Source organism: Cervus canadensis, chromosome 14 (assembly GCF_019320065.1).
Source record: "Cervus canadensis isolate Bull #8, Minnesota chromosome 14, ASM1932006v1, whole genome shotgun sequence".
In the NCBI taxonomy this organism is placed as follows: Eukaryota; Metazoa; Chordata; class Mammalia; order Artiodactyla; family Cervidae; genus Cervus; species Cervus canadensis.
The window spans coordinates 48,902,062-48,974,150 of NC_057399.1; the positions used below are offsets into that span (position 1 = coordinate 48,902,062).

The 72,089-nt window shown below is 41.4% G+C and overlaps 1 protein-coding gene across 1 annotated transcript; it reads left to right on the forward strand.

The window, feature by feature from the left end:
* Window positions 1-6,788: 6,788 nt before the first annotated feature.
* Window positions 6,789-49,737, forward strand: LOC122453049 (methylthioadenosine phosphorylase). The gene is made up of 8 exons (XM_043486903.1): window positions 6,789-6,944; window positions 18,502-18,588; window positions 19,736-19,794; window positions 23,994-24,161; window positions 36,535-36,637; window positions 41,771-42,010; window positions 45,752-45,874; window positions 48,344-49,737. The coding sequence occupies exons 1-8, from the start codon at window positions 6,912-6,914 to the stop codon at window positions 48,380-48,382; spliced, it is 852 nt and encodes a 283-aa protein (XP_043342838.1). The 5' UTR covers window positions 6,789-6,911; the 3' UTR covers window positions 48,383-49,737.
* Window positions 49,738-72,089: the final 22,352 nt, after the last annotated feature.

Genomic DNA, 72,089 nt, shown 5'->3' on the forward strand with positions numbered 1-72,089 from the left:
TGGAATTGGAGATCATGCTTCTAGACTAGTGTTTAGAAGCATGGTCTAGATGTTAGACCACGTTAGACTATATGGAACAGCATTATTCTTTGGAAATAAAATTATATCTAAGGGTCATTTTCTAATACAGGATCACTCTTTAGTACTTCTAATCCTTTTCTAATCTATCTTTCAGTTGCTAATCAAACAGAAAAGCTGAAAGACTATTTTGTCAAGAAGGCAAAACTTCACTAAAATCATGTTTAAAGAATCTAAACCTACCCAAGTTTCTGAATTCATCTGCCCTTGATTCAGCCTCGGTGAAAAGCAGAGAGCAGCTTGACCTAGTGATAACCCCATTAGGGAGTTTCATTTGGTGCAAACAGCAATTTAAGCAAATATGCCCTTCTGTTTTTTTCTAGTGTTCTTTGTTATTACAGTAAAATCCAAGTTGAGTTTCATGTGGGAAATCAAAGAGCCAGAGAAAGGGACTTTTCATTATATGCAGAAACGCAATGAAATGCTTTGTATTCCCATTCAAGCAGTTATTATTTTTCTGCACAGCTAAGGAAAGGAAAATCTAAAAAGAAACTAAGCGCTAGACTGGCCTCTGCTCTTTTACCCAGATGGAAGTTTCACAGGCCTGTGTGAGTTTCAGGGTAAGAGCTGTCAGTCTCAAAAACCAGTAGGTCTGCATTTTCCTTTGCAGCTCAAGTACTCAAACTATAGATGCTGTTACTGTTTTTAATCTGATTATAAATGTCCAACTAAAGCAGCTAAATGTTTAGAAAAGCTGAAGACCTGATAATATGTAAGAGACTTTGAGGTACTCTGTTGACACTCAAATCATGTAGCCAAGGACAATGTAGGAAGTCATTTAGTGCTATTAATCAGTAATCTAGAAGTATTGTGTCTGTGTGCAAGTGTCTTTCTCTTGGCTAACATCTGTGAAACGAACTCTGAAAAATCTGATAAGGGAACATTGTTGAAGTACACAGGAAAATCCAAATGATTGCCATCAATTACAGCTCACCTTTTGTAAGGCTCAAACTTGACATTTTAAAACATTTTTGTTATCACCTTGCTTCAAAATGAACAATGTACTCATGGTTAAAATTCTACCTTCCTTTGATCTAGATATTTGTGAAATAGAAGGTCTAATCCTCTAGTTAGTATTTTTACTTTGGCAATCTTTAAAGTTTTCATACCCTCTGTATCCTTTTTTCCCCCAAAATATTGTTCGATATTCCTGACGCAAGAAAAGTGCTGCCCTCTGCTGGCCAAGGATATATATAACTCCACATGAACAGTTTTGAGACTTTTGAGGAAAGAACTCTGGGGGAAAAAAAAGGCGCCTTGTTCTATACAAGCAATGGAAGCTGAGGACAGATGTTTAATCTTTAAATTATCACGCTCTCTTTCTCACATGAAGCTAATATGACTGAAGCGTTAGACAATGTTGACTTGCAGGGTTAAAAGCGACAACAAAAAAGCTAATGTTTGCTGCCCCCTGCTGTTCAAATTCCTCAGCGTTTCTGAACTTGGATTCTCGCTGAAACCAAACATAATTAACGCATTCGTTCCTCTCTTCATTCACTCATACAGCCGTTCACTCAGCTTTTCATTAAATGAAAGAACATAAGCCATCCTACGCACCTACAAGCCATGCTGTCTGCAGGCGACTGAGACACAGAACTGACCAACGTGACAAGGAGAGAACAAAGAAGAATTTCAAGGCAAAATTACATGAACTGTTTTTACACGTCCCTAGAACCCATCAAAGACTGAAGGCAGGAGGAGAAGCGGATGACAGAGGATGAGGTGGCTGGATGACATCACCGACTGGATGGACACGAGTTTGAGTCAACTCCAGGAGTTGGTGATGGACAGGGAGGCCTGGCGTGCTGCAGTCCATGGGGTCACAAAGAGTCGGACACGACTGAGCGACTGAACTGAACTGAGAACCCATCAGATCAGTTGTACAAAATCTGTGACGCCTGGGCTTAGTAATAATATGAGGATGAGAAAGAGAGAATGGAAGGGGAGGCCGGGTGAGGAGCACGAGAGGGAGAAGCAGAGTGTAGGTAGGCACCGTGAACATGACGAAATCCAGTCATGACAACTTGCTGCATCCTCTTCAGTCCATTACAAGCATAAAACGTTTTAGTAAGGAGCTAGGTGAGTTTAACACAAGTATGTTCCTTTTGGAACAAGTTTTCTGTCTAATGTTTTCACTTTCTCCAGGAAGACCAGGAAATGTGCTCCGCTCTGTCCTTTCATAGTAGCCAGTGGCAGTCTCCACCCTCACCCTCACCACAATGTATTATAAAATCTGACTTCTCTTTCTGACTCCTCTCACCAGATGGCAGTTCCTTAAGGGCTGAGAGTGGATAAAGTCATACATCTTTCTCTCTTCAGCTCTTAGCTTAAGGCCCAGCACATGGTGGGAAGGATAATACAGTCGTTAAGAATTTAGACTTTGCAGTGAGATTGAGGACTGAATCCCACTTACCTAGTTATGTAAATTTGAGAAGCCTTCTTAAATGTACTGAGCCTCATGTGATAACTGGCATAATAACACGTACCCTTGTGCCTTCTCTAACATCACATTCCACCTAGAATTTTATTATCTTAGTTTGTTTTAATCTCTGTAAAATTCCTAGATCCCTAGGAAAGGTAACATTTAAAACTGCAACTAGACATTTAAAATTTATCAGGAGTGATAGATTTGATGGACTTTTAGATGGCGGGTGGGGGTGAGAGAAAGAAGACTGAAGGCCCAAACAGACAAGGAAGCTTTTGAAAAAGGTAAATAAGCGTAAAAAGAGGGGTGAGGGTGAGATAGCTTTTCTCAGTTTCCTCATCTCTAAGATGGGGATTATAACAGCATCCAAGGTGGTTGTAAGGATTAAATGAAGAATTTGTAGTTTTCAAGAAATATTAGCTGTTCTTATTGTTGTTCATAAAGATGCGCAGAAGACAAACATGACCCCATTCTCAGTTTACTTTTTATATTATTTCCAGACAGCACATGGATTTAGCAGGGAAATAAGGAAGCGTTATGAGTTATTTCCTATATTTTAATTTTTATCCACTGCCCACAGGGGTGCCTCATGTTTTCAAAGCAGAATGAAGAGAAGCAGCCACAGGTTGCTATTACAAAAATACCACATACTGGGGGGCTTAAACCGCAAACATATTTCACAGTTCGGGAGGCTGGCAGGTCTAAGGTCAAAGTTCTGACATATTTGGTGTCCAGTAAGGGTCTGCTTCCTAGTTCATAGGTGACTGTTCTCTTATGGGGCAGAAAAGGTAAGGAAGCTCTCTGGGGTCTCTTTTATAAGAGAATGAATTCCATTCATGAGATACCCCCCTCATGACCTAATCATCTCCCAAAGGTCTCACTTCTTAATACCATCACATGGGGAAGGGTTAGGATTTCAAAATACAAATTTTGGAAGGACACAAACATTCAGCACATAACATTGATCATAGCTCTGACTTACTGAACAGAGCATATTACATTGCAACTGTATGTTAAAATATAGTTGAGCACTTAAAACATCCTGGTCCTTTTTCTTCCAGAGCACAGAAATGCCCATGTCTCTTTCTCTTTTCTTTCTTTCTATTTTTTTTTTTTTTTTTGAGAATTCGTGATGCCTATGTTTCACAATAAGAAGGAGATACAGAGAACAATTTAGTTACATAGATACTCTACGGCACATATTTTTATTTTCAAGCATTTTCATGTAATGTCACTTTTATCTTGTCTAAAATGTATTTATTTTTAAAGTAGGTCCTTTTTAGTCATCTATTTTAAATACAGTAGAGCGCACTTGTCAATCCCAAACTCCCACTCTGTCCCACCCTTCCCCCCTGGTAACCATAAGTTCATTCTCTAAGTCTGTTCCCTGTCTCTTTATAACAAGATTGAATACTCTGCTTCACCAGGGGAGGTGAATAGGCCTTAGGAATTCATCTTGATATTCCTTTTCTTACAATAGAAACAACAATAACTACCTCAGAGGATATGAGGATTTTGGAATTCCAGGATGGATAGCCATTCTGTTAACCAGAATACATTCCTCATGTGTAGCATTGCTCTAGGGAGAATGGTCAAGATTTTCCTTCAATAAATCCAAATAATACATAACAATTCACCTTTGGTGGGATCTCCAGAAATGAAAGCACAGACACAACTTGAAGTGAACATGGAAGAAGAGACAAGATGATTGAATGGAAGCTATTTCTAGGTATTTTAGGGTGAAATGAACTCATGGTAGAAATAAGTAATGGAAAAACTAAAGAAGTAGAAATTGATTGGATGAAATAAGACAATTAAATAGGGGGATCTCCAACTATCTGGAGCACACCAAGTTCAAAATAGCTGGTCAAAACTGACCCTTATTATCTCATTTCAAACCATGTGATTCCTCCCTCAATCAAAGATACAAATTACATGTTATTGCTGGACACTCCATTTTTATTTATTTATTTATTTTTTTTGGACACTCCATTTTTATTAAATATGGGATTGCTGGGGCTTCCCTAGTGGCTCAGCAGTAAAAGAATCTGCCTGCAATGCAGGAGACTCAGGTTCAGTCCCTGAGTAGAGAAAATCCCCTGGAGAAGGAAATGGCAACACTCTCCAGTCATCTTGCCTGGGAAATGCTATGGACAGAGAAGCCTGGTGGGCTACAGTCCATGTGGTCGCAAAAGAGTCAGATACTACTTAGCAACTAAACCACTGAAATATATATATAGTACCTTAATCAGAAGTGTTGCAAGGTGGCCTGGGTACTTCTTTAGAATTGTCTTCAGAAAGACAAGTTACAGATAAATAGAGGGAATTTACAGGGCAAGAACAGCAGGGCAAGATAAGGTTATAGACACCTTATCTTGTTCCAGATTCTCTATACCAATCATAAAGGGAGAGACCACTGACTATCAGAAATTGTGGCCTACCTTGATTCTGGGGCTTGGTGAGAAAAAAATTATCCAAACTTGGAAATAAGCCAAAAAGATTACTATCATACTATTATATGCCTGCCTATCAACAAATTGTCTGACAAGTCAGCCCAAAGGTCATCTGCTTCTGGGAGGGAAGAAGTTCATTCAATTAGATATTATCTATGTTTTCCCCCTATGAGTAGGGGGCTATCAGCAACAGGACAAGTTCTCCACAGCTGAACCAGCTTTCCATCTGTTTTTGCACAGCTTCAAACTAAGGATAATTTTTACAATCTTAAGTGATTGGGAAAATATCTAAAGAATATTTTGTCACAGGTGAAAAGTATATGAAATTCAAATTCAAGTGTCCATAAGGTTGTACTGGAATACAGCCAGGCTCATTCAACTAGATATTGTCTGTGTTTTTTAACTTCACACACAAGGTTTGCAGACCTCTTACCTAAGGGCTGTAACTGTGTTTTGTTTCTTATTGATAAGGGTTCAAACTCTGGTGGTAGTTCTCTTACATCAAAGCACCTAAGTTGGTCAAGATCACCTAACTGTGAAGCACCATATAACCCGAGGTCTCTGTGTCCCTGCAACGGTTCCCCTCTGAATAGTGAACTATCAACAGGACAGTCAGCAGACAAGCTCCTAGGAAACCACATTCAGGAGGAACTCCCAGCCTCCTGCCCTTTCAAAGGAGCACTCGAGTCTTCCACTTGGCCATTTCATTTTGTGATTTAAAAGAAACAGAAGAAAACTTTACATTCCAAGAAAATTTAAATCTTGGGCAAATAATGAGTGATAATTTTTACTGTTTTAAGTAAACAGGATATGGGAAGCACCCAGTGATGTCTGAATGAAATTATACTTGTGTGGGGTTTCAGCGTTTTACTGCTGTAGGGAAAAAAGGAAGTTCACCCCTCCACAGCCATTCTCCCACCCCCAAAGAGTAAAATCTTTGCAACATTTCTGTCTATCAGAACATCACTGTCACCCTGCATCTTGTTGAAGAGAATTCAATCCATCCAGGGAGTTTAAATTGGATTGTCCCAATGGAGGGCTGGTGCAACGTGGCGGGGTCGGGGAGCGGCGGGGGAGGGGTGTGCCCAACTAGTGTTGAGTGATGAAAACAGAAATCCGGATTCTGAATCTAGTTGAATCAGACTTTGATCGGGGTGGTTAGGGTTGAAGTTGGCCCTGGCCCTGTGGACCCAGGCTGGAAGTTAAGGGACGTTTTATCCCCTGGAAAACCTGCCCCAGAGCCAGAGTCTGTAGGTCAGAAAGGTTATCATTATCCAGCAGCACGTTACTCTGTTGATTTTCTGTCTGTCATCCCAGAGTCTTGGGCCAACCCCACCCCTGCTCTGTCTCCAAAGACTTAACAGAAAGGAGCAAACCCCCGGTTGCGTCGCGGGGATGAGACGAGTCAACCGCACCCCGCCCCGCATTCGCAGCTGGAGGCAGCCTCAGCCAAGAGCCTGTCCCCTCATCGCCACGATTCTCCCTCCCCCCGAGAACTTCTGGAACAAGATGGGCCTGGCTCTACAGATGAGGCCGAGCTTGCCGCGGATACGAGACGGAGCCAGAAGCGCTGCTCTTCCTTATCGGGTTCTTGCGAAAGTTAACCGAGCCAATGAAAGTGCAAAGCACAATCTGGAACAGCATAAACTGTCAATCAACGGTCCCCGTTATTATCACTATCGTGAACCCGCTAGCTACAACTCGGGGCGGGGGCGGAAATCAACGTAGAACCGAAAAGGCCTGCAAAAGAGGCGGGAGGCGGGCATCTGGAGTTGAGGGGGGCGGGGGAGAGCCCACGCCAGCAGCCAATCCAGCTGTCCCCGGGAGGAAGAGGAGGAGCCACCGCCGACCCCGGGACCTCCCTGCTCAGTCCCGCGCCGCGCGCCTGCACCCGCGCCGCTCCTCGGTTCACCGCCTCCATCCCGAGCGTGGCCGCAGCTCCTTCCTCGCCAGATATGTCCTCATGTGCCACTCCCGCTGCCGTGAAGGTGAGATTGGTCGTCCTGGCCGCTGCGATCCTCCCTGACCTGTTCGCTCTCTCTCCCGTCCGGGACACAGCGCCAGCGCCGCTGGGCCGAGCGCCTAGCTGGTGCGCCCCCGCCGCGGCGGGGAGGGTCTGCGGCTGTTAAGCCCGGGGCGGCGAGCGAGGGACCGGAAACCATTGCAGAGTTTGCCATTGCCCTGCCATTGGTCTCAGCTGCTCACGCAGGGCGAAGGCATGCCCTTCGGAGAGGGGCCGCGAAGGTCCTGCAAGTACCTTGCTAGGCAGATGGGTCAGGCTGGGGCTGGGTGTGCCACGTGGGTGGGCACCTACACCCCCTGAGGGTCTCCTCCAGCCCTGAGCCCGGCCCGATTTAAACGCTTCCGCTCTGACTTGGCCCTCTGCCCGCGGCCCACGTGGGAAAACTGCCTGCTTGCTCTTTTGCAAGCTTCCGGCTTTTTGTTTGTGTTCTAAACGTAGGCCTTCTCTGCTTTGGGGACTCTTGAGAGTTTCTTACAACACGGAGATGGAGTTTAGGAGTACCGGGCCGCTCCCTCTTTGGAGGCCTCTGGCTTTAAACTGCTTTGTTGTTTAGTCGCTAAGTCGTGTGGGACTCTTTGGGACCCCATGGACCACCATAGCCCACCAGGCTCCTCCGTCCGTGGGATTTCCCAGGCAAGAATACTGGAGTGGGTTGCCATTTCCTTCTCCATGAGATCTTCCCGACCCAGGGATCAAACTCCCGACTCCTGCTTGGCAGAGAATTCTTACACCATTGAGCCACCAAGGAAGCCCAAACTGCTTTGTGGGCAACCTTGAAAGGTGAAGATCAGTTTCCTTGTACCCTCGGTCCCCAGGGGTCTCCGTATAAGGGATCATTGTGCTGTGGGAGCTTTGACCAGAGGAAGGCCCTAGTTCTGAGGTTTGCAAGGAGTTTCCCTGGGGCTTTTAAGCACTTCTTCCTGTTGGTCCTGGGTGGGGAAAGAATGTTGAATTACAGTCCACAGAAGTAAATTAATGACCAAAGTTAACATCGCTTTCAGGCCTGACCAGCTAAGAGGTCAGTTAACTTGTCTGGCTTTAGACGTTCTTGGCTGATGAGATAGGAAAGTCCATGATTCCAGTTTTGTGGAATCGGTTTTCAGTTACCCCTGGAGAAAGCAAATCTGTGGTGAGTGTGTACTCAGCCAGAGTGATTACCTTAATAGGCCCTTGCAGCTATCAGACACTAGATGAAAAGGGGGTGGGGTGGGCAGAGTTGCAGTCACACTTAAGATACTAAATTCCTTTTTCCATTTTGAAAAGAATCTTGCATTAAACAAGTATTTGTAGACTGCCTCTTCCTTATCAGTCATAGAGAACAAAGCAGAATTTTTATGATGCTCTTTTTCATTTCAGTAAAATGGGAACCTTACTGTTGGGTTTGCTGGGACATTAGAATTGTATTGTCTTTTAGCACATGGCTGAAACTTATTCAGTGGTAGTGCTTCCAAGTGAGGGAGCTGAGATTAATTTTGATTATCTTTTTTCCAAAAATTAAATTAGGTTGCAGCTTTCAGTGGGCAAGCAAGGAACTATTGCCTTTCTCTTACAGGAATACACTCAGAGTGACATTAAAAATAGAGAGGGGTGATATTTAAAACAGTCTCACTTTAACCTTGTTTGGCATTCTCCCTACCACACAGTTTCCCTGTAAAACTAGTGCAGTGCATTTAAGTGCAGAATGGGCCCTGTGATTAGAATTCCCATATAAATATTGAATGATGTATATTTGTTCCTAGCCAGCTGCTGAATATAAAATTAATAGGTACAAACAGTGCTGGGCCTGCCTGCTGCTTTCTCTTTGATGTCAGAACAGGTGAAAACTTTGCTGTTGCAATTCCTTCATTCCTACACCATTTCTGCCAGACTGTTGAGGCACCATCCTATATAAAGAACAAGAGATGCTAATGTCCTGAGCAAAATAAGCTAATGAAAACTGTACCCTAGCCCCAGATCATCAAATGTAGAGCTAGAGTGTTCCTTAAGACCATATAACCACACATACCTCTTTTTTCAGAGGCCCAGAAAGATCACCTAAAGAGTCCAGAATTACACAGTTGGACCTAGACAGTGATTGAACTGGCGTAGACATTCCACCAGTTAGATGCTGTGAGCCATTTCTGAACTCTGACATGTGTGGTCCCTGTGCCCTGTTTTACTCTGTTGAGAAAGGCCATGCAGCTGTAAGGAAGAGGGGGTATAAAGTATGTCCATAAGCAAGCAGCCTCCCAAGCGCCTTCTAAACACTCTCGCACGGAATTAATAGCAGCCATTGTCTGAAAGGACCTCAGAGATACCATATCCTACAGCACCAGGCATGGGCAGGTGGCACGCTTAACCATGCGGAGGGTTTGAACCAGTCTTTGCCATTTTGAGGGGCTCCTTTAATGGGCCATGGCTCCCTTAGGCAGCTTGCCCAACTTTTACTCTGAGAGATTAAAAATCAATCTTGTTTACATGATTGCTGTGACAAGGAGGGAATGTGGTCCCATCATAGTTGGGTAGTGGGCTGTAAACAAAATGGTATTGAGGGGGATGATGGGCAAGTTATGGAGTGTAGACTGTGGAGAACAGGCCTTTGAAGCTCTCCTTTTTGCTGGCTGAGTGTGGACTTTCACACTGAAAGTCCTTGAGTGTCCTTAAAAAACTGGTGGACAACCCACAGACCCCAACTGGGAACGAAATGACAGTGAGCCTTTGTTTTTTGCCTAGAGACCCAGGGACAGGACGGTTCCTCCCTTAGTAGAACTGTCCTGAGCATTGCTGGACATAAAGACATCTGGGTCCCTTCTCCCCGCGAAATGTGGTAGCACTCCCCCCAGTCACGGTGACAGCCAGAAATGTCCCGGCGGGTTCCCAGGCACCTCCCAGGAGAGCCTCGGTACTTGGTTGGGGACACCTGAGGCAGAGACTGCCTGGTGAGGAGACGACACCGCCAGGTTTGTGTTCTGAGTGGCAGAGACAGACAGAGATAAGGGGCTTGTTGTTGTTGCTTTAAGGAAGGCTTTTTTTATTTTCCTTTTGCTGGAGGTGAGAAGGTGTATAGAAACAGTGGCAGATATGAATGCATTATTTCCTTTGATTCTCATAGTTGTATGGATTAAGGAACGACCAGGGCTTACCTGGTGGCTAAGAATCTGTCTGCAATGCAGGAGACCCAGGTTCAATCTCTGGGTTGGGAAGATCCCCTGGAGAAGGGAATGGCACCCACTCCAGTAGCCTTGCCTGGAAAATTCCATGGACAGAGGAGCATGGCGGGCTATAGTCCATGGTGTCACAAAGAGTCGGACATGACTGAGTGACTAACACTTTGACCTATTAGAATAATACCTTGACTTTGCAAACAGAGGTGTATTAAATTAAAACCGTGTTGTTCTGAATCTGCAGTTATTTTGGATTAGCGCCCCACCCTGAGACCTCAGTTAATTTTAAGTACCTGTTCAAAAACCCATTCTCCAAAAATAGTTAAATTCTGCTCAATGTCACTAATCATCAAAGAAATCCAAATCAGAATCACAATGAGATCACTTCATACCTGTCAAAATGGCTATCATCAAAAAGTCGACAGGACTTCCCTGGTGGCCCAGTGGTTAAGGACCTGCCTGCCAGTGCAGGGGACATGGGTTCAATCCGTGGTTTGGGAAGATTCCACATGTGCAGCAGCTGAGCGCCTGCACCACAACTGCTGAGCCTTCATACCTAGAGCCCATGCTCCCCAGCAAGAGAAGCTACTGCGGTGAAAGCCCACAGGCCACAGGGAAAAGTCGTAGCCCCTGCTCACTGCAACTAGAGCAAAGCCCACAGGCATCAATGAAGACTCACACAGCCAAAAATAAATAAAGGGTCTACAAATAACATGTTGATGGAGCAACCTCAGTGCTCATCAACAGATGAATGGATAAAGAAGGGGTGTGTGTATATGTATATATATGCACAGTAGAATATTAGCCATAAAAAAGAATGAAATTCTGCCATTTGCAACAGTGTTGATGGACCTAAAAAGTATTAGGCTTAGTGAAATCACTCAGAGAAAGACAAATACTCTTTATCACTTGTATGTGGAATCTATGAACAAATGTCTATAACAAAAAAACAGACCCAGAGAACAAGCTCGTGGTTACCAGTGGGGAGAAGGAAGGGGGTGGGGTAACATAAGGCTATAGAATTAAGAGATACAGACTACTATGTATAAAATTTAAAACCAACAAGGATATACAACACAGGAAAATATAGCCAGTATTTTGTAATAAGTTTGAATAGAGTATCATTACAAAAATTGAATCACTTAGCTGGAACTCCAACACTTTGGTCACCTGATGTGAACAGCCAACTCATTGGAAAAGACCCTGATACTGGAAAAGACTGAACACAAAAGGAAAGGGAGGAGGCAGAGGATGAGATGGTTAGATAGCATCACCAACTCGATGGACATGAATCTGAGCAAACTTCAGGCAATAATGAAGGACAGGAAAGCCTGGAGTGCTGGAGTCCGTGAGGTCGCAAGGAGTCAGGCATGACTTAGCGACTGGACAACAACAATGCTATACACCTGAAACTAATATTGTAGAATAATTGTACTTCTCACATTTTTTAAATGGTCAAATTCTGAGGGATTAGGATTTAGAACTTCAGCATATGGATTTGTAAGACACAGTGGCATTCATAAGCATCACCTACTAGGGTGGCTTACAGAGAAGGGCCTCCTGTCAGAGTTGGAGCCGCTGGCTCTCACCATGGACCATGTAGCAGGTTCTGGACAGGCTCCCAGACTGAGACATTTGGCCACGCTCCCTGTACAGCTGACCTTCCAAGATTTTGCAAGACTCTGGCTAGAAGGCCTCCCAGTGAGGTCAGCCCATTAAAAGGAGGACTTTTGCCTGCTGTATTTTCAGCCCTGTCAGTGGTGACCAAAGCTGAAGGACTGCGGTGCTCAGAGCAGGGGTTGCCGCCAGCTGGAGCTTTGGCTCTTCCCTCATCGTGGGCTTGAAGAACTCAGAGGCAGCCCATCTCCCTGGCAGGGGCTAGTCTTACCTGCTCAGGGTTATGGTATTTTTGAGAGTGCCTTCATGGAGTTCTAGTTTCCTCCATGTAACATTTCCAGGCTTCAAAGTGGTGATGAGTGGTTGTTGAAACCAAGTGCTGCTTCTGCTGCTAAGTCGCGTCGTGTCCGACTCTGTACTACGACCCCATAGATGGCAGCCCACCAGGCTCACCCGTCCCTGGGATTCTACAGGCAAGAACACTGGAGTGGGTTGCCATTTCCTTCTCCAATGCATGAAAGTAATAAGTGAAAGTGAAGGTGCTCAGTTGTGTCTGACTCTTAGCGACCCCATGGACTGCAGCCTACCAGGCTCCTCCATCCACGGGATTTTCCAGGCACGAGTACTGGAGTGGGTCGCCATTGCCTTCTCCGTGAAACCAAGTGAGGTATGTGAAATCAGTTGCCTGTACCAGGGCAAGTGCACAGAGAGTAGGGGTTAGCATGAACCCTTCTGGCATCATTGGCAGTAACCATTCTTGCCAGGTAAGCCAACATTTAGATAGAATGCTTTCACAGTCTCAGAAGTCAAGCCCTCTCTTCTTTTTGAAGAGTCTGACTTGGTCTACAAGTGGAAAAAAAATGTGGGCAGAATCAACTTAATGTTAAAATCTAGCAGTGGCCTTAAATGACCAGGGGATTCTTATTTCTGAACTTTATCTTGTGTGGTGAAGAAGTCCTGGCTGGGCAGAATTGGCCCAGAAATTCCATCTCAGACCTTGAACTCTTCTCCTGAGCATTCTAGGTTGCTTGGATGCATGCAGTACCTTGAAGACCTGATAAATATGCATGAGGTCATGGATGGGCTGCCCCTTCCATTCTGAGGTGGTTCGCTCAGGCGCCCAGAGTTGCATTTCCATGCTTGTTCTGTGACTGTGGTCCAGAACTTGAACCGAGCATCAGTTTCTTCCTAAAATGAAGACAAGTTTCTAATTGTTACTATTGTTCAGTGGCAGTCATGTCCACCTCTTTGCGACCCCATGGACTGCAGCACATCGGGCTTCCGTGTCCCTTACCATCTCCCAGAGTTTGCCCAAGTTCGTGTTCATTGCATCAGTTCTAATAGGGTAGGGTGTTATTATGGATTCCAGGGTATATTAGGAGGTAATACATCATAGTGGTTGAGTATGAAAACCTGGGTTCCTAGTCCAGCTTTGCTGTTTATAATTTGCTCTTTGGAAAAATTTCTTAATTTTTGTTTCTCTTTCCTCTTTTATAAAGTGGGTATTAACATTACAGGGCCAATTTTACAGGATGACTGTGGAAAGTAAATGAAGTAAGGCCACTGAAGCGCTTAGCACAGTGCCTATGGTGTGTAAATGAGAAGACGCAGTTCCTTTATCAAGGCAGATACTGCGTTGACCATTTGAATTTAGAGACTGGAGGGGATGACAAACACCCTCTCCCAACAACACAAGAGAAGACTCTACTCATGGACCACCAGATGGTCAACACTGAAGTCAGATTGATTATATTCTTTGCAGCCAAAGATGGAGAAGTGCTATACAGTCAGCAAAAAACAAGATGGGGAGCTGACTGTGGCTCAGATCATGAACTCCTTCTTGCCAAATTCAGACCGAAATTGAAGAAAGTAGGGAAAACCACTAGACTATTCAGGTATGACGTAAATCAAATCCCTTACGATTATACAGCAGAAGTGACAAATAGATTCAAGGGATTAGATCTGATAGACAGAGTACCTGAAGAACTATGGATAGAGGCTTGTGACATTGTACAGGAGGCAGGAATCAAGACCATCCCCAAGAAAAAGAAATGCAAAAAGGCAAAATGGCTGTCGGAGAAGGCCTTACAAATAGCTGTGACAAGAAGAGAAGCGAAAGGCAAAGGAGAAAAGGAAAGATATTCCCATTTGAATGCAGAGCTCCAACGAATAGCAAGGAGAGATAAGAAAGCCTTCCTCAGTGATCAATGCAAAGAAATAGAGGAAAACAATAGAATGGGAAAGATAGAGATTTCTTCAAGAAAATGAGAGATACCAAGGGAACATTTCATGCAAAGATGGGCACAATAAAGGACAGAAATGGTATGGACCTAACAGAAGCAGAAGATATTAAGAAGAGGTGGCAAGAATACACAGAAGACCTATACAAAAAAGATCTTCATGACCCAGATAACCACGATGGTGTGATCACTCACCTAGAGCCAGACATCCTGGAATGTGAAGTCAAGTGGGCCTTAAGAAGCATCACTATGAACAAAGCTAGTGGAGGTGATGGAATTCCAGTTGAGCTATTTCAAATACTATAAGATGATGCTGTGAAAGTGCTGCACTCAATATGCTAGCAAATTTGGAAAACTTGGCAGTGGCCACAGGACTGAAAGAGGTCAGTTTTCGTTCCAATCCCAAAGAAAGGCAATGCCAAAGAATGCTCAAACTACTGCACAATTACATTCATCTCACACGCTAGCAAAGTAATACTAAAAACTCTCCAAGCCAGGCTTCAACAGTATGTGAACTGTGAACTTCCAAATGTTCAAGCTGGATTTAGAAAAGGCAGAGGAACCAGAGATCAGATTGCCAACATCCCCTGGGTCTTTGAAAAAGCAAGAGAGTTCCAGAAAAACATCTACTTTTGTTTCATTGACTATGCCAAAGCCTTTGTGTGGATCACAACAAACTAGAAAATTCTGAAAGAGACAGGAATACCAGACCACCTGACCGGCCTCTTGAGAAATCTATATGCAGGTCAAGAAGCAACAGTTAGAACTGGACATGGGACAACAGACTGGTTCCAAATCGGGAAGGGAGTACATCAAGGTTGTATATCGTCACCCTGCTTATTTAACTTATATGCAGAGTACATCATGAGAAATGCTGGGCTGGATGAAGCACAAGCTGGAATCAAGATTGCTGGGAGAAATATCAATAACCTCAGGTACGCAGATGACACCACCCTAATGGCAGAAAGCGAAGAAGAACTAAAGAGCCTCTTGATGAAAGTGAAAGAGGAGATTGAAAAAGTTGGCTTCAAGCTCAACATTCAGAAAACTAAGATTGTGGTATCTGGTCCCCTCACTTCATGGCAAAGAGCTGGGGAAACAGTGCAGACTTTATTTTTGGGGGCTCCAAAATCACTACAGATGGTGACTGCAGCCATGAAATTAAAAGACGCATGCTCCTTGGAAGGAAAGTTATGACCAACCTAGACAGCATATTAAAAAGCAGAGACATTTACCAACAAAGGTCCATCTAGTCAAAACCATGTTTTTTTCAGTAGTCATGTTTGGATGTCAGAGTTGGACTATAAAGAATGCTGAATGCAGAAGAATTGATGCTTTTGAACTGTGGTGTTGGAGAAGACTTGAGAGTCCTTTGAACTGCAAGGATATCCAACCAGTCAATACTAAAGGAAATCAGTCCTGAATATTCATTGGAAGGACTAATGCTTAAGCTGACACTCCAATACTTTGGCCACCTGATGCGATTTGAAAAGACCCTGATGTTGGGAAAAGTTGAAGGCAGGAGAAGGGGATGACAGAGGATGAGATGGTTGGATGGCATCACTGACTCGATGGACAGGAGTTTGAGTAAACTCCGGGAGTTGGTGATGGACAGGGAAGCCTGGCATGCTGCGGTCCATGGGGTCATAAAGAGTCGGAGCGGACATGACTGGACTGAACTGAACTGGGGAATGACAGAATTATGCCACTGGTGCTTGGGAGTTTCATCGCTTAGTTGTACTTTACCGTGCAACCAGCAGGTGGCGACTTTGCCACATCTTTTCACTGCGGGCCTCCCTATGCAGCAAGAAAAAGGTGAGTGATTGAATTCCCTGGTTTGGCTCAGTTGCTACACTTGTTCTGTATCCCTTATAAGATAATGGGTTTTCATAAACCACTGAAGCCATTTTGACTGGACAGGCTCTCCTACAGAAAATTCCAGTACTAGAGACCATATCCTGGCCTTTCTGAGTTGTAACAGCTCTTGTTTTCACACCCAGTACTAAAATAAATGAAATTAAAAGACGTTTGCTCTTTGGAAGGAAAGCTGTGACCAACGTAGACAGTGTATTAAAAAGCAAAGACATCACTTTGCTGACAAAGGTCTATATAGTCAAAGCTATAGCTTTTCCAGTAGTCATGTACAGATATGACAGCCCATAAAAGACTGAGCTTCAAAGAACTGATGCTTTCAAATTATGCTGGAGAAGACTTGAGAGTCCCTTAGACTGCAAGGAGATCAAACCAATCAATCCTAAAGGAAATCAATGCTAAATATTCACCGGAAGGACTGACGCTGACTCTCCAATACTTTGGCCACCTTATGTGAGGAGCCGACTCGTTGGAAAACACCCTGATGCTGGGAAAGACTGAGGGCAGGAGGAGAAAGGGGTGGCAGAGGATGAGATGGTTGGATGGCATCATCAAGTCAATGGACGTGAATTTGCGCAAACTCCAGGAGACAGTGGACAGAGGAGCCTGGTGTGGTGTATAGTTCATGGTGTTACAAATATTTGGACACGACTTTGCAATCGAATAACAAACTAAATCTTGCTCACCAGGGCTGAGTTAATAGCTACCTAGTGCATGGTCACTATGCAGCCAGAGTGGTATGGGCTGAAGCTTGGGGCAGCTGAGGGTGGGCTCCAGGGCACTGAACTTTAGAAAGACCCCAACTGGCCTTATTCAATGCTATGGTGCTGGGCTAGCTTGCCTAAACAGAGAGTGGTTTCACAGCCAAGTCAGGTTTGTTTTGTCTATACGAGTGTGAGTTCATCGTTAAATCCAGAATGGGAGATGCCTTGGCCCGGAGAAACAGCCAAGTCAAAGTGGTAGTATTTTTTTAAAAATTAGAAAGAAACCCAAAAAACCACGAAGTTTCCATCCGTAGCAGAATCCCCAAAAGTAGGCTGAGAGTGATTTCAGAGTCATCAACTGAATTTAGCGGTCTAGGTGATGACATGGGCTGGACAGTTCATTACATCCCCTACCCATCCGAGCTATGATCTGTGATGCTTTGGAAGTACATAAAATGATAAAATGGAGATGCCAGCTGGAGGAAGGGTTAGGATTTCATAAAACAGTGTGATTTTAAAATTTTCTACTGAACTGGAATGATTTAAGCCTACTGACTTAAGTGAATGAACACTTCCATTGATTTGAAAACTGCGATACTGTACTGGTTAGTCTTTACCTATGATTAACACAGCAGAAAATGTTGAATTGCTATACGATATTTAACCTGTTGTGGTTTCAACAATGTGCCACAAGGTGGCAGCAACCTCAAAAACTGGTTTAGCCACCTGATGTGGGAGTGCTTGCAAAGTACTGTCATAGAACCTGATTTTGTAAAAATCTTACTCAATTGTGCTTTTTCTTACTGTGTGGATGTCTTTTTCTAGGAAATAGAACTAGTGAGGTAAAGGCTTTCCCACATATTAGTACAAATCAACTTGTGTAACCCTATCTGAAAATTATTTAATTTGGATATTCAGTTAATTCTTAACTTTGAAAATTTTTTTCTCAAGGAGCTTTCTTTCGTTGAATAGAAATTTTACTCAAGTGGCAATAGATTTAAAGCTGTTCATTGAAAGAAATGCTCAGGTGACTTTTCATTAGGTTTCTAGCAATGAGTCATCTCTGTAGCTTATTGCTGACAATTTAATATTTTTCCTTTAGGAAGTATCAGCCCAGGGAAACCTTGCTAATGATTTTAGCTATTTAATTTTTAGTTTACAGTTAATCAGTTATCTTTGTCATTGTTATTGTTCATGTGTCTTAATCATCAAATTAGATTAACTCTAGAGGGTAATATCAGGTTTTTTTTAATTCAAATTAACCCCTGAGGGTAAGCACAATAAAGTTAATCTCTGGAAAATGCAATATAACACTTAAAAGTAATTTCGGACTATAGCCTTTGAATTACTTATATTTCCATATATATGAATGATAGTTGGATTTCATAAATATACATGAGGCTAACTTTAAGTGCTTTTCCATATTCCTCTGTGATCCTTTACAGCTCTAATTTTAGTGGCATAGGAAAGAAAATCTCTCATTTCTTCACAAGTAGGGTAATGAGAAATCCTTACCAAATAGAAATACTGTTTTCTATCCTAGTTGTCTTTTGAACATTTATTCCATTACTCACTCAATAAAGATAATAAAATTGGTTAGAAACTACTTTCTCCAACCATATTTACTTATCTTTATGTTTGGTTTTATAACTTAAACTAGTTAAAGTACTTTTCTATGCTAACTTGTTATTCAGATAGTCAGCAAAAATGTGATTTAGTCCAAAAAGGTGACTCATGCTTTAGTTATTTCTCGAATACAGAAGGCTTTCGAATATTTGTTGAGTAAATGACGGCTTTTCAGTAATGCTCAGATTTTTAAAAATAATTTAGGGCTTAGCAGGAATGGAGAAGAGCATATAAGTATGGATAAATTAATTTGCTTAAAATAATGAATTTGTTTCTACTGAAAATGATCAAATGTGGTATTTTTTTTTTGTCTCCTTTAGATTGGAGTAATTGGTGGAACAGGCCTAGATGATCCAGAAATCTTAGAGGGAAGAACTGAAAAATATGTGGATACTCCATTTGGCAAGGTATCCAGTTTGTGGAGACATACTAGCTTTTTTCTTTTTCCTTGCTAGCTTGATTTTTTTAAGTTACAAAAAAATTTTAATTGCTTTTGTCTTGGCAGCACAGGGCTGCCTGCCCCAGGTGGAGAGGGGCCAGGAGTTCTGCCAACTGAGAAGGTGTCCCTAAGGATGCCTAGTACTTGACTACCGAGAACATGGCTTTTAAATACGTACAAATAATTTCTTAATTATATCCCTAGAAGCCAGATGCTCATTTCACACACAGGAACTGTACCCTCTAGATCCGTGCATTCAAATCAGCTTCTAATTTGGGGCCTGTCGGTCATGCCAGAGTCTTTAACAAACAGGAGGAAATATCAAATGGTCTTTTCTTAGTAAACCCTGGCTCAAGGGGGGGCTTTCGGGGGGACTGAGAACACAACTGCAGAACTGAATTGGAAGTAAAGCATTCCTCCTTGTCTATTAAGAGGAGGCGGTTTAGTTTTCCCAGACCATGCGTCATCCAGCCAAGGGGGGGGTGTCTGTCTTCTTCTAATTCCATAGGGATACTTCCAAACATGTGGTTCCTCTGATCCTCCTACAAAGATCCCTGTATCTGGTAATCCCAACCCAAATCCTCCTTTTCAGCCAGGTCCTTAGATTTGATCTCTCATCCTCCCAAGTCCTGCTGTCAGCTTGCTGACATGTTTTCTTAACCTCCTAGGTTCTCAGACCTTTATCTGAGACCTAGTTAACACAGCGAATGGTTCCAGTACTAAGTTCATAAACTCCCTGAGAGTGGCCACCTACTCCTTTTGCATTTCACTCTCACACCTGTTCTTGAACCTGCCAAATACCCTTGACACATCTGTGTATGATCAGTCTGGCATCAGAGTCCCCAGCGGTGCTTGCTACAAATAGATCTTACTAAGTGTTACCTACCCATGCACCCTTCTCAGTCTTACATGTCTCCGTGCTGGTAGACAGCTCAGTAAGTACTGAGTGATTAAGTTGAACCATCAAATCTAGACTCTTACGTCTTTAAAGTATATCTTCAGACCTCAAGTTTCTATGAATCCTACTGTAGTCGAGCAATTGACATGGCAGCTTTTTTTGGTTGTTCTATGTATATTCAAATCACTGACTTGTAACCATTTTTCATTGTGTGCAGCCTTCTGATGCCTTAGTTTTGGGGAAGATAAAGAATGTTGATTGCGTCCTCCTTGCAAGGTAAGGTATTTCAATCTTTTGAATGTTACTACTAAAGGACAGTTTAACTTAAATTCTGAAAAGAGTATTGATGCAGGTATGAGTTTTTAATGTGTTGGTGGAACCATAGTATCAGTCATCTTTATTGCTTATGGTTTGGGGGTAGGTTTTACTGACTTTGGAGATTAAAGATCTTGCCCATGCCCCCTTTCAGTTCAGTCGCTCAGTCATGTCCGACTCTTTGCGACCCCATGAATCGCAGCACGCTAGGCCTCCCTGTCCATCACCAACTCCCGGAGTCCACTCAAACTCATGTCCATCGAGTCGGTAATGCCATCCAGCCATCTCATCCTCTGTTGTCCCCTTCTCCTTCTGCCCCCAATCCTTCCCAGCATCAGGGTCTTTTCCAATGAGTCAACTCTTCACATGAGGTGGCCAAAGTATTAGAGTTTCAGCTTCAGCATCAGTCCTTCCAATGAATATTCAGGACTGATCTCCTTTAGGATGGACTGGTTGGATTTCCTTGCAGTCCAAGGGACTCTCAAGAGTCTTCTCCAACACCACAGTTCAAAAGCATCAATTTTTCGGCATTCAGCTTTCTTCACAGTCCAACTCTCACATCCATACATGACTACTGGAAAAACCATAGCCTTGACCAGACGGACCTTTGTTGGCAAAGTAATGTCTCTGCTTTTTAATATGCTATCTAGGTTGGTCATAACTTTCCTTCCAAGGAGTAAGCGTCTTTTAATTTCATGGCTGCAGTCACCATCCACAGTGATTTTGGAGCCCCAAAAATAAAGTCAGCCACTTAGGTTGGGAAAATGCTTAGAAGAATCTAATGACTGATGGCGATGATTTGACTAAACTTGAAGCTCTGCTTTCAGTTCTCGCAGCAAGAGGAAATGTTTTCTTCTGTTCTTTTTTGTCTTTTATCAAGATCAAGAAAAACTGTTTTATTCGTGACCCCTTGTTTAATAATAGTTCTGGATTTTGGGGAGGGGGTTTCAGGTCCCTGAAGTTGAGTTCTCTATGGTGTCTATACCCTTGTTCCCTTGACAAGGTTCATGCTCTTCCGTAAAGAAAGGAGCAACTAATTTTTCACAGTTAGAAATTAGTGAGACTGCATATATTAGCTTTCTATTGCTGCATAACAAATGACCACAGATTTAGCAGCCTAAAACAGCATACATTATCCCACAGTTTCCAAGTAACCAGAGTGTGGCCACAGCTCATTTGTTTCCTCTTCAGGGTCACACAAGGTCACATGGGTATATTTAAGTGCTTGTTCTTATCTGGAGCTCCAGGTCCATGTTCAAGCTCACATAGTAATGGGCAGAACTGAGTTCCTCAGGGTTGAAGGACTGAGGCTGTCACTCCTAGAGGCTGTCCATGTTCCCTGCGTTGTGGCTGTCCCCATGGCCATTTCAGGAGACAGCAACTTGCTTCTGCAAAGCCAGTGGGAGGTCTCTAGTGCATGCTGGAAGGAGGGGCCTGATCATGGGAGTGACTTCCAGCTCCTGTGTGCCGTGTTCTGTTGGTTAGAAGCATCTCGGGTCCACCCGCAGTCGAGAAGGAAGGAATTATTCAGAATATGAAAATGAAGAGCGCCCTAAGGTCTGTGCCACACTGCAATTTTGAAACAGAAGTGGCTTTGCTGAAACCAGTAAAGCTAAACTTTAGTTTTAGATGGTCACACAGGGTTGACTTCAGGCAACCTTCTTGTTAATCTGTGGTCATTGCTGGAGAAACACTTCATTTCTTCCAGACTCTTAAGAGAAGGTGGTTGGTGTGGTAGCCCCATGGTGAAGGTTTTATACTCCTACCAGCTGAGTTGAAGTGTGTTGGATTGTGAACCACTCTATGTAGTGGTTCATAACTCCTTTTGATGTTTTAGAAAACAGAAAATTTTCTATTGAGAAAACAGGATTTCTATTGAAAATCTAATCAGAGATTTGGAGACCAGCCTTAGAAAAATGCATGTAGTCCACTCTCATTGGAGATTTTAGTTACCCACAGTCAGCTGTGGTCCAAAAATATTAAATGGAAAATCTAGAAATAATTCATAAGTTTTAATTTCTGTGCCATCCTGCTCTGTCTGCTTGGACCAGGAATCACCCTTTATCCAGAGTATCCAACTGTTGTAGGAAAAAACTGCATATATGGAAGTCGGTACTACCTGCATTTTCAGCAGCCACAGGGGGTCTTGTAATGCATTTCCTGTGGATAAGGAGAGGCCACTGTACTTTTTGGGCATTCATGGACTTCCACCTTCTGAGAGGCCATTTTTGACCTTGGGGTAAAAACCCTGATATGCTATGCTTATCTGCAGTTACGTACAAATTATTTTGATAGTCTTAATTCTGTTAGTGATCAGAAGAGATAAAGTTATTTCAAAATATAAAATATGGAATGATATAAGAGATATTGCATAACAACCCTGGTTTTTATTATCTATTTTAACAAATCCCCCCACCCCCAAAAAAAAATCAGAGCTGAGAGAGCTGAGTGACTTTGAAGTCACATAGCTAGTAAGTGGCAGAGGTAGGATTTAAACCCAGGCAGTTTTACTTCAAAGCCCAAGCTTTAAACCATTATGGTACAAAGTAAGATTTTTCTGTGTCAGTTACTTCCTTGGGAGCCTGCTTATTGCATTATTATGTGTGAAGACCACTGGTCTCCTGACACTTAGCCTTGTTATAGTCAAACATGACCCATGATGTCTGTAGTTTTTCAAGCAGCTCAGGATAATTTTAACTCTGAAATACTGCTTGTAAACATACCCTCTCATGTGTGAATTTTTAAAAAAATAATTTTAGAAATTGGGTTCCCTTCACTGGCTGTTTACTGGCACACTGGGTGGATGGGTGTGGGTGGATGAGAGAGAGGGGGTGGGGGGAAAGAATGTGTGAGTACTCAGTTTTTTGTCCAATGAATGAACTACTCACATGGCAAGTCCAGTTCCAGGTACCAGCAGAGAAGGCAGATAAGGGCCTCACCCTCTCAGCACTGATGCTAGTGGAAAGATGGGTGTTGAGAAGGAAATACATAGTCTGAGTGGCCAGTAGGTGCTAGGAAGAAAAATAAGGTCGGGGCAGTGATTTGCTGTAGATCCCGTGGTCATGGAAAGCACGCCTCTGGGGAGGTGGCGTGGGGGCCAAGCCTGAGCGGGAGTGAGTACAGTTGAGGGGCCAGGCCGGAAGAGGCGGGGCGGGAGAAGGCGAGGGCGGAAGCGGCCATTTGCGGGATGGGCCCGGATGACCTGAGCGCCATTGTAAGGTGTTTGGATTTTGTGTGAAGTGTGACAGGAAATCTTTCGCGGCTGTATGAAGTTTGTTGGGGCTGCCACGGTAAGAAGCCACAGGCTGAGTGAAACGGGAATTTCTTTCCTCACAGTTCTGGTGGCCAGAGGTCCAAGACCGAAGGGATCAGTAGGGTTGGTTCCTTCTGAGGTTGGGAGGGAAGGGTCTGTTCCAGGGCCCTCTCTTTGGCTTGCAGAGGACTGTCTTCTCCCGGAATCTTCACATGTTCCTCTCTGTGTGTGTCTGTCCAGATTTCCTTTTATAGGAACACCATTTGTGTTGGATTAGGACCCACCCTAATGGGTGGGTAACTTAATTACCTCATTAAAGAGCCTGTCTCCAAATACAGTCATGTGCTAACATACCGGGGGTTAGGACTTCAGCCTAAGAATTTGGAGGGGACATGATTCAGCCCATAACAGTGGTGACCATACCTGCTGATGTCAAACAACTGGGAAATCTAGTATTTTAAATGTTTCAAAATTTAAATTGATTTGGGTGATCGGGCAGAAAAGAAGAGAGAGATTAAACTGGAAACTTGAGTTTCTATTTCTGTCTGTGTGTTCTTGAGCAACTCTTGTTTTCTGTGTAGGGGAGACCAGATGCCTCGGATTCTGGGGTATTGGTGCCCCACAGGATAGACGTGGCATGTCTTCCCGGGGAGTGAATTCTAAGTTAGCTGTTACCTACTCTCGATAGGAAAGTCAATATGGAGAGTAAAATGAGTCTGCACTTTAAAACCAAATAGTTTATACTTCAAGTAGGCCGGTAATTGCCTGACCTGTTTGCATTCTTCCTCTGCCAAGGAAAGCCCTTTGGTGGAGAGGGCTGGAAGGCACTGCTGTAAATGAGTTTTCTTTCCCAGGAGTGTTAAAATGCCCTGCTCACTCCTCTAACATGTTTACCCTCTGTCCTCAGGCATGGGAGGCAACATACCATCATGCCTTCGAAAGTCAACTATCAGGCGAACATCTGGGCTCTGAAGGAGGAGGGTTGTACCCATGTCATAGTGACCACAGCTTGCGGTTCCTTGAAGGAAGAGATTCAGCCTGGTGACATCATCATCATTGATCAGTTCATTGACAGGTGAGCAGTCACCGAAATGCTTCGGGCTCCTGTAAGATCATTCCCAGCCCCGGTGGATCCTGTGGGGACTTGGGGGAGAGGCGGCACAGGCCTACAGAAACAGAATAATCCTCGTGAACTCTCAAGTTCCTAATTCCCAGCTTCAACATTTATCAGTTTGTAACTTTAAAAGATAAGAATTCTTTAAAAAATAGATTACTTCATATTTCTTTAGAATTAGGTGTCTAGGCAATATTTTTTTCCCTGTTGTCTCACAAACTTTTTGTAGTTGATTTGTTCAAATGAAGATCCAAAGAAGCCTGGTTTTGTTTTTCTTTTGTCCTATAGTCTTCCCCACATGCTAGATTTTACTGATTGCATCCTCAAGTGTCATTTAGTGTCTTCCTCTGTCCCCTGCATTTACCTTGTGCTTAATTCTGGAGGCCTGATAAAAACCAGGTTCAAATTCGTGGCAAGAATCTTTCTGCATCATATCAGGAGGCATGTAATGGCGGTTGTCTTTTTCTGATGTTAAGATCAATAGTTTGTTCATGGAGTAGGGATTTTTTTGTTACTTAATTGCACAAGGAATATATAATGTTCCTTTACTAAAATATTAAATAAGAATGGACTGCCAAGATCCTGAGCTTTGCATTTGGAAGTAGGTGAAGAAATGACGAGAGAGAGTGGATGGTGTCCTAGGGATCCCTTCCACACACTGCCTTCACCTCCCGTTCCTGGTGGGTGAAACGCCTCTTGAATGCACTCGATGGAGACAGGTAACTGCACTCTGCTACTTGAGAATGGGGAGAAGTACCACAGAGAGTAAACCACTCAGTAGCTCCTATCAGAATCCCCCATCCAGTCACTCAGACCATCACCTCAGTCCATCCTGCTCTTCCAGTCTGTTGGCTATGCGCTCGCTATACCCAATGCCTCCCCTACCACATCTGTTACAGGAGGAAAGTTTATTCAGTCCTGTTCTGTGTCTTCTGTTTTCACGGATTTATTTTTTATTTTTATTGTTTCCTTTTATTTTTATTAGTTGGAGGCTAATTACAATATTGTAGTGGTTTTTGCCATACATTGACATGAAATGTTTTCACGGATTTAAAATGATCTCTAGTCCATCGAGAACATTCTCGAATGTTTCCTGATCAAATGAAGCTACTAACTTCACTTTCACTTTTCACTTTCATGCATTGGAGAAGGAAATGGCAACCCACTCGTGTTCTTGCCTGGAGAATCCCAGGGACAAGGAGCCTGGTGGGCTGCTGCCTATGGGGTTGCACAGAGTCAGACACGACTGAAGCGACTTAGCAGCAGCAGTAGCAGCTTGAACCAAATGAAACTGCTTTTTTCTGTAAGTTAGAAATGGTTGAATATCAGCAGTTTCATGTGGTTCAATCTAATAATGTAGACAGACTAAAATCATTACCTGCCCCTTTAATTTTTTCCAGTCATTTTTCTGCATCTGACACTACATGTTTTACTATTTCCCCTCTAGAATGTAAACTGTGTGAAGGTTACAGATCCCATATATCCTCTTTGCCACTTTATTCCCAACACCCACCACACTACCTGGCCTGTGGTTGTTCAGTCAGTAGTTTTTGAGTGATTGAGAGAACATGATTGTTCGAAGGGAGAGGGAGGGAGGCTATAGTCTCTGTTTAGGGGACATCTTGATCAAAATCTCTATGGCTGTCAAAGACATATGTTTGGGGGTAATGACTTAAGAGAATGGGTGTAATGTGGTTTTTTAATAATGCAATACACAAAACTCTAGAATGATGTGGATTTATAAAGTATTATATATGATACTGGAAAGAAAAGTTTGGCTTGGTTACTAAGCCTGGGATTAGTTTGTTACTTAAGTGGTGTAACTGTACACTGTTGTATTTCCCAGATCTTTTTCTCACGTAGTAAATGTAGATGTTTCACATACTGGCTCCCAAGAAAGCATTTGGGACACAAAGAGAATAGAAAGAGTGTTGCCATCAGATCTGGTTTCTTCCTGTCTTGGCACTTAACTGTGTGACCTTAAAATCTTCTGGTATCTGTTTGCTCCTATGTGCCATGTCCATTAACCTGCCTCCTTATTCTCGACTGCCTTTAATGGAATCTAGCTTATGTTACCTGCCCAATAAACGCCTTTACTGTGATTCTGGGCTGGAGTATGTCTACTAGTTAACATCACTTGGTAAAGACAGAAGAAAAGATCTGTTTAAAGGGAGAGTCCCCTAAGAATCATTTAGAATGCAATCTCAAATTTTATATTGATTATATAACAGTAACATTTTTTAGATATTAAGTTACATAAAGCTAATTTTACCTATTTCTCTTATACTTTTTTGATTACATATGTGACTTGCATTATATTGCTCTTGGAGAGCATCTTCTAAGTATTACTGCTGCTGGCTGAGCTGTGTGGTTTCTGTTAACCAGGCTTGAGAATGTCTTATAGGATAGGAGAATCAGAACTTTTTGCTTTGTGAGAAATGGCCTAGGTGTGTTGTACTGATAGTACTTCATTATTTTAACATAGTAAATCCTGGTGTGTTGAGGCAGGCACCTCCACTTACTCCTGTCATCAGGGATGAATGGTGAGCTGGAGGCTGTGCTGTTTATAGACGGAGTGCCCATAGCTGTAACCACAGCCTCAACATGTTCAGTAGATTTGCAACATCTTGCCAAGCTGCACAGTGAGCTAGAAGGATTCATCCTGGCTCTGTTTGGCCTCAGGCAGATCCTTTCACCCATGTGGGCTTTGGTCCTCTCCTCAGAATTACAAGTTGAATTCTGTCACTTAAGCTCCTATTCCTTGAATGATCCATGGGTTCTTCTCCAGGGATTGATCTGGAAACACATATTTGCCTACTGCTATAGCTTTGCCGCACATCATCTAAGAAACAATGTCCTCATCCTAAAGTGTCTTCAAAGGCTAGAAGGATTGTTTTAATCTCTGACATACATTCATGATAAAGAATCAAAAAGGGAAGAGTGCGGCAATTCTTTTTTAATAAATGACAGAACTGGAACCTCTTGCTTTCTCTGCCCTCGGTGCTTAGCATAGGGGGAAAAAGACATCAACCTGGTCTCTCACCTATGCCGTGCATACCTTAGAGGTCATTAAGATTTAAGAGTGACAGGCAGCTTTGATTTTTATGGTTTTTTAAAATCATTGGATTTTTATAAGCTAAAAATGAAAATGTATCTGACAGGCTGAAAGCTCTTTTAAGAAAATAAGATCATTCTCTTCTAAAAATCATTGGGATTGCTCATGCTACATTCCAGCCTGTGAAAACTTGAAAGCCTGGGCATGAGAAAAGGGGAATCCTGGGTGTGGCTGACCTTGAGAAATCAGAACAGCAGACAGATGGGGAGAGGAGTGGTTCCAGTATTTTGGGGTGTATCCTCTTAGTCCTTCTGTTTCTCAGACACGCAAGGAAATAACCTTTGCTGATGCGCAAAGTGAAACTAATCATTCATTTGTGATTAGGGCTACTGTATAAAGGAAAAATGGATGTGGATCTAGCACTTAAAGCTGAAAGGAGGAGTCCTTTTGTCATTTTTCCATGTGTGTTACACAGTGACAGGTTTCCCAGTGACTCTTCCCTCATCCTGGCTCACATGAGCAATATTCTTCACAAACCAAAAACAGTAACTCATTCCAGGGACCTGTAAGAGGCTAACCCCCAGTGCCGTGGGCCTCCTGATGTGCTGGTTTGGTTAATCCCTTTCTTCTGCTTGGCAGAGGGCTCCACTAGCGGAGCCATGAGTCATTTGGCAATTCAGGATCAAACATGGTTAAGCCTGGGGCTTGTTCTGCTTCTTGACCATCATTTAACAGTCCATATGAACTGTGGAGAGAATCTGTCTTAAGAGAATGCTGTGAGGCTATTTCTACTTTAAAAGGATCTTATAAGGGAGATGCTCCCAAGATTCATAATCTGGGGTACTTCTGTGGTACAAGTCTGTGTCTGAGCAGGGCACACCTGCTTCTCATAGCATCACTGCTGGGGAAGCAGGACACTCTGAGCGAGGGAGAGAAAAGATCTCACAGGAAATCCTAGTCCATTCCCCTCCCCAGAATCTGGCTTTGCTCAGGAAACTGAGACAGCAGTCTAAAAGCTCAGCTACTCTCAGGTTTTCACTAGGCTTTTCAGATTGTTTCTCTGTTGTGCTTTACAGCTGCCTCTTATGTCTTCTGCTCTCCCGTGTCTGTTTGCCACCATCAGCATGCAGTTGGGACAGTCAGCTGGCTTTGTTTGTTCATTGGTCTGCTTCCCTCCCTTCCCGCTGATAGAAGCACTCCCCTCCTTTGAGCCCAGCAGGATCAGTGATAGGTGTTCTATGGAGCTGGGTCCTCCCTGCCTGAGGTTTGGTGATGGCTCCACATAAGACTAACCAAATTCTGAGACGAGACTTAGAAATTTAGAGGCACGACTATGCATTTACTTGGGTTTTGTTTGTCTTTGCTTTACAGCCTTGCAGGTAAAGACATAACCATCCCTCACATCCTACCCCACTTTTAAAGCCTGACTTTAATGATACATTATAAATGGAGTGTAGAGGTGACCTCTGATGAGATTTTTGCCATTACAGAGCAAGCAACACTGTTTCCCCACTAGCTGCTTTTTTCAAAGCATGAAGCATTTTGTTGTCTCTTCCTGTTTTCCTCCTGTTGTCCATCCCTGCCATTGTAGACAAGTTAGATACTTCTACAAATTCATTTGTCTTTGGGGTCGGGGGGGAGTTGACTGTATGGCCTTTCACCCCAAACTAGTAACTGTCCACGCCATGGGAGACGCACGTGGGCAGGGGATTCTAGCAGTTTCCACAAATGACCTTTCTCCTCTTCACCATCAATCCTGATTATTATCATTGAAGGGAATTCAACTTACACATTTATTAAAGGAACAATTGGATCTACAGAATGTTTGGAAAGATGCCCACATTATATTAGGTTTTAAAAAGATGCAAACTAGTCGGATCTTTTAAATTGCTTCTATTTCTACCAGAAATATCTCAAGGTGAGGCTGGGTAACATCCATGAGAGTAAGAATAAGATTCTTTCTTTTTAATAGTGGCCTCTTAAGGGGTGTTTTTTGTTTGTTTGTTTTAACAATGAGAAAAGTATGACCAAAAAATTAAGATTTAAAAAAGGCAGGAAGTAATTCCGAGTGCCAGGTGTTTTCTGCAAAACGCTGTTAACACACTGGCCTGCGGCCCCTGGTTAGGTTCTACTAAAAGAATGCGGTAGAAGTCCTGGCTTGGCGGTGAGGACATCCAAGATTGTTTCCTGGCTCTGCCCCAAATTCCTGTGTCACTTAGTGTCCCATCTGCTAAGTCAGGGTGCTGGATTGATTCCTAAGAGTTCTGATGTCCACCCTCTTAAGAGAATTCTTTTCTTGCTAGTGTCGGGAGAGGCTGGGGGTTGGGATAAGCGTTGGCTGGTGATGGCAGGCTTACTCATCAGGAAAGTCCCGCTGTAACAGTGGTAAGGGATTATGTCAGTTTATTTCCCTCTCCCAAAGACACAGCCCTGGCGTGGGCTTCCCCCACCGTGTCATAGTGCAAAGTTCTTCTTCCCCACCCTTGGGAGGTCAGCCTGGGGAGGCTGAGATTGTATTGATGTCAGTTTCTTAGTTCTTCGGCCTCCTGGGCAGGGGGTGGGTTCTCACCACTAGAAATGGAAGTTTATGATAAAGAATTATAATACAGGAAACCTCTGCTCAGCTCTTTCTCCCATTCCTGTCAGCAGTTATTTTAAAACCTTTCTGTTCTCCCACAGCTTCCTGCTCATATCCTTCACTCTTGGTTGAAAGTTTTGCCTCTTTACAAGAAAACAGATGTTCTTAGGCATAAACACGTCGTCTTCCTTCACCCTCCCGTTTCACCAGTTACTTGCATCCCTGTTTATCATCATAATGTTGTCCTTGAAGTTCCCTGTGTGAGGTTAACTCTTGTCCTTGCTCTGCAGCCTACCTTCTCACCTTCTATCCTTACTCTAGTTTAAAAATGCTAATCAGCTCCCAGTGTTTGAGTTCCTACCAAGTGCCACAAATCAATTAACCCTGTTTAAAGCTCAGTCGGTAAAGAATCTGCCTGCAATGCAGGAGACCCGGGTTTGATTCATGGGTCAGGAAGATCCCTTGGAGAAGGAAATGGCAATCCACTCCAGTATTCTTGCCTGGAAAATCCCATGGACAGAGAAGCCTGGTGGGCTACAGTCCATGGGGTTGCAAGAGTCAGACACGACTTAGCAACTAAACCACCACTGCATATAAGGATCACTTCTTCAGTTTAAATTGATATTACTTACGCTTAGAAATACTGGTCATTTGCTAATAAGTGGGACCTATGGGATCTGAATTTGGGTTCATCTCCAAAGACTATGACCTCAGCCACTCCTGATCTGTGGACTTCCCAGGTCTGTCCTCCACCTTGAGATCCACACTGGCTCCCAGATACAGGACAAGGTCCCAAAAACATCTCACACTTTTTGTAATTCAAGTGTATGTTATCAGCTCAAGTGTATGTTATCAGCTCAAGTGTATAATATTGTATATTAATACACATATGGACTCTAGAAATATGGTACAGATGAACCTATTTGCAAAGCAGAAATAGAGACACATAGAGAGAAAATGTATGGACACCAAGGTGGGAAAGGAGAAGTGGGATGAACTGGGAAGTTGGGATTGACATATATCCACTGCTCTGCACAAACCAGGTAACTAGTGAGAACCTGCTGTCCAGCACTGGTAGCTCTTAAATCAGCCCTCTGTGGCAACCTGAATGGGAAGGAAGTCCAAAAAAGAGGGGATATTTGTATAACTCATGCACTTCACTGTACAGCAAAAACTTAACACAACATGGTAAACCAACTATACTCCAATAAAAAACTGTTTTTAAAAAGACTGAACTATCCCCCTTGGTTGTCTTCTAACCTGTAGCTTCCCCCATCCCAAGCTCCCTCCTCTGCACTTGGCAAGTTGCTGTGTTGGTAATACCATGGCACTGTCGTCTACCGCGTGGTCACTGCTGAGGATCTAGCACCCCTATATCCAGTTGGTCTCCAAGTTGCACCCGTATGTGCCCTGAATCCACCCTGTCCGTCACCACTGCCCTCATCTGGGTTATTAATGTTTCTTAACATTTTCGCTTCTCTCAGCTTGACTCCCTGGTTTCCATACTACTGCCTGGAAATAGAAAGAAAGACACAGTCACAAGAGAGCTGGAGACCAAGCCCAAACATCTGCCGCCTCTGGGAGGGCTTGCCCTGAAATCTGTTACTGTAATTTGATGTAATTTTGCCTTGTTCCTTTGTCATTAATGGTAATGATCTTTGACGTAAACTTAAAACCGTCTCGTCCCCTTTGTGGTAGTTTCTTCACTGCTTTTGTACTTTGCATCCCTGTTCATTTTCCTTTCCCCAGTGAAGTATTAATGTTTATTATCTGGTCATCTCTGGTCTTTTGAACATGAAGTTATTTCTGGATATTTATGAGGGCGGGGGAATACTGAGTTCTTCCCATCCATGAGATGCTGTTAGGTCCTGGGTAATAAACAATCACATATGTATTACTGGTAGAGATGGTTAGAATCATAAAAGGCAATCTGCCACATAACTAAAGTTTTAAATATGCATGCCTTTCCAACCAGCCTTCCCCTTTTGCAATTTGTAATCTTACGAATAACTGCACCAAATGACTGCATTTTTCAGTTAGGGGTTCTCCTGAGATAGACTGGACAGACCTTAAGAGATGTGGGTGGAATCATTTCCCTGAAACCAAGCTCCTCATAAGGAGCCCTTGGCACTACTTTGCTGGTAAATTCACTGCCTGGTGTCCCTGTGTGCTGAGGCTTATGGACATGTCCTGTGCTCCAGAACTGCCTTGGAGTGTGCAGGTGTGTGTTTCTGCTGTGGGACAAGTGTTTTCTCTCACTTGTCTGCAACTCAGCATTTCTTCAAAGGAAAACTGTTAACAGATAGCAATCTTTGTGTGCAGACTCAAGGGTCTTGATCCTGAAAGAACCTACCAGTCAGTCTTTCTCTGCATTTTGTTCCCTGCTGTGTCTGAAAGTGCCCCGTGTTCTCTCCTTGATGGCCTTGAACTCATTTCCCTTGCCAATACACACCATAATTTTGTCTCCTTCACTCTTCCATGGCAGTTTGTTGTTTGTTTTCTCACTTTTCTTATCACATATGCCTTTTGGGGGGTACCCTTGACTTGAGGCCCATGTACAAGTCACCCTGGGAGGTTGGCAGAGGAGAAGTTCAGAAGCAGATTTTCGACCGGCAGGGATTACTTGGGCTGAGCACTTGGTTCGTGTGTTCTCTGTCTTCACGCTGACTCTATTTCCCCTTCGTGTCCCCATTTTAAATATGAGAAGACTGATAAGAGACTGGGGGAGACAGAGGTCAGGGTGACTTTCCTGCAGGCACACAGCTAGCCAGGGAGTGGTAAAGCCAGCCAGCTGGGCAGTCCCTGAAGTGTATTTCCAGTGGGTGTCCCAGGATGATGGTGGGGTTGGGAGTGAGAATTAGCAGTCCCTTTGCCCCGCTAGGAGGGTTCACCAGTTGAAGTAAGAGTTGGAGGCAGACCTCTGGCATCAGATCTTTATTACCAGAGAAATTACACTGTGTTAACCAGGTTAAACCATATGAGCACATGTATTAGCTTCCTTTTGCTGCTGTAACAAATTACCACAAATGCAGTGGCTTAAACAACATAATATTATTAGCTAATTCTGCCGGGTAGGAGTATAACATGGGTCTCAGTGGGCTGAAATCAAAGGCTGAATTCCTTTCTGGAAGCTCAGGAGAATCCCTTTCCTTGTTCTTCGTCACCTGCATTCTTGGTTCCTGGTCCCCTTCCATCTGCAAGGGAAGACAATGTATGTTCTGGGCATTAGGGTATGGATATTCGGGGGTATGGTGGGAGGCCTTATTCTGCTTGCTACCACATGCCACTTCTACAGGTTGGTAGGACAGAGCCACTGCCCCCAAACTATTATCCTTGGGCTAGGTTGCTTCTAGCAACTGGATGATCCTTCCTGTTTCTCTCGCCCACAGTCTAGAACACTGCTTCCCAACGGATCCAGCCAGTCTGACGTTGTCTAAGGCTAATTTTTTTCCTATGGCCCAGGAATGTATTTCAGTTCTATCTCTTGATGGAAGGAAAAAGATATCCCATTAAGGCCCCCTTTTATCAGGAAAAGATGCTCACTTGGGCACTGCTCCAGATCTAGAGAAATCTGCAGGTGTCTCCCATTGATGGGCTCCATATGCTTGCTTCTGCTGCGCCTGCATCCATCTGTAATGTGACTTGTGTGAATCTGTGTGCCGGATGTTTTGTTCCCTCACTGATCCTCATAGTAGTAGTGCTTTGTAACAACTATTGTTTATCCCCAAACTCACACATTTGACATAAAAAAAATGGAGGGTTCTGCCTGTTGGGATGTAGCTACTGGAGATTTCTGTGACTCTGTTTTCATATTTAAACAAGGGTGTAAGTGTATGTTGTTAATAGTCACCTTATGAAGAAAGAACTCACAGAGGTTAAGTAATTTGCTCAAGGACACATGAAAAATCAGTAACAAGATTGAAATCCGTGTACAGAACTGAGGATGAGCCACTATTCTGTCTACAGAAGAGCTTTTTTTTTTTGACTAGAAATTAGGAGTGAACAGGAAGGAGTCCCCATCAACACAGGCTCAATCAGGTAACATTTCCCACTGTGTGGGATGTCCCTTGCTTCTTGCAGACTTGCAGAACCTGTGACTTCTATTTAAAGTTCTCAGGGGGAGGATAAGAGATCTTAAAATTACTTGTATTTTCATTTTAGAATTTCCCTTGGGTGGTGCCCTTCAGTCCCTTCACTTGTGGTTGCATACCTCATTGTTCTTGATCTGAATTTCACTCAGCATTATCATGCCTCATTTTATGCAGTATCTGAGTATTCACAGTGATTTAAATTCAGATCATTACTTGAATGTATTGCTATCTGAGTTATGCAGAACACCATGACTAGGTGGGCAGGCTGCGTGAAGAGATGTTTCTCATCAGCATTTTCCCTCCTGAGATCTTAAGAGTATAAAACTGAAACTATTAGACATATGGGTATTAAAGTCCCCAGGTCTTCCTTGGTGCTACCCCTCCTGCAAGGGTGGGTGTTCTGAGGGCCAACTACAGCTTCTCCTTGGTGCTGACTCCTGATTCAGTCTCCAGCTCAGACCTCAGTTCTGAGCTGCCGTGGGGTAGCTGGGCCTCAGGGCTGACTTAATCCCCATAGCACTCTTACAAATGGGTGGTGAACACTACATTTTATAACTGGAAAATGAAGAATCAAAAAGATATGGTGGTTGTGCTATAAACCATAGAGGTGGAAGCTGGGGAACTTTGTTTAAAGAGAAAAATGTAAAATGTTCCAGCTGAGAGGGAATTAAAACTGTAGGTAGTTAATATCATGTGTTTATAGCATAACATAAAGGATAATTAACACATTATTATTGTTGCTTAGTCACCAAGTCAGGTCTGACTCATTTGCGACCCCATGGACTGTACCCTGCCAGGCTCCTCTGTCCATGGTATTTCCCAGGCAAGAATACTGGAGTGGGTTGCCATTTACTTCTCCAAGGGATCTTGCCAAGCCAGATGCATCTCTTGCATCTCCTGCATTGGCAGAAAGATTCTTTACCACTGAGCCATCTGGGAAGCCCAATAGTGATGTCTTAATGTAAATGTTCAGAACAGAGAGAGGAGTAATTAGGCAAAAAAGGGACAGAGAGAGAGAGGGACAGAATAGATAAGATGGGTGTTACTGCATAGGTGTCTACTGGGGTATAGCCCCTGAAGGGTTCCGTGGCCCTGTTTTCACACTTAATTATGGTTGTAAATAGGATTATTGCTAATATTTGACTCACTGAAGGCTGAAACCAAGCCAAAGCTGGACTATGTGGCAGCATTTTATTAGTCAGTTTTACAAAAAGAAAAAAGCCTCTGTTTATATAGGCTGGAACAGTCATTTGACCTGTTCTTCAACCCCATCTGGAATTGCTTGGGGTTAACTTAGCCTTTCCCTTAAGACTCATGTGACAAGGGGGTTGAGAGGAGCATGGACTTTGTTTTCATTCCTCCCAAGCTCTGAGGCCTAATCTCTGAGAGAGGTGGCTTTGATGCCAGCTGGTATCACCGTTTAATGTGTGATGGAGAGGAAGTAACAGGCTAACTTTGAGAGGTGGGTATGCCAGCTGTGTAAACTGAACCAGAATATTTCTCCATGCTGCTCTCTACCCTCCCAGTAGAAGTAGAAATGAAGTGATGTACCTTCAGCTGTTGGTTTTCCCATGCCCTGTTGCTACCCTGCTCTCCCCTCTCTAGGAAAATGAGGACTCTCTTTCCTATATTACTCATGAGTTCAAGTTTAGAACAGTGCAATGGATATAAAAAGTGCTTTATTCTGAAAACTTTGAGAGAGAAGTTGCTGGGTGACTTGGCACTGGGTTCATTTTGGACTCTCTTATGGACTCAAAAATGTTTTATCAGAAAGTTAACTTTAGAACTTTAGAATTGATTCTGGCAGGCAGACGCACAAGTTTAAGCAAGACAGCAGAGACAGATGCTTCAAAATGCAGAGCCGGATGAATGGCTGCTTTCTTCAATGGATCAAAGGCATGAAAAAATAAGGTTGAGGGTGGAGGGCAGGAGTTACTCTCAATTTAGTGACAGGGCAGTCAAGTGCAAACAAAATTTGAACCTTGGACCTTGTTTGGAATATGAAACAACCAAGCAACAGTTTTTAAAAAAAGAAAAAAGATTTTTTATTTTTTGAGGACACCAGGGAAATTGGCACATGGTCTATATATTAGACAATACTTAGGAATTGTCATTTTTATCAACTGTGATAATGACATTGCCATGGAAAATCATCCATATACTTTAGTCCATCTGAAGTAGGGATAAAGTGACAAAGTCTGGGATTTGCAATAAATGAAGGAGGTTTGGCGAAATTTAGGAAATTGTTGAATCTAAATATATATAAGGGGTTCACTATACAATCCTCTGGATCTGAGATGACGGAAAATGCTCATACCTGGCCTCTTGAGCCCACAGTTGACTTGATGTTCAATGTGGTTATCCTGGCACAGTCACCAGACCACAGATACTTTAACTCCTGTTGGGGAGCAGGTTGCTACCAACCCAGAGCCAGAAAAGTCAAGTACCATCAAGAAGCTCTCTTTTTTTAAACAGTTTCTTTCCGCTTATCCAGAACTATGGATTTTAGAGTGAGGAGCAAGATACTAACCTAGATACAACTAATTACAAGCTCTGAAGGGTGGAGAGGTAATTTTTTAAAAAAATAACTTTTTTTACTTTATTTTGTAGGACTACCAGAAGGCTTCAGACCTTCTATGATGGAAATCATTCCTGTGCCAGAGGAGTGTGCCATATTCCAATGGCTGAGCCATTCTGCCCTAAAACAAGAGAGGTTCGTAATCTTTCTGGAAGGTGCTCCAGAATAAGTCACGAGGGCTTGGGGTGGCATCTACAGACAGATTAGTTGGCCAAGCATGTGGTCTCTCTTATGCAAAGTTTTAGGAAGAGTTGTTTCCCTTTGTTAACAATCCCTCCACTACACTCAGTCATCTGTAAACTGAATCGCTCAAAGTTGCAACCTGCCTTTTTTTTTTTTTTTTTTTTAAATAAGTTTTTATTTTACCCAGGTTGGATGCATGAGACAAGTGCTCGGGGCTGGTGCACTGGGAAGACCCAGAGGGATGGGATGGGCAGGGAGGAGGGAGGGGGGATCGGGATGGGGAACACATGTAAATCCATGGCTGATTCATGTCAGTGTATGGCAAAAACCACTACAATACTGTAAACTAAGTAGCCTCCAACTAATAAAAATAAATGGGAAAAAAGTTTTTATTTTAGTGTCAGGATACCTGGATACCTTTTAAAATAATTTAGACAGCATAATATGGAGTGTACACTCTGGAACCAGACTTCTTAGGATCGGGTCTTTATTCTTCAGCTTAATTGTTGCTTGTTTCTAGATCAGAACCTTGGACTCTGGTTTCCTCATTTATAAAATAAAGTAATGATAACATATTGATACCTTACAGGACTGTGAAGGATAAAAGAGTAACTTACTTATAAAGTGCTTTGAGTGATGCCTGTCAGTTATAAGACATCTAGTGACTGGTAACTGCTTTTATGAATTAAATTATTAATAATCTATAAATAGTCAGATTGGCATCATTTGCCTTTGAGCTGAGTTTGACTTTTCCTGTCCAGTCTCCTCTCCTCTCCAGGATTATAGTAAGATCTCAGGACTGTAGAGGCAACCCTTACAAAAGCCAGTGGTGGTACACAGTGAGAAATCCCAGCCTTAGCTTTCAGAGAATAAAAATGGCTACCACAATTCAGAAGTCCATCCATGGTACTTTTCTTATAACCCCAAAATTTTAAAGTCAAATGCCACCTAGTAGGTCAGAAGTACTGTCAGAAGCAAACTGCCTAGTAAAATCTACTAACTTAGACAATACAAATACCTAAACATGTTAATCATTCAGATAATTTTAGCACCTGATGTGAAACACAGATTTATGTTCAACCTTGCATAATCATGTGAAACTAGCTTTTTTACAGGCAAAGCTAGAGTGCCTTAAATAACCTCACTCTGGTCTCAGAAATCTAGAGTCCAAAGCCAGGCGTTGGAGGGAGCCATTTCAGATATATCACTGCATGTTTATTCTTTGTGACTTCTGTGAAAAGCATATTTTTTTAAGTTTTAAGTAGGAGTTTAGATACACATTTGAGCCTTGAACAATGTGGGGTGTGGTTAGAGGCACTGGCCCATCATGCAGTTGAAAATCTGAGTATAAATGTACAGTTGACCCTCCATATCTGGCGGTTCTGCGTCCAAGGATTCAGCCAACCCACAGAGTGAACAGCACTGTAGCATGAATCTGTTGTGAAAAAACTCCATGTAAGTGTAGACCACACAGTTCCATCCTGTGTTGTTCAAGGATCAACTGTACATGTTCCTGGGTAGTTATCAGCAGAATATATCAGAATGATGTCAGTCTTAATCTCTGAAACACAGATCTGTCCACGCAATAAATGTGCTCTCCAAGAAAAGTTCGAAGTGCATAATAACATTTTTGTCCACTTCAGATTGGGGGAAGCTTGGAAGAAATAGACTAGGGAGAGAATATGCATGTTAATAGGAAATCTGAGGTACTGCCCCAGTGATTTGGGTACTGGGGTAGAGGTGTGTAAGGGAAGTACTAATGAGGTATTCAGAGTACATGTAAATGCGGTGGCTGAGTGGCAGTTTCCAGTAATACAGCTTGGCCCCCTTTGAGACTGAATTAATTCAGCTATTGTTAGTCTAGCCAAGCTAAGGACCCTCACATAACGATTTTAAAGAGTGCTAGGGAAGGCAGTTTAAGAAAATGGGGAGGCGGGGAGAGGCCTTCAGAATATTATTTTATTCTTATATACCCTAAAAGGGATTTTAAAAATACTATCCAAAAATGTAAAGAGTAGATGGTGTTGCCCCTTGGTAATTATCACTTAAACTTTCAGTATTCTTGTGATCTTTTGTGTACTGACAACAGATTGTCAAGATGAATTGTCCATTGGCAAGCAAGGTACATAGTGGTTGTACTGTATCTTATCATTTGTGTTAAATATGTGTGTATATATAAGGGGCTTTCCTGGTGGCTCAGTGGTAAAGAATCCACCTGCAATGCAGGAGACATGGGTTCAATCCCTGGGTCAGGAAGATCCCCTGGAGGAGGAAATGGTAACCCACTCCAGTATCCTTGCCTGGGAAATCTCATGGACAGAGGAGCCTGGCAGGCTACAGTTCATAAGGTCACAAAGAGTCAGACATGACTGAGCATCTGAGCATTCATGTATGTGTATATAAAAGAGATAAATATGAAAATATTTATGTGTAAATAGAGTGTTTCTGGAAAGCTGACCAAAGAACTAGTAACAGTGATTTCCCACGGAGAAACTGAATCCCTTGTATACAGGCAGAAGAAATACTTGTCACAGAATAAGAACCTTTGTACTGTTTACATTTTGTACCATGTGCAAGTATTACCTATTCTGAAAACAAGTGTCACTTCTCGTCAAAAGGTAATCTAAAACAAATTTCTTCAAAAAGTCCTGATACATTAAAGAGACTTCTCAGGCTGGAGTTGTATTTCTGGCACCTTACAATGGCATTGTCTGTTTGTGTGGGAGTGCAAAGTGCTGCTTCGGATGGCAAGCCCTCAGTGTCTGCCACTGGCTGGGCCTTGCCCATAAGCCTCCAATCCTCCTCCCCAGCGTGGCACCCACCCCAGGGTGATGGTGAAGACTTACATGCCATATGCCACTGGCTTGCGAGAATTGTGATCTTCTTTCACACATCTTCAGAAGCACTCTGAAGTTTGGCCAAGACATACAGCTCAGTTATTTGGGACTTTTAAAGACATTTAATGAAGACAGGACTGGGCTGGTTATACCTTAATTTTGAAAGTGGGTGGGGACAGCAGGGGAACGAGTGATTGAATAAGGCTTATTATTTATAACCTATGCTCCTTAGGAAACAGTTTTGATTTAGCATAGTCTTATTTTCAGCATGTACAGGATAAATAAACATGATGGAGCATCAACTAGTCGTTGGCTAGGGCTTGTCACGGTTCTAAATTTGGAGTTGCCAAGGCTCTTATTAAAATTTTTTCTTCTATTGCCATAGCCTAATGTTATTTTTAAGGAAATAGGTTAATTTGCCTGTGTGGTTCAAACATGTGCAGGCAAGACTTTGGCCTAGATTGGAGCCTTCTGTTGACTTTGAGTCACTCCATTTTGTATATAGTATCCTAGGAACTTTGACCAGTTACTTGGGAAATGTGTAGAAGCTGCCAGTGTTAATCATTTGAAGAGGACTTCCGTGGTGGTCCAGTGGTTAATAATCCCCCTGCCAATGCGGGGAACATGGGTTCGATCCCTGGTCTGGGAGGACTCCACGTGTCACGGTGCAACTAGGGCTCCGCACCACAACCAGTGAGCCCGCGCTCTAGAGCCGGTGAGCTGCAACTACTGAAGCCTGCACGTCCTAGAGCCTGTGCGCCATAGCAGGAGAACCCACCACGATGAGAAGCCCAGGCGCTGCACCTAGAGGAAGCCTGCATAGCAACCAAGACCCAGTGCAGCCAAAATGATTAATTAAAAAAGATAATTAGAAGAGCAGTTAAGCATTTATATATTGTGTTGGGCACTCCTTGCCGTGTATTCCTTGAAAGTGTTGCCCGGCTGTGTCGAGCTCTTTGCAATCCCAAAGACCATAGCCCACCAGGCTCCTCTGTCCATGGGATTCTCCAGGCAAGAGTACTGGAGTGGGTTGCCATTTCCTTCTCCAGGGGATCTTCCCAGGCCAGGGATTGAACCTGCTTCTGCTGTATTTCAGGCAGATTCTCTACTATCTGAGCCACCAGGGAAGTGGAAGTATACTCCTTAGCTCATTTAATCTTCACAATATCTATGAATTGTATTATCACTCCCATATCACTGATGAAAAAACTAAGACATAGGTTAAGTGAATTCTTGGCAGTACTTTAACAGTTAAGTTTAAAGGACTAACTTTTTTTCAGTTAAACAGGAATATTTAAGCACAGAGTAAGAGAAAAATGAAATTAAATTAGATATACATTATTAGACACTAGAAAAAATGATCAAACTTTTAAATCATGTTTCTAAACTCATATGGCCTTGCCTCTAAAGGGATGCCAAGATAAGTTTATCTCTGGATAGAAGAAATCAGCATAGCTCCATTCTGCTTTTTCCTGCTGTATGTCTTTAGAGAGGCAGCAGGCAAAGACATTATGAAAGCACTTTCTACCCCCAAAAAGCTTTCACAAAAGCCCTCAGGTTTTGTATAGAAGAGCAGTGAGAATGAGTTTCTCAGGAGCTGGGAAACTTCACTCTGCACATCTCTGAGACGTGGATGAGGAGGGCGCCTTGTGTAGCCTTGGAGGTTAAGAGCTCAGACTCAAGCCCACATTCACAGTCCATGATAATCTATTAAAGCAGCTAAAAAAGTGAGATTAAAGCATGTAAACAAATGCCTGGTGTAAAGAAAAAGCCCACTGTTTGCTCTTATTGCTGTGCAATGGCACCCCACTCCAGTATTCTTGCCTAGAAAATCCCATGGGCAGAGGAGCCTAGTGGGCTGCAGTCCATGCGGTCACGAAGAGTCGGACACGACTGAGCGACTTCAGTTTGACTTTTCACTTTCATGCATTGGAGAAGGAAATGGCAGCCCACTCCAGTGTTCTTGCCTGGAGAATCCCAGGGATGGCGGAGCCTGGTGGGCTGCCGTCTATGGGGTCGCACAGGGGTCAGACACGACTGAAGCGACTTAGCAGCAGAGGCTGGGTGGGACAGAGCATTATGTAAATGGATAGGGAGCTAGGAAACTCCCTTCTGTGATCGCCCAGGTTCTCTTTGAGGGCCTGCAAGTACTGGGTATGTATAGTAAGAATCTTTTATAGTAGCAGGGAAGAAAAAATAAAGCTCACCTTCTGTTTGTGTGTCTTGAGTTTGGTTCTTTCTGTTCCAGGTCCTCATAGAGACTGCTAAGAAGCTAGGACTCAGGTGCCACTCAAAAGGGACAGTCATCACCATCGAGGGACCTCGTTTCAGCTCCCGGGCAGAAAGCATCATGTTCCAAACCTGGGGGGCAGATGTTATCAACATGACCACAGTTCCAGAGGTGGTTCTTGCTAAGGAGGTTGGAATTTGCTATGCAAGTATCGCCATGGCGACAGATTATGATTGCTGGAAGGAGCATGAGGAAGCGGTAAGTGGAATTCTCTTTGGTACATGTATGGCCTGGGTTTCCATGTGCCATGAGAGCCAGTGAGAGAGTGCCTTAACTCTTTGTTTCTATTACATTAGTTCCAGAAAGCGCCTTTATACCAAGTTTTAAAGTCAGCTTTTTATACATTGTCATTAGGTGTTACCAGATTTTTTTCTCTGTAGTTCCCATTGGAAGAACAAAATCTTCATAGAGAATGAAAGGACACTTATGCAAGGATCAACAGGGAAGAGTACATTGTAAACATGTAGGTGTGTTGGGAATCTTACTGAGACTCGGCCCTTATGTTACGATAAAGACTTGGTTATAAGTTCTTTATGCTCCTGTTTATTATGTAGCAGGGAAACCTATTAATGTACCTCTTCCTGGTAAGAGGATTTTGTATTCATGTCTAACCTGCCATGGATGGGTACTGTGCTTGGTATAAAAATACAATAGCAGACAGACAAGTCCATAGGGAACCAACATTCTGGGGTTTTGAAGGAACAGGGTAGAGGTCAAACAAACCAGTGTGAGAAGGCTCGGGGTTCTACAGAAATGGTGTGGAAAGATACAGAAGTATGTATCGAATTGGCCCAACCAAATACTTGACAGCCAGGAAGCCTGGCCTAAGTGTGATGGGAAAGATGGCCATGCTGGAGAGGTGAGGAGGGGCAGAGGGAGGCAGGGCCATGTAGACTATGTAAGGATTTCAGATGGGAGGTCAGTGAGGGTTTTGAAACAGAAAAAAACAGCAAGATCCAGCTGGTATTTGAGGATAGTGGGCCACTGAGGTCAGGCTTCCAAAACAAATATTTCCTCTGTAGAAAACTTTTAAAACCTCTACGAAAGTAGAGTTTAGCATAATGAACCCCCCAGTTACCCATCGCCCACCTTCCCACAATCATCAGCCGTGGCAACTCTTGACTTATTTATATGCCCCTACTCAGTTTTCTCTCCCCTACCCTCATGATTTTAAAGTAAATTTTTCTAAAAGGCCTCCCTTTTAAAAATAATTTTTTAAAACCACACCACCACTGTTGTACAAAAAATTAGTGATATTAATTCTTTAATATAATCAAATGTCCAGACTTGTCACATTTTCCCTCTTGTCTCATAATTTTTAACTGTTCAAATCAGGATCCCTTATAATCCACACATTGTATTTGAATGATAAGCCTCTTAAATCTTTAATCTAATATTCTCCTCCTCCCTACTCATTCCTTTCATTTTACTTGAAGAAACCAGATTATTTGTCTTATCATTTATCTCATTTTAAAAAAAGAAAAGGACAAAACTGCAGCCAAGAAATTTTGAACGAAGAAGTATGGCAGTGGCTGTTCTGGACACATTTAGGGGAGGTGACATCTCTAGGGGGACCGTACCGCCATCTCAGAGCTGCTTGTTTCACCATCCAATTTCATGTAAAATGAGCTAAGTTATTCTAGCTGCCTCTCCATCCATGGGTATGGAATTTAGGTCAGAGATGAACACAGATTCTTTGAGGATGTTTGTTACTTAAGAGATTTGCAAATCCTGACCCAGCGTAGTCTCTGACTTGGCAGCTTTGGTCACCTCCGGGGCAGCTCGGCCTCATGATGCTGAGAAGCTGCTTCCAGTTAATAGGAGGCTCCAGCCTCTGCCGCTCCCCAAAAGCAGACTGCTTCCTGCCTGTGGCTTTCTGCATGGTCTCATAACATTTGTCTTCTTTGCAGAGCTAATGGTGCTTCATTTAGTAGGCCACATGAGGTTTGGAAAACAGTCAATTGGAGCTACTTCAGTTAAAAGCAAAAAAACTAAGCTCTGTGTAAGGGGTAAGGCACGAAAGCAAGTAATGTTAAATGCCACAAGGAAAGCATAGACAACGATGGCATCATCTCAGTCAGCCATGTGTGTCACTGTGCTTTAAACCAGATGTGCAGCCTGGCATGGTTCTAGAGTTGCCTAACCCCTCCTTCAAATGCCCGTTGTTCTTTTTTCTTGTAATATTGGGTGAGTTATTTAACCCTTCCACATGAGTGGGGGTTGTTAATTACATTTCTGACCTTGTAGGATTACTCGAAGAATTAAACATAAATAGGAGCCACTAGTATAGACTAGGGCTTCCCAGGTGGCACTAATGGTAAAGATCCCGCCTGCCAATACAGGAGATAAGAGACACCGGTTCAATTCCTGGGTCAGGAAGATCCCCTGGAGGAGGGCATGGCAACCCACTGTAGTATTCTTGCCTGGAGAATCCCATGGACAGTCCCATGGCTGCAGTCCATAGGGTCGCAAAGAGTTGGACACGGCTGAAGTGACTTAGCATGCACAGTATAGTACTGGCTCCTAAGAGGGCCATAGTCAGATGATAGGTATGATGGAATGGTGGAGGGATGCAGTTTCCAAAGAAAACTTTTGAGATTTAAGTGGGATGTTGACCAAGTTAAAATTCATTGTGAGAAAGCAGAAGGGACATTCTGGGTGGAGCGCAGCAGCAAAAACAAAGAGGAAAAGGAGGTCAGACTCGATATAGAAATAGCAGTCACAAAGTATGAGGAAAAGAGTAAAATATAATAAATCTCTTGGTTATTTCACAAGGCTGCATTTGAAGTTTCCTACCTGGCAGGCACCCAGCTGGCCGCCACCTTGTCCTGTGATCCCTCCCACAGTGATGGCACTCCTCTCTGCTGCGGTGCTTATCATTTTGTTGTAAACACATCTCCACATTGTGGGAGGGGTCTAGGAAGGAAGAGGAAGGTATAATCATGGTGCTCCTGAATCTTGGGTTTCTTCTAAGCATAGTTAAAAGCATGACAAGTACTCTTTCTGGTCATCTGTCTTATACTCAACTTCCTTCAGCTTCCTTAGGAAGCAATTTCAGTCATACACAGAAGCAATGGGGTCAGCATCTGTGAATCTGACATCCAACTTCAGTCATAAACATAACAACTTTAAGCCAACCATGTTTCATCTACACGCTGATCCATGATCTTATCCGTGAACATTTTAGGAGACATCTAACATAACCACATTGCCGTTATCACAGTCCAACAATAATTTCTGAATATATCCAGGCAAGGTTCAATTTTCTAGTTATCTCAAATAGCATAAGTGATTTTTTGCTTCCAGGTGTTCTTAAAAGAAACCAGGTCATTTGTCCTATAGAGTTTCCCCCAGTCTGAATTGCTGAAATCATCTCCTTAGGATGGTTTATCCAGTTTCGCAGTGTTCTATATTTTCTGTAAATTGGCAGCAGGAGCCAGAGATTTGACCTAATTCTGACATCATCATCCACAAGGAAGCTCATGAAAGTGGACTGTTTGGTTTGGGTTTCTGGTTTTGTGATGTTAACAGCCCATCCATTAATTTATAAAAATAGTGATACTTTGATTCCATCATTTCTATTAGCTTAAAGACTTCTCTAAAGGGAAATGTTCTTATCTTCTGATTTAGCCAACATAGCAACAGTTTTAAAACTGGAATCCATTTTCTGCACATGAGAAGAGCCACAAGCTTTCGAGGCCACGCCAACACATCATACAACTGGAAAGCTTTCTCAGACACCATGCTGAAAACTAGTGCTTTTCAGAGATGTCATTGGATTTCTCTGTGACCTCTCCCCTGATAAATGCAGAACTTGGGTTCAAGTTCTTGGGAGTAAACTGACTTCAACAGATCGGGTAGGAACTCAGAAAAAAATGTTCTGTGGAAAGCAGTGGAATTTTAAATTGCTGGTAATGTCCTGTGCTGTTTTTTCTCTAGGTTTCAGTGGACCGGGTCTTAAAGACCCTGAAAGAAAATGCCAATAAAGCCAAAAGCTTACTTCTCACTGCCATACCTCAAATAGGATCCATGGAATGGTCAGAAACCCTCCATAACATGAAGGTAAGTATCCTCTCCATCTGCAAGCAGACACTTCCATAGACTCTCAGCTGCCCTTTTCTCTAATTTCCACTGGACCCTTGGTCCATCTCTTCATGTATTTTATACTAGATTAGATGTTTTCTACATGTTTTCGTGTCATTTACTAGCATACTAACCGTAAATGGAAGAGAGATGTATTCTGGCTGGTAATACAAGAGCACTAAGTTGAGGTGAAGGAGTTTTATTATCTAGTCTATCAGGTTCTTGACACTGTCCCGCTTTGCAGTGTATCCCTAAATTTTACTTCAGAAGATTGCTAGTGTTTGCTCTGTACATGTATTACACTGTAGACAAGGCTGTTTTCTCTTTGGCAGATCCATGCTAAGTACTGGCAGCCTTTAAAGCCAAAACACTGGCATACAATACCAAAATGGTGCCAGGGATTGTCTACTTACAGTTAATGTTGCGTCACACAAACTAAGATAGTAATAAACATGTGGAGGGTTGCAGATTGGTAGCTTTTCAACTCTAGTATTAATTCCCAGAATATGATTTGTATTGATTGCTGAGCTCAGATGTGTGGTTTTTATCTGGACCTCTTGTGACTCTTGATTAACCACCTTAGATAAGGGGTTGGCTGAAATTGATCAGATGTTATATTCACCTACTATCCAAAGAGGGTAGCCAGCATATCCAAAGGTCTCCTAGAATACATATCTACTTTTAGGTCTTACAGTTGAGAGAGGATTTGAAAAGTTGATAAAAGCCCTCTCAACCTGAATAACCACCGAGGAACCCTGGAATGACAGCCACTGTTTTAGTGTGATGATGATACTGTGGTAGTAAATGACTGCCAACTGCTGGGCATGGAGGAGCCATGATTTGCAGTTTGCTGACTGCCATGCTATAAATGCTCTTGCACAGCCCATTTCAAGCTACCAACACGAAGCCACTGGTAACCTGGGAAGTGATATACATAATGGGTTTTTACAAGCTGGTATAAGCAGGCTCCAGAAAACCAGTGTAATAAAATGTCTCTCAGCCTTGAAGATTGGCAAAGTCAGGAATACTGGCATTTTGTAATCTGTCTTCCCTACTAGATTTTTGTTTTGTTTTGTTTTTCTTTTTCTTTTCTTTTTTTTTAATTAGTTGGAGGCTAATTACTTCACAACATTTCAGTGGGTTTTGTCATACATTGACATGAATCAGCCATGGAGTTACATGTATTCCCCATCCTACTAGATTTTAAATCCATAAGGAGCAGGAAACACATCTGTTGGTTTCAGCCTATCTACTTAGGAGATAAATGTTCTTTAATGATAGGTCCTTTCCCTCATGAATTATTTCATCATAATTGAAATATAGGCAACTTTTTATATGGATGAAGAAAAGGGGAACAGAAAATAAGTCCTAGGAATTGGAGAATGTCACTTTAAACTAGAAACAGTTACATCTGGTGAAATGTAATGAGTGTAATGCAATAGAAGAGCATGACTTTGGCTTATCTAAACAAACACAGTTGACTGGCAGGAAATGTGATTCATACTTTTGGTGCTGCTGAGGCTGTTACCTGCAGGATGGGATGGTGAGGTCTGGGGTTTGGTTTTTTTTTGGTTTTTTGTTTTTTTAAGGTTTCTGACCCCATTTTGACCATAGTCCCTTGAACTTTCAAAGATAATTTGTCAAGGAATAAATTTATTATTTCAGCTTCACTTTTAAGTAAAAATGTTTGGATACTAGATTGGTGTTCTCTATTCCTTCTGTGAAGCTTCTGAAAGTGTGTAAAACAGAATTTTTTAAAAGGGTTAATATGTGTAGAAGAGAGAAAATGAAGAATTGCTACTCTAGACAAAACTGAGAATCATGGCCTCCATTCTGTAACATATAAGGAACGCCACACTAATAATCCCTTATTCCAAGGCAGTATTTTCAGCTCTCTGAACACTGAAGTGTGTATTGTTAATTCACTAATTCATTTCAGAATCACTTAGAGAGCACCAACTGTATGTCAAGCTATGGTTTACACAGATATTTAAGACGCTGTTATGGTGAAGCTCCTAGTCTATTTGGAGATACTTGCATATTAAAATTTCAATGGCATTTTTCAGCAGAATAAGACAAAGCCCTAGGGGTTGGTGTATAAAATATGTCCTAGTGGATGTAAAGGGGCAGGGGTGGAGATAAGTGAGAATCAGAACAGTCCTCTGAGATAAACATTCTAAACCTCACTTTACATGAAAGAAGAATGAGGAACTAATAGTTAAAAAAAGAGTTATGCTCAAAACTCCAGATGTGGTTAGTGATTATTAAACTTTCAGTGAACATGAGAATTTTCTGGAGAGTTTATCAAGTATATATCCCATGAGTCCTCACTCTATAAAAATCAAAGTGGTAATAAGCACTTCAGGTGATTATCATGCCCCCAAGCATGAGAATTCCTGCCTGTAGTAATTGTTTGATTAATCATAATCTGTGCCTACTTCCTTTCAGAAAACAGCCCAGTGTTCTGTTTTGTTACCAAGACATTAATATAGCATGGCTGCCCAGAAGACCAGGAGGCTTTGAAATTCCAGTCCTTTTGTGAATTCCTGCTTGAGAAAACATAGAAAAGATATGCAGCTTTCATGCCCTTGCTGCCCAAGGAAGACGTGATAAGACATTGCATTCATCAGAGATGCCTTCTCAAAGACTTGGACTGCTTCAAATAATAGAAGGAAAGCAAATTATACTTACAGAAAAGAAAAAAAAGAAGACACCTTTCACCATTCCCCTATTAAATCTGTAACAATAAAGGTAGTAATATTCCTATGCTGCCAAGGAATTTGAAGAAGAAAAGCTCTTAGACTATTTACTGGTGTGACTGTAAGTTGGTATAATTTTTTTTGGAGGGCAGTTTGGTTAAAATGTATCAAAGGCTTAAAAAATAGTCTTTGTGCTGGTTAAACTCCTGGGAATTTATCTTTAAGGAATTATCAGAGATACATATAAATAATTATGAATAAAGAAGGATGTATAACATAGTTATCATAGCAAATATTCAAAACAATCTGAATATCTAACAGATGGAGGTAAATCATGGTCAAGCTCTTAATTAGACTGTGAAGCAGCCAACTGAACATCATGGCTTCACATAATGTACAAAACACATTGCTGCTATATAATATGGAATGAGGATATGTAAGCATTTTACAGTACTAATTTTGTTTTAAAATTCTACATAGTTATGTACAAAGACTAGAAAGAAATATATGCACTCTTCTGTTACTGTATTTGGGAAGAGGGATACTGGATAATTTTTACTTTTTCCACTTCTTCACATTTTTCTACAATGAATATAATCGAATAGTGAAGTTTTAGAAATAAAAATGGGCTTAGAAAGATCCAGTTCTTGAAAACCCACTGTTTTGGGTAATGCAGCAAAAGTTAAGATGGCACTGCTAAGAGGAGTTCTGTTTGAGTTCCATCTTTATATTGTTAAAAAGACCATTTATGACTCTGGTTAGAACAATATTTGGGTTTGCAACAATGTGAGAAAAGCTGAGTGTTTAATATGGAGCTAATCTTAAATTATTTAAGAGGCCATATACACACATTATAGTGTGTCAGATATTTTTAAAACTGATATTTGACTTTTTGTTTCTACACCTTTTTATGATTTGATGAATTATTTTACATGAGTTGATTTTTTAAAAATAAAAAAATGGAAGCGTCTTACTGTTTTTTATTCTCAATTTTATAGAAATGTGGTTTGTTTTCTTATAGAGATCATTTTTCCCTTAGAATTACTCCTCACTGTAGTCTGTTCCTCAGTCCTTTAGTAATGTAATGTATGTATCTGTCCTGTTTAAAGAGAACGTAGAATAAATGTGTTTGTGTCTAAGGAATTGTCTTCAAGATAATGAACTGCTAATTGTAAATAATAAACTAGTTACCCTTGAGCATTAATACAGAGCTGTTTGGGTTACATGTAACAATGGCCCTTGGACTCTGATGTAGAGTTTCAACTCTGTGCATGAGACAGCCACAGAGGACGTGATGGATCTGAACCCAGGGCTCTTTGGCTCTGTACACAATGACTGTTTTCACTACACTGTAGTATACACTATGCCTTACTATCCTTCTTTCTTGGTAGACATCTGAGGATGTCAAGGCCGAAATGTAGGCATTTTTCTTGTTCCTTCAAAAGTAAAGCGATTTCCAAGTTGAGTTCAGTCATTCAGTTGTGTCTGACTCTTTGCAACCCCATGGACTGCAGCACACCAGGCCTCCCTGTCCATCACCAACTCCCAGAGTTTACTCAAACTCATGTCTGTTGAGTCAGTGATACCATCCAACCATCTCATCCTCTGTCATTCCCTTCTGTTCCCACCTTAAATCTTTCCCAGCATCAGGGTCTTTTCCATTGAGTCCGTTCTTTGCATCACGTGGCCAGAGGATTGAAGTTTCAGCTTCAGCATCAGTCCTTCAAATGAATATTCAGGACTGATTTCCTTTAGGATGGACTGGTTGGATCTTGCTGTCCAAGGGACTCTCAAGAGTCTCATCCAACACCACAGTTCAAAAACATCAATTCTTCGGCGGTCAGCTTTCTTTATAGTCCAACTCTCACATCTGTACATGACTACTGGAAAAACCATAGCCTTGACCAACAGACCTTTGTTGGCAAAGTAATGTCTCTGCTTTTTAATATGCTGTCTGGGTTGGTCATAACTTTTTTTCAAAGGAGCAAGCGTCTTTTAATTTCATGGCTGTAGTCACCATCTGCAGTGATTTTGGAGCCCAAAATAATAAAGTCAGCCACTGTTTCCACTGTTTCCCCATCTATTTGCCATGAAATGATAGGACCAGATGCCATGATGTTAGTTTTCTGAATGTTGAGTTTTAAACCCACTTTTTCACTCTCCTCTTTCACTTTCATCAAGAGGCTCTTTAGTTCTTTTTTTTCTGCCATTAGGGTGGTGTCATCTGCATATCTGAGGTTATTGATATTTCTCCCAGAAACCTTGACTCCAACTTGTGCTTCATCCAGTCCAGCATTTCTCATGATATACTCTGCATATAAGTTAAATAAGCCGGGTGATGATATACAGCCTTGACATACTCCTTTCCTGATTTGGAACCAGTCTGTTGTTCCATGTCCAGTTCTAATTTGCTTCTTGACCTGCATACAGATTTCTCAGGAGGCAGGTCAAGTGGTCTGGTATTCCCATCTCTTTCAGAATTTTCTACAGTTTATTGTGATCCACACACTCAAAGGCTTTGGCATAGTCAATAAAGCAGTAGTAGATATATTTCTGGAACTCTAGCTTTTTTGATGATCCAGTGGATGTTGGCAGTTTGATTTCTGGTTCCTCTGACTTTTCTAAATCCAGCTTGAACATCTGGAAGTTCATGGTTCATGTACTGTTGAAGCCTGGCTTGGAGAATTTTCAGCATTACTTTGCTAGTGTGTGAGATGAGTATAATTGTGTAGTTTGAGCATTCTTTGGCATTGCCTTTCTTTGGGATTGGAATGAAAACTGACCTTTTCCAGTCCTGTGGCCGCTGCTGAGTTTTCCAAATTTGCTGGCATATTGAGTGCAGCACTTTGATGGCATCATCTCTTAGGATTTGAAATAGCTCAGCTGGAATTCCATCACCTCCACTAGCTTTGTTCACAGTGATGCTTCCTAAGGCCCACTTGACTTCACATTCCAGGATGTCTGGCTCTAGGTGAGTGATCACACCATCATGGTTATCTGGGTCATGAAGATCTTCTTTGTATATTCTTCTGTGTATTCTTGCCACCTCTTCTTAATATCTTCTGCTTCTGTTAGGTCCATACCATTTCTGTCCTTTATTGCACCCATCTTTGCATGAAATGTTCCCTTGGTATCTCTAATTTTCTTGAAGAGATCTCTAGTCTTTCCCATTCTGTTGTTTTCCTCTATTTCTTTGCATTGATCGCTAAGGAAGGCTTTCTTATCTCTCCTTGCTATTCTTTGGAACTCTGCATTCAAATGGGTATATCTTTCTTTCCTTTTCTCCTTTGCCTTTCGCCTCTCTTCTTTTCTCAGCTATTTGTAAGGCCTCCTCAGACAACCATTTTGCCTTTTTCCATTTCTTTTTCTTAGGGATGGTCTTGATCACCGCCTCCTGTACAATGGTACAAACCTCTGTCCATAGTTCTTCAGGCACTCTATCAGATTGAATCCCTTGAAACTATTTGTCACTTGCACTGTATAATTGTAAGGGATTTGATTTAGGCCATACCTGAATGGTCTAGTGGTTTTCTCTACTTTCTTCAATTTAAGTCTGAATTTGGCAATAAGGAGTGCATGATCTGAGCCACAGTTGGCTCCTATACAGTCTTTTGCTGACTGTATAGAGCGTCTCCATCTTTGGCTACAAAGAATATAATCAATCTGATTTTGTTATTGACCACCTGGTGATGTCCATGTGTAGAGTCTTCTCTTGTGTTGTTGGAAGAGGGTGTTTGCTATGACCAGGGCGTTCTCTTGGCAAAACTCTCTTAGCCTTTGCCCTACTTCATTCTGTACTCCAAGGCCAAAGTTGCCTGTTACTCCAGGTATTTCTTGACTTCCTACTTTTGCTTTCCAAATTATAGAAGTTCTTTTCTTGATTCAGTAGTGTTTTCTTGCAACCTCATTTTTAACTTCTCAAATGGACTATACAGTTCATTTGTTTTGTTGCCCATCATTCACTCCTTAAGCAAAGCCAACAATGTAATTTTCCTCATAGCTCCTCCTTGAGGACTTTGCTGACCATTTCTTCCTGGAATACTTCTCAATTCCATGATTCTTCACTCCTTTTCTTAGCTACAACAATAAGTGAACACTGTGATGAGCTTTGAGTATGTCAGAGTTTCCCCAGAGAATGATGGGCATATTAGAAAAGTTCTAGCTTAGCAACTCAGCCCCTTAGAAGAGTGCTGAATTACTAATTAGTACATCTGCATCTACATAAAAATATTTTATTGGCATTGTGAGCTGCTTATTTTTATTTTGCATTGTTTTTCATGATTTTGACAAGTAGCTAACTAGAATAGTTCATAGGCAGAGTGTTAACCAAAGAGTGGAAAAGGCTGGAGGCTGAAGGCTAGTAGGGTTACATTTGAGAACTGGAAGTACTTTGCAGATTAGCCTCAGTGCATCCTGGATTTGTTCATAACAGGTCAAAACTTAATGGCTAAAATTCTCAATGGTTGGGGAAGTTTAAATAAGGTGCATTAATTCAAATCAGTGTCTTTATACACCAGTATAGAACAATGTCTGTAACAAAAGTAGAAATCAGAAAATTACGTAAAGTAAAGCAGTTTGTGTTTGTGAAGAGCATATTTATGTTTTATGGCCACAGAGTTTCTGGAAAGAAGCTGAGTGACCACCTCTGAGGTGTGAATCAAGAGACCTCACACCTTTCTGTACTGTTTGGACTTTTTACCATAAGCATGTACTAAAGATGCTTGTATGTTTTGAGGAATGGAGAATACAGATCTTGCTTTGTAGCAGTTTATATAAAATAATCTCTTGAGCTTGACGTTGATTTCTGTTAGGCCATGTCCAGGTCAGTGTGTGCACTTCTGGGCACAACACTCTCAGGGAAACTCTGACCAAAAAGCACCAACAGAAGAGTAGAGGAACTGGGAAAACAATGCCCACATGTGTAATGGTGGAAGGAACTGAGTATGTCTAACCATTTAAGATAAAATCTTATGTAAGCATTTCAAATATTTAAAAGTTACCAGACTATCAGTCAGTCAGTTCAGTCGCTCAGTCATGTCCGACTCTGCGACCCCATGAATTGCAGCACGCCAGGCCTCCCTGTCCATCACACTCCCAGAGTTTACTCAAACTCATGTCCATCGAGTCTATGATGCCATCCAGCCATCTCATCCTCTGTCCTCCCCTTCTCCTCCTGCCCCCAATCCCTCCCAGCATCAGGGTCTTTTCCAATGAGTCAACTCTTCCCATGAGGTGGCCAAAGTATTGGAGTTTCAGCTTCAGCATCAGTCCTTCCAATGAACACCCAGGACTGATCTCCTTTAGGATAGACTGGTTGGATCGATTTGCAGTCCAAGAGACTCTCAAGAGTCTTCTCCAACACCACAGTTCAAAAGCATCAATTTTTCGGCACTCAGCTTTCTACATAGTTCAACTCTCATATCCATACATGACCACTGGAAAAACCATAGCCTTGACTAGACGGACCTTGTTGGCAAAGTAATGTCTCTGCTTTTTAATATGCTATCTAGGTTGGTCATAACTTTGCTTTCAAGGAGTAAGCCTCTTTTAATTTCATGGCTGCAATCACCATCTGCAGTGATTTTGGAGCCCAAAAAATAAAGTCTGACACTGTTTCCACTGTCTCCCCATCTATTTGCCATGAAGTGATGGGACCAGATGCCATGATCTTAGTTTTCTGAATGTTGAGCTTTAAGCCAACTTTTTCACTCTCCTCTTTCACTTTCATCAAGAGGCTTTTTAGTTCCTCTTCACTTTCTGCCATAAGGGTGGTGTCATCTGCATATCTGAGCTTATTGATATTTCTCCTGGCAATCTTGATTCTAGCTTGTGCTTCCAGCCCAGCGTTTCTCATGATGTACTCTGCACATAAGTTAAATAAGCAGGGTGACAAGATACAGCCTTGACGTACTCCTTTTCCTATCTGGAACCAGTCTGTTGTTCCATGTCCAGTTCTAACTGTTGCTTCCTGACCTGCATATAGATTTCTCAAGAGGCCTGTCAGGTGGTCTGGTATGCCCATCCTTGAAGAATTTTCCACAGTTTATTGTGATCCACACAGTCAAAGGCTTTGGCATAGTCAATAAAGCAGAAATAGATGTTTTTCTGGAACTCTCTTGCTTTTTCGATGATCCAGCGGATGTTGGCAATTTGATCTCTGGTTCGTCTGCCTTTTCTAAAACCAGCTTGAACATCTGGAAGTTCATGGTTCACGTATTGTTAGAGCCTGGCTTGGAGAATTTTGAGCATTACTTTCCTGGCAAGTGATATCAGTGCAATTCTGTGGTAGTTTGAGCATTCTTAGGCATTGCCTTTCTTTGAGATTGGAATGAAAACTGACCTTTTCCAGTCCTGTGGCCACTGCTGAGTTTTCCAAATTTGCTGGCATATTGTGTGCAGCACTTTTACAGGATCATCTCTTAGGATGTGAAATAGCTCCACTGGAATTCCATCACCTCCACTAGCTTTGTTTGTAATCATGCTTCTTAAGGCCCACTTGACTTCACATTCCAGGATGTCTGGCTCTAGGTGACTGATCACACCATCGTGATTATCTCAGTCATGAAGATCTTTTTTGTACAGTTCTGTGTATTCTTGCCACCTCTTCTTAATAACTTCGGCTTCTGTTAGGTCCATACCATTTCTGTCTTTTATCGAACCCATTTTTGCATGAAATGTTCCCTTGGTATCTAATTTTCTTGAAGAGATCTCTAGTCATTCCCATTCTGTTGTTTTCCTCCATTTCTTTGCATTCATCACTAAGGAAGGCTTTCTTATCTCTCCTTGCTATTCTTTGGAACTCTGCATTCATATGGGTATATCTTTCTTTTTCTCCTTAGCTTTTCCCTTCTCTTCTTGTCACAGCTATTTGTAAGGCCTCCTCAGACAACCATTTTGCCTTTTTGCATTTCTTTTCCATGGGGATGGTCTTGATCCCTGTCTCCTCTACAATGTCACATGCTTTACTGGAGCAGCCGTAAAGAGATACCCGGCATCCAAGGGAAAAGAAACCCAAGTAAGACGGTAGGTGTGGTGAGAGGGCATCAGAGGGCACACGGACTAAACCACAATCACAGAAAACTAGCCAACTTGATCACACCGACCACAGCCTTGTCTAACTCGATGAAACTAGGCCATGCCGTGTGGGGCCACCCAAGACGGACGGGGTCATGGTGGAGAGATCTGACAGAATGTGGTCGCCTGGAGAAGGGAATGGCAAACCACTTCAGTATTCTTGCCTTGAGAACCCCATGAACAGTTTGAAAGGCCAAATGATAGGATACTGAAAGAAGAACTCCCCAGGTCGGTAGGTGCCCAATATTCTATAGAGATCAGTGGAGAAATAACTCCATAAAGAATGAAGGGATGGAGCAGAGCAAAAACAATACCCAGCTGTGGATGTGACTGGTGATAGAAGCAAGGTCCAATGCTGTAAAGAGCAATATTGCATAGGAACCTGGAATGTTAGGTCCATGAATCAAGGCAAATTAGAAGTGGTCAAACAGGAGATGGCAACAGTGAATGTTGACATTCTAGGAATCAGTGAACTAAAATAGACTGGAATGGGTGAATTTAACTCAGGTGACCATTATGTCTACTACTGTGGGCAAGAATCCCTTAGAAGAAATGGAGTAGCCATCATGGTCAACAAAAGAGTCCAAAATGCAGTACTTAGATGCAATCTGAAAACGACAGAATGATCTTCGTTTCCAAGGCAAACCATTCAATATCAGTAATCCAAGCCTATGCCCCAACCAATAATGCTGAAGAAGCTGAAGTTGAACGGTTCTATGAAGACCTACAAGACTTTTTAGAACTAACACCCAAAAAAGATGTCCTTTTCATTATGGGGGACTGGAATGCAAAAGTAGGAAGTCAAGAAATACCTGGAGTAACAGGCAAATTTGGCCTTGGAGCATGGAATGAAGCAGGGCAAAGGCTAATAGAGTTTTGCCAAGAGCACGCACTGGTCATAGCAAACACCCTCTTCCAACAACACAAGAGAAGACTCTACACATGGACATCACCAGGTGGTCAACACCGAAATCAGATTGATTATATTCTTTGCAGCCAAAGATGGAGAAGCTCTATACAGTCAGCAAAAACAAGACCGGGAGCTGACTGTGGCTCACATCATGAACTCCTTATTGCCAAATTCAGACTTAAACTAAAGAAAGTAGGGAAAACCACTAGACCATTCAGGTATGACCTAAATCAAATCCCTTATAGACCATAGTTATAGACTAATCTATCTCACTATTGAGTAAGCCTCCATAAAATCATGAAACATCCTTTAATTTATGAGGCCCTTTGTTCCTTGAACTTACTGTCACAAGATCAATCTATATTTGTGTAAGTGAAAATCTGATCTTATTTTTCCTACATAAAACCTTCATCAGCTCTTCACGCATCTTCCCCTCCATGTCAACTTTCAGCAGGTAACTTCAGTTCTTGACTGACAAAACTGAAGCCTCAGCAGAGAACTTCCAGGCATACCCCCCTTTACCCTTCCCCAAACTCTTTTCTCCTCCCTTGTTAGCACCTGGAGGGCTTCTTAAAACAGACTGCATGGTCCCACCCTAGAGTTTCTTTTTTAAAAGTCATCAGTCTGGGACATCGTAATCTGGGCTTTGAGCCGCCTTGAAATTGTACACACATTTCAGTACTGGTGTCTCAGTCCTCCTTTCTGTCTTTGTATCTTCCAGCCTCTACTGAGCTTCTCACTGGTGCTCCCAACATAACCCATTCCACTGGTGACAGCGGATACTTAGAAAACATTCTTTCTCTTAAATTGTGAAATTATCCTACCTGTAACTTTCATTTATCCTTCTCTGGAACTGTTTGGGCATCATCTAATAATCTCTTCCACACAGCACAGTTCTAATATTTGATGGCGGTCTATCTGTCCTCCCAAGAGACCTTTTGCCTGAACATCTTTAGTTCATTTTCTTTTCCAGTGTTCTTGAGATAAAATTACATTTGATACTGTAAGTTTAAGTGTACAGCACAATGGCATATGTATATATTGCAAACATTACTGCAGTAAGTTTAGTTAACATCCATCACCTCATCAGTTCAGTTCCACTCAGTTGATCAGTTGTGTCCGACTCTTTGCGACCCCATGGACTGCAGCACGCCAAGATTCCTTGTCCTTCACCATCTCCCAGAGCTTGCTCAAACTCATGTCCTTTGAGTCAGTGATTGCATCCAGCCATCTCATCCTCTGTCATCCCCTTCTCCTGCCTTCAATCCTTCCCAGCATCAGGGTCTTTCCCAATGAATCAGTTCTTTGTATCAGGTGGCCAAAGTATTGGAGCTTCAGCTTCAGCATCAATCACCTCATTCAGTTACAGAAAAAAATTTTTTCCTTCTGAGGAGAACTTTTAGGACCTGCTCCCTTAGCATCTTTCAAATACACCATAAAGCATTGTTAACTATAGCCATCATGTTGTATATTATATCCCCAGTACTTACTTATTTTTTAACTGGGAGTTTATACATTTAACCACCTCCACATAATTCCCCTATCCTCTACACCCTACTTCTGGCAACCTCAAATCTAATCTGTTTCTGTGAGTTTAGTGTTCTATTTTAGATTCCACATATAAATGAGACCAAACAGTATATGTCTTTCTTAGCATAATGCCCTCAAGGTCCATCAGTGTTGTTACAAATGGCAGAATTTCCTTCTCTTTATGGCTGTAGCATATTCCATTGTTTCTATATATACCACATTTTCTCTGTTCATCCCTCAGTGAGCACACAGTTTGTTTCCATGTCTCAGCTGTTGTGAATAACACTGCAATAAAAGGACATGGGGGTGCAGAGATCTCTTCAACACAGTGATTTCATTTATTCTTGCGAACCTCCAGTGTTTCCCATAGTGGCTGAACTAATCTACATTCCCTCCAACCTTGCACAAAGGTTCTCTTTTCTCTACATCCTGACGAGCATCTGTTAGCCGTTTTTTTTTTGTTTGTTTGTTTTTTGTTTTGAGGACAGCCATTCTGATGGAATGGCTAACATGTAATCTCATTCTGGTCTTGACGGCACGACCCTGATGTTGAGCACCTTTTCATGTACCTTTTGGTCATCTGAATATCTTAGAAAAATATCTATTCAGGTTCATGGCCGAGTTTTCAATTAGATGATTATTATTTGCTATTCAGTTGTATGGGGTTTTATATATTTTGAATGTTAACCTCTTGTCAGATACATTATTTGCAAATATCTTCTGCCATTCTGTAAACTGCTCTTTCATTTTGTTGACCGTTTCTTTTTGGTGTTCTGAAGCTTTTAAATTGGATGTAGTCCCATCTGTTTACTGTTTTATTTTGTTGCTTGCAATTTCAGTGTCATATTCAAAAATTCACTGCCAAGACCCATGTCAGTAAGTATTTTTCCCAAGTTTTCCTCTAGGAATTTTATGGTTTCAGGTCTTACATTTAGGTTTTCAATTCGTTTCAATTTAATTTTTGTGAGTAGTATAGGTATAAGATAGGGTTCAGAGTTTCTGATTCAAGACGTCTGAGATAGGGCCTGATAATTTACATTTCTAATATAAGTTCCAGGTGACACTGAAGTCACACTTTGAAAACTGCCATCATAGACATTTTTCCCTGCTCATCCACTTACTGGATCTTGTAACTCTCACCTAGTCAAAGATGTCACTCTGACACTTGACCCTCTCTAAAAATCAAACCATCTCTCATTACTGGATCACTGCATCTCAGCACACAAATACGCTATTTTTTCTCCCATTAAAAAAATACTTCTTGACCACAGTTCTGTTTACTGATTGTCTTAATACTTTGACTTTCATTGAAATGTGACCTCTTGAAGAGTTCCATATTTTCACTGTCTCCAACTGGTCTTCATTCTTTGTTCAGCTCACTCCAAATCAAACTTTGCCAGCAACCCACTTCCAACACCACAAAAATTATTCTCAAAGTCATCTCTAGTAAATCTACTGGTCAACTCTCAGACTTCATCCTTTCCCTATCAGCAGCATTTATCCATTCCTGCTATTTGATAAACTTTCTTCACGTGGCTTTCAGGGACATCACACGTGATTTTTCTTCTACCTCGACAGCTGCTACTCAGTCTCCTTCGCTTGTTCCTCCTCCCTAATCTTTCAACATTACCTGCCTCAAGGCTCAGTCTTTGGATTTTTCTATCTTCACTCATTCTTTGGGGACCGTTTCTCATCTGCATCCCAAATCTGCCCTCCCAGCAGAATAGGCAGTTCCTTCCTTCCACTTACTCAGACCAAAATCATGGAGTCATCCTTGCCACTTCAAAAGCCACATTCACACCAGGAAAACTTTATTCACTCTGCCATCAAAGCACATCCGGAAACTAACTATTCCTCACAGCATCTACTGTTTCTACCCTGATCTGAGCTGCTCTCATTTCTTATCTGACTACTGAAATAATCTTCTAACTGGTCTTCCAGCTTCTACTCTTCTCCATGAGACCTGCACATTCCCCTTATCTCTCTGAATTCCTTCCTATCTATCCTCAAAACTCACTCTGCCCCATAGCACCACGCTTCCTTTTCCTATAACACACCAGGCCTTCTCCTCCTTCAGTATTTGCTTTGTGTCCCTCTTTCGGAAAAGTTACCCCAGATAAACATGTGGCTCAGGCTTGCAGCTCCTTCAATTCTCTGCTCAAAATAAACCTCAATAGGTCAACCTCAACCATCCCACCTTAACAGGAGGCAAAGATCCTCACTCCACAACACCCCCCCAGCATTCCTGGCTCAACTCTTCTTTTTCCTCCATAGCTCTCAACGTTCCCAACACACGCTAGTGTTTGTGTTTGCTTGTTTGTTTCTGTTGTTTGTTGACACCCTCCCCCTACTGCCTTCTCTAAAATGTAAATGCCGCAGGGACACTGTCATTCACTGATACAGATTCCAAGTGACCGGAACAGTGTCTGTCTGGCACTTAGGAGGCTTTCAGCCAATCCTTTTTAAATGTACAGTTTCCCCTCCTTATCACAAGTCCTGCATGCTCTAACATTTTCTGGCCTACTATAGCCTCTTCTCTCACCTCCCACATCTCATGGCACTCTAGATCAGAGCTAACCTACAGCAATATAATGTGCACCAATATGTAATTTTAAATCTTCTAGAAGCCACATTTAAAAAGTAAAAAGATAGCAGAGGAGGTGTTTGGCAGCAGCAGCTGCCTCCAGCCTTCCTTTCCCACCACCCCACATCAGAGTGGAAAAGACGGAGCCTGGCCCTGTAAGTGCAGATGGCCAGCAATCAGCCTGCAGCCAGTTCACTGCCTCCAGTTCTCCAGTTCTGAAAAGAAAAATCCTTTTTGAGAGGACACAAGAAGTAGAGTAGAAGGAAGCCACGTCACCTCTTCTTACAGAAACACCAAAATCACAACTAACTGCTGAACCCCACTGACAAAACAAACACACACTGAAACCTACCAAAAGAGACACCTTACATCCAAAGACAGAAAAAGAAGCCACAACAAGATGGTAGAAGGGACACAGTCGTGATAAAATTAAATCTCTACACACAGGGTGTATGGGATACACTTGGAAAATAATTATACCAATTATATCACAGAAGTTCTCCCACAGGAGAAAGTTCTGAGCCACCATGTCAGGGTCCCCAGCCTGGGGATCTGGCAACAGGAGGAGTAGCCCCCAAAGAATCTGCTTTGCAAGCCAGTGAGGTTCGATCACAGGAATTTCACAGGACTGGAGGAAACAGAAACTGTACTCTTGAAGGGTGCACACAGGGTCTCACGTATACCAAGACCCAGGAGAAAAAGCAGTAACCTCCTAGGAAGCTGGGGCAGACTTAGCTGCGAGTACTAGGGGGTCTCCTGCAGGACTGGAGGGTGGCTATAGCTCACTACAGTAGTTCTGGGGAATACTTACCGGCGTGAGTCCTCTTGGAAGCTGCCTTTTTCTCACCAAGACTTGGTCCCACCCAACAGCCTATAGGCTCCAGTGATGGGATGCCTCAGGCCAAACAGCCAGAGAGGGAACACAGTCCAACCCATGAGCAGACAGGCTGTTTAAAGTCTTTCTGAGCACACAGCTGCCCAATAATCACATTCCCTGACATGGCCCTGCCCACCAGATGGACAAGACCCAACTCCACCCATGAGTGGTCAGGAACCAGTCCCTTCCACCAGGAAGCCTGCACAAGACAGCCTCCATCACCAGGGGACAGACAGCAAGAGAAAGAACTACAACACTGCAGCCTGCAGAACAGAATCCACAATCACAAAAGGCAAAATGAGACAGCAGAGAAATATGTCCCAAATGAAGGAACAAGATAAAACCCTGGAAGAACAACTAAGTGGACATTGGCAAATTGCTTAGGAAAAAAAGTCAGAGTAATGATAGTAAAGATGATCCAAGGTCTCAGAAGAAGAATGGAGGCACAGATTGAAAAAACATAAGAGATGTTTATTTTTTTTTTTGAAAAAGCATAAGAGATGTTTAAACAAAGACCATGAAGAATGAAAGAACAAACAGAGATGAACCAGTACAATAACTGAAATGAAAACTCCAGTAGAAGGAGCCAATAACAATAACTGAGGCAGAAGAACTGGGAAATGAGCTGGAAGACAGAATGGTGGAAATCACTGCCATAGTATGGGATAAAGAAAAAAGAAAGAAAAGAACTGAAGACAGTCTAAGAGACCTCTGGGACAAAAATATAAATGCACCAACATTCACATTTAGGAGTCCCAGAAGCAGAAGACAGAGAGAAAGGCCCTGAGAAAATATTTGAAGAGATAATAGAGAACTTCCCCAAAATGGGAAAGGAAACAGTCACTCAAGCCCAGGAAGCACAGAGTCCCAAGCAGGATAAACCTAAGGAAGAACATGCTGAGACATATAGTAATCAAACTGACAAAAATTAAAGACAAAAAAATACTAAAGCAACAAGGAAAAAGCAACAAAAAATATGAGAGAACTCCCATAAGATTATCATCTGACTTCTCAGGAGAAAATCTGCAGGCCAGAAGGCAGTAGCACAATATATTTAAAGTGATGAAAGGGAAGAACATTCAGTCAAGAATACTCTAGCCAGCAAGGCTCTCATTCAGATTTGAAAGAGAAATTTAAAGCTTTACAGACAAGCAAAGTGTACGAGAATTTAGCACCACCAAACAAGCTCTGCAACAAATATTAAAGGAACTTCTCTAAGCAGAAAATGCCACAACTAGAAACAACCTTACAAATGGAAAAGCTCACTGGTAAAGGCAAACATACAATAAAGATAGGAAATAATCTGCAGACAAATATGATATCAAAATGAGCAACTGTGAAAAGAGAGCATAAACACAGGAAACTGGAAATGCATTTGAAATTAAAAGACCAGCAACTTAACCCTATATATATATATATATGTATATATATATATATATATATATAGAGAGAGAGAGAGAGAGAGAGACTGCTATCTCAAAATCTCATGGTTTACCACAAGCTGAAAATCTACAATGGATATGCACACAGAAAAGAAAAAGGAATTCAAACGCAACACTAAAGATAGTCCAATCACAAGAGAATAAAAGAGGAAGGGCAGAAAAAAGGCCTATAAAAACAAACTCAAAACAACAAATTGGCAATAAGAACACACATATTGATAGTTGCATTAAATGTAAATGAATCAAATGCTCCAACCAAAAGATAACTGGCTGAATGGATACAAAAACAAGACTCATACATATTCTGTCAACAAGGGACCCACTTCAGATCTAGAGGCACATGCAGACTGAGTGAGGGGACAGGAAAAGGTATTCCATGCAAAAAAAAAATCAGAAGAAGCTGGAGTAGTAATACTCATATCAGACAAAATAGACTTTCAAATAAAGACTGTGACAAGAGACAAAGAAGGACCCTACATGATGATCAAGGGATCCATCAAAGAAGATAAAACAACTGTAAATATTTATGCACCCAACATAGGAGCACCTCAATATGTAAGGCAAATACTAACAGCTATAAAAGGAGAAACCAACAGTAACACAATAATAGTGGCAGGCTTTAATACCCCACTTTCATCAATGGACAGATCATCCAGACAGAAAACTGGTAAGGAAACACATGCCTTAAGTGACACATCAGACCAGATAGACCCAATTGATATTTATAGAGCATGCCATCCAAAAGTAACAGAATATATATTCTTCTCAAGTGTACCTGGAACATTTTCCAGGATGGATCACATGCTAGGCCACAAAGAGAGTCTTGGTCAATTTAATATATTTGAAATCATATTGAGCATCTTTTCTGACTGAGCATCTTTTCAGCATCTTTTCATCTTAATCTCTGTGAGATTAGAAATCAACTACAAGAAAAGAAAAAAAAAAGTCAGTTAAAAACAAAAGCACATGGAGGCTTAACAATATGCTACTAAACAACCAATAGATCACTGAGGAAATCCAAGAGAAAATGAAAAAACACAGAGACAAATGAAAATGAAAGCACAATGATCCAAACAGCATCAAAAGCCATTCTAACGGGGAAGTTAATAGCAATATAATCATACCTTAGGAAACAAAAATCTCAAACAGCCAACCTAACCTTACACCTAAAGCAACTAAAGAAAGAACATCAAAACTGAAAAGTCAGTACAGTACATATGGATGAGTGCCATTTCAAGAGTGAGTCTGTAAGTCCAATTTGTTCATACAGCCAACAAAGTTCCCTGGGTACTTAACTAACACAATTGTCTATAGAGTACTGTACTGTAATAGGTTTGTAATACTATTCACACAAATAATACATTAAAAAACATGAAAAATAAAGCATTTTAAATCTTACAGTACAGTAACTTGAAAAGAACAGTAGTATATTATAACACTTGGCATACAGGGGGTGACATTGAGTAAACAGTCAAGAACTGGAGGAGGGAAAGGAGGTGGTAGACGGTAGAACTGAAGTATGGTCAGGAACAGGAAACAGGGCAAGTTGCAATTTCACTCATGCCTGGCACTGATGGCCTGGGTTCTGGTTCCTTGCTGGATTCAATTGTATTCACCCTCTTGGAAAACCAAGCCCGTGGTGTCTGAGTAGTAGATCTTTTTTTCTCTCCACAGATGACACTGACTGACTGAATGGCTGTTGCAACCTTCATGTGCCTCTCTACATTTGGGCCCTGTCCCTCAAAAACTAACAGTGCCTCCCTAAATAAACAGAATCCCCTTGCCATTTCCTGTGTCATGAATCTCTTCTCTTCTTCAGTTGCTTCTTTCTCCTCTTTCTCTTTCTCCTTTCTCTGGGCCTCCAGTTACACTAGGTCTTCATCAGTAAGTTCTTTGTGTTATACAACAGTGAGTTCAATGAAGTCGTCCCCTTGTAGATTTAGCTCAAAGTAAAGATACGACACTACTGTACTCTACACAGCACTGTAAAGTGCACAACAGTACCACAACCATTTGTAGAGGACGCACACACATGGCAGTGTACACCAGACATGTACACTAACTTAGGTAACTGGACATATGAACACACTTCTGCATCTTTTAAACTTAGCAACTTAAGGGTTTGCATGTAAGGAACTTACTGTGGAAGAAATCATTAAGATCAGAGCAAAAATAAATGAAATAGAGACAAAACAGTAAAAGACCAATGAAACTAAAAGCTAGATCTTTGAAAATATAAACTAAATTGACAAACATTTAGCCAGACTCATCAAGGAAAAAAAGGCTAAGGCCCAAATCAATAAAACTAGAGATGAAAAAGGAGAAGTCAACCAAATAAAAAGGATCATAAGAGGCTGCTACAAGCAACTATATGCAAATAAAATGGATAACCTGGAAGAAATGGACAAATTTAGAATGGTATAATCTCCTAAGATGGAACCAAGAAGAAACAGAAAATATGAACAGGTCAATCACAAACACTTAAATTGAAACTATGAATAAAAAACTAACAAACAAAAGTTCAGGACCATACACAGGCTTCACAGGTGAATTCTATCAAACATTTAGAGAAGAGTTAAGACCTATATTTCTGAAACTCTTCCAAAAAATTGAGAGGAAGGAACATTCCCAAACACATTCTATGAAGCCACTATCACCATGATACCAAAACCATACAAAGATACTACAAAAAGGAAAACTACAGGCCAATATCACTGATGAACCTAGACGTAAAAATTCTCAACAAAATACTAGCAATCTGAATCTGCCAATACATTAAAAGGATCATACACCATGATCAAATGGGATTTATTCCACAGTTGCAATGATTTTTCAATATCTACAAATCAATCAGTGTGATACACCACATCAACAAATTGAAAAATATGGGAAGGAAACCTAAAAAAGAGTGGACATATGTATACATATGCCTAATTCACTTTGTTTCACCACAGAAACTACAACATTATAAGGCAAATACAATCCAATAAAATTAATTTTTAAAAATTGAAGAATAAAAATCATATTTATTCATCTCAATAGATACAGAAAATGCTTTTGACAAAATTCAACACTCTGTATTAGACAAAAACTCTCCAGAAATTAGGCATAGAGGGACCATAACTCACAAATGCTACATATGACAAACCTATAGCTAACATCATAGTCAACCAGGAAAAGCTGAAACATTTTCTCTGACATCAGGAATGAGACAAGAATGTTGACTCTCACCAATTTTATTCAGCATAGTTTTGGAATTCCTAGTCACGGCTATCAAAGAAGAAAAAGAAACAATGGGAATCCAAATAATGGAAAAAGAAGACATAAAACTGTCATTGTTTGCAGTGACATGATACCATACACAGAAAATCCTAAAGATGCTACCAGAAAACTACTAGAGCTCATCAATGAATTCTATAAAGTTGTAGGATACAAAAATAACACATAGAAATCTGTTTAAAAATATCTGTGGATATTTTTACACACTAACAATGAAAGATCAGAAAGAGAAATTAAAGAAACAACCCCATTTACCACTGCTTCAAAAAGAATAAAATACCTAGGAATAAAGCTATCTGAGGAAGCAAAAGACCTATACTCTGAAAACTATAAGATGAAAGAAATCAAAGGTGACACAGATGGAAAAATATACCATGTTCTTGGACTGGAAGAATCAATGTTGTCAAAATGATTATACTATCTAAGGCAATCACAGATTCAGAACAATCCCTATCAAATTACCAATGGCATTTTTCACAGAACTAGAACAAAAATTTTTTTAATTTGTATGGAGACACAAAGGATCCCAAATGCCCAAAGCAATCTTGATAAAGATATACAGAGTTGGAGGAATCAGGATCCCTGACTTCAGACTATACTACAAAGCAACAGTCATCAAAACAGTATGGTATTGGCACAAAAACACAAACATAAATCAATGGAACAGGACAGAAAAACCAGGATAGAAACCCTCACATGTAGGGTCAGTTAATGTATGACAAAAGGGGACAAGTCTAGACAACACAGAAAAGTCAGTCTCTTCAAAAAGTGGTGCCAGGAAAACTGGACAGTTACCTGTAAAAATAAAATAAAATAAAATCAGAACATTCTTTAACACCATACCCAAAAATAAACCCAAAACAGATTAAAGACCTAAGTGTAACACCTGATACTATAAAAATCTTAAGAGGAAAACATAGGCAGAATACTCTTTGACATAAATCACAGCAATATCTTTTTCATCCCATCTCCTAGAGTAATGGAAATAAAAACAAAAATAAACAAAAAGGACCCAATAAAACTTAGAAGCTTTTGCACAGTAAAGGAAAGCAAACAAAATGAAAGGAAAAGAACTCGCAAAATGGGAGAAAATACTTACAATGTGACCAACAGGGGATTAATCTCCAAAGTTTACAAACAGCTCATGTAGCTCAAAATTTAAAAACAAACAAAAAAAGCAATCAAAAACTAGGCAGAAGACCTAAACAGACATTTCTCCAAAGACGACATACAGGCGGCCAAGAGATATGTGAAAAGAGGCTCAACACTGCTAATGATTAGAGAAATGCAAATCAAAACCACAATGACACATCACCTCACATCAGTCAGAACAGCCATCGTCAATGCTGGAGAGATGTGGAGAAAAGAGATTCCTTCTACACTGTTAGTGGGGATATACATTGGTACAGTCACCATGGAGAACAGTATGGAGGTTTCTTAAGAAACTAAAAACAGAGCTACTACAAGTCACTTCAGTTATATCTGACTCTTTGTGACCCAATGGACTAGAGCCCGCCGGCTCCTCTGTCCATGGGATTCTCCAGGCAAGAATACTGGAGTGGGCTGCCATGCCATTGAACCTGAGTCTCCTGCAGCTCCTGCACTGCAGGCAGATTCTTTACCACTGTGCCACCAGGGAACCTACGATATGACCCAGCAACCCCACTCCTGGGCATGTATCTAAAGAACAAGGTGTGAAAGGATACATGCACCCCAGTGTTTACTGCAGTGCTGTTTATAATAGCCAAGACTCAGAAGCAACCTAAATGTCCACTGACAGAGGAATGGATAAAGATGTAGTACATACGTACAATGCAATATTACTCAGTCATTAAAAAAAAAAATGAAATAATGCTACTTGCAGCAACATGGACAGATCTGGAGATTATCATATTAACTGAAGTTAAGTCAGACTGAGGAAAGACAAGTATCCTATGATATTGCTTACATGTGGAATCTAAAAAAAAAAAAAATGACACAAATGAACTTATTTACAAAACAGAAACAGACTCACAGACTTAGAGAAAGAAACTATGGTTACCAGAGGGGAAAGGGTGGAAGGAAGGGATACACTGGGGGTTTGGGATTGACATGTACACACTGTTGTATTTAAAATAGATATCCAACAAGTACCTCTGTAGAGCAGAGAACTCTGCTCAATGCTTTGTAATAACCTAAATGGGGAAAGAAACTGAGAAAGAACAGATACATGTAAATGTATAACTGAGTCACTCTGCTGTACAGCTGGAACCAACACAACACTGTTAATCAACTATACGCCAATATAAAATAAAAAATTTTTAAAGTAAAAAGAAACAGGTGAAATTAATTTAAGTGATCTAAAATATCCAAAATATTATGTCAACATACAGTCAATATTAAAAAGTTATGAAATTTTACACATTCTTTTACAAACACAAAATCTTTGGAATGTGGCCTGTACTGTGTCACCAACCTTTTGAGTGCATCTCAATGCAGATGCTAAATTGTCATAAGACATATTTACTCTTTATTTAAATGTAATAACATTTACTTTGAAAAAGCAGATTCACATAATCAAGTTGTTATTTGTTCCAAATATATTGAAACAGATGTCAATTTTTAAGCTTAAGTTAATCAAAATAAATAAAAATTTGGTTTCTCGGTCACATTTGTGCCATTTCAAGTGTTCAACAGCTGCATGTGACTAAGGGCCACCATAGTGAGCAGAGCAGTTCTTGAGCTTGCAGCTCCAAGCATCCTGGATAGGCCCCTTCTTGCCACTGGCCCTGTGTAACTGTTGTCCCTCCACCTGGAAGACAGTCCTCTTTACTCCATTATCACCTCTCTTCATTTGGCTCATTTACTATCTGTCTTTCCTCTGTGTTCCACAAATACCTTGTTCTATTACAGCACGTTGTCACACTGTTATTATAATTGTCTGGTTCATTGTCTATTTAGCACAGCAACGGACACATAAGATTTACCATGTACCATTGTCAAATAAATGTATAAACCCATGATGTTTCTGCCTATTGAAATTTCAGTCATCCATCCATTTCCAGTTCAAATCACTTCTTTCCAAGAACCTTGTCAGACCAACTCACAGTAAATATTTTCTTGTTTGTACTCCCAAACCACCTGGTCCATATTTCTCACAGACCATTTATTAGAGTAATTTTACTTATGTACAATTTCTACTCTCCAAACTAGATACACTGGAAAACCAGGAACTCTGGAAAAGAAACTTACTTACATAATAGGTGTTCAGTCAATAATTAAATGAGTGTACTCTAAATAAGTGTACTCTACACAGTACTGTGTAGAGTACAGTAGTATAGTATCTTTATTTTAAGCTAAATCTACAAGGGGACAACTTCATTGAACTCATTGCTATATAACACAAAGAACTTACTGATGAAGACCTAGTGTAACTGGAGGCCCAGAGAAGGGACAAAGAGAAAGAGGAGAAAGAAGCAACTGAAGAAGAGAAGAGATTCATGACACAGGAAATGGCAAGGGGATTCTGTTTATTTGGGGAGGCACTGTTAGTTTTTGAGGGACAGGGCCCAAATGTAGAGAGGCACATGAAGGTTGCAACAGCCATTCAGTCAGTCAGTGTCATCTGTGGAGAGAAAAAAAGATCTACTACTCAGACACCACGGGCTTGGTTTTCCAAGAGGGTGAATACAATTGAATCCAGCAAGGAACCAGAACCCAGGCCATCAGTGCCAGGCATGAGTGAAATTGCAACTTGCCCTGTTTCCTGTTCCTGACCATACTTCAGTTCTACCGTCTACCACCTCCTTTCCCTCCTCCAGTTCTTGACTGTTTACTCAATGTCACCCCCTGTATGCCAAGTGTTATAATATACTACTGTTCTTTTCAAGTTACTGTACTGTAAGATTTAAAATGCTTTATTTTTCATGTTTTTTAATGTATTATTTGTGTGAATAGTATTACAAACCTATTACAGTACAGTACTCTATAGACAATTGTGTTAGTTAAGTACCCAGGGAACTTTGTTGGCTGTATGAACAAATTGGACTTACAGACTCACTCTTGAAATGGCACTCATCCATATGTACTGTACTGACTTTTCAGTTTTGATGTTCTTTCTTTAGTTGCTTTAGGTGTAAGGTTAGGTTGGCTGTTTGAGATTTTTGTTTCCTAAGGTATGATTATATTGCTATTAACTTCCCCGTTAGAATGGCTTTTGATGCTGTTTGGATCATTGTGCTTTCATTTTCATTTGTCTCTGTGTTTTTTCATTTTCTCTTGGATTTCCTCAGTGATCTATTGGTTGTTTAGTAGCATATTGTTAAGCCTCCATGTGCTTTTGTTTTTAACTGACTTTTTTTTTTCTTTTCTTGTAGTTGATTTCTAATCTCACAGAGATTAAGATGAAAAGATGCTGAAAAGATGCTCAGTCAGAAAAGATGCTCAATATGATTTCAAATATATTAAATTGACCAAGACTCTCTTTGTGGCCTAGCATGTGATCCATCCTGGAAAATGTTCCAGGTACACTTGAGAAGAATATATATTCTGTTACTTTTGGATGGCATGCTCTATAAATATCAATTGGGTCTATCTGGTCTGATGTGTCACTTAAGGCATGTGTTTCCTTACCAGTTTTCTGTCTGGATGATCTGTCCATTGATGAAAGTGGGGTATTAAAGCCTGCCACTATTATTGTGTTACTGTTGGTTTCTCCTTTTATAGCTGTTAGTATTTGCCTTACATATTGAGGTGCTCCTATGTTGGGTGCATAAATATTTACAGTTGTTTTATCTTCTTTGATGGATCCCTTGATCATCATGTAGGGTCCTTCTTTGTCTCTTGTCACAGTCTTTATTTGAAAGTCTATTTTGTCTGATATGAGTATTACTACTCCAGCTTCTTCTGATTTTTTTTTTGCATGGAATACCTTTTCCTGTCCCCTCACTCAGTCTGCATGTGCCTCTAGATCTGAAGTGGGTCCCTTGTTGACAGAATATGTATGAGTCTTGTTTTTGTATCCATTCAGCCAGTTATCTTTTGGTTGGAGCATTTGATTCATTTACATTTAATGCAACTATCAATATGTGTGTTCTTATTGCCAATTTGTTGTTTTGAGTTTGTTTTTATAGGCCTTTTTTCTGCCCTTCCTCTTTTATTCTCTTGTGATTGGACTATCTTTAGTGTTGCGTTTGAATTCCTTTTTCTTTTCTGTGTGCATATCCATTGTAGATTTTCAGCTTGTGGTAAACCATGAGATTTTGAGATAGCAGTCTCTCTCTCTCTCTCTCTCTCTATATATATATATATATATATATATATATACATATATATATATATATAGGGTTAAGTTGCTGGTCTTTTAATTTCAAATGCATTTCCAGTTTCCTGTGTTTATGCTCTCTTTTCACAGTTGCTCATTTTGATATCATATTTGTCTGCAGATTATTTCCTATCTTTATTGTATGTTTGCCTTTACCAGTGAGCTTTTCCATTTGTAAGGTTGTTTCTAGTTGTGGCATTTTCTGCTTAGAGAAGTTCCTTTAATATTTGTTGCAGAGCTTGTTTGGTGGTGCTAAATTCTCGTACACTTTGCTTGTCTGTAAAGCTTTAAATTTCTCTTTCAAATCTGAATGAGAGCCTTGCTGGCTAGAGTATTCTTGACTGAATGTTCTTCCCTTTCATCACTTTAAATATATTGTGCTACTGCCTTCTGGCCTGCAGATTTTCTCCTGAGAAGTCAGATGATAATCTTATGGGAGTTCTCTCATATTTTTTGTTGCTTTTTCCTTGTTGCTTTAGTATTTTTTTGTCTTTAAT

Coding starts and splice junctions, on each gene's coding strand:
- LOC122453049 (XM_043486903.1), top strand. CDS start 6,912: ATGTCCTCATGTGCCACTCCCGCTGCCGTGAAG. Junction 6,945..18,501: donor CCACTCCCGCTGCCGTGAAG/GTGAGATTGGTC, acceptor TGTCTCCTTTAG/ATTGGAGTAATTGGTGGAAC. Junction 45,875..48,343: donor AAACCCTCCATAACATGAAG/GTAAGTATCCTC, acceptor ACTTCCTTTCAG/AAAACAGCCCAGTGTTCTGT.